General features: G+C 36.6%; 1 protein-coding gene across 1 annotated transcript; it reads left to right on the top strand.

Moving 5' to 3' along the window:
* Positions 1–36,763: 36,763 nt before the first annotated feature.
* CYLC2 (cylicin 2) lies at positions 36,764–52,513 on the top strand. Its single transcript, XM_043927941.1, has 4 exons — positions 36,764–36,799; positions 48,356–48,396; positions 49,710–49,831; positions 51,458–52,513. Exons 1-4 carry the CDS (start codon positions 36,783–36,785, stop codon positions 52,511–52,513), a joined length of 1,236 nt encoding a protein of 411 aa, XP_043783876.1. The 5' UTR covers positions 36,764–36,782.
* Positions 52,514–72,089: the final 19,576 nt, after the last annotated feature.

Below are 72,089 nucleotides of genomic sequence, written 5' to 3'. Positions count from 1 at the left end.
TTCTTTCATTCCTTTTTCAATTTTTCGGCTCGGATCTTTATGATTTCTTTCCCTCTATAATTTTTTTTTTCTTCTTTCTTTCCAGTTGCTTTAGATGTAAACTTAGGCTGTCAATTCGATGTTTTTCTTGTTTCTTGAGGTAGGATTGTATTGCTATAAACTTCCCTCTTACAACTGCTTTCACTGCATTCCGTAAGTTTTGAGTTGTTGTGCTTTCATCATTTGTTTCCAGAATTTTTTTTTTAATTTCCCCTTTGATTTCTTCAGTAACCTATTGGTCATTTGGAACTGTGTTGTTTAATCTCCATGTGTTTGTGTTTATTACAGTTTTTTGGTTTTTTTTTTTTTCCTCCTTGTAATTGATATCTAATCTCAGCATTGTGGTCAGAGAAGATGCTTGATACAATTTCAATTTTCTTAAATTTACTGAGGTTTGATTTGTGACCAAAGTTGTGGTCTATCCTGGAGAATGTCCCATGATCACTTGAGAAGAAAGTATATTCTTCTGCATTTGGATGGAATGTCCTGAAGATATCAATGAAATCCAGCTCATCTAATGTATCATTTAAGAGTTGTGTTTCCTTATTAATTTTCTGTTTTGATGATCTGTCCATTGGTGTGAATGTGGTGTTAAAGTCTCCTTCTATTATTGTGTTACTGTCAATTTCTCCTTTTGTGTCTGTTAGTGTTTGTCTTATGTATTGAGGTGCACCTATGTTGGGTGCATAGATATTCAAAATTGTTATGTCTTCCTCTTGGATTGATCCCTTGATCATTATGTAGTGTTCTTCCTTATCTCTTGTAATCTTTATTTTAAGGTATTTTTTTCTGATATGAAGATTGCTACTTCAGCTTTCTTTTGCTTCCCATTTGCATGGAATATGTTTTTTCATTCTCTCACTTTCAGTCTATATGTGTCTTGAGGTCTGAAGTGGGTTTCTTGTAGACAGCATATATATGGGTCTTGCTTTTGTATCCATTCAGCCAGTCTTTGTCTTTTGCTTGGAGCATTTAATCCTTTGACATTTAAATTAATTATTGCTATATTATGTTCCCATTGTCATGCTCTGATTTTGATTGCAAAACTTTCCAGGTTGATTAAAGTGAGTCTATCAGTCATTACAATAGTACTTTTAAACTAGAATCAGACTTTGTTCCCCAAGAAATATTTCCAGACAATGTGGCATTTCTCATTAAACTGTGTAAGCACTTAAGTTGAGGCTTAGCTCTTTAATGAACTTCTGCTCCCCCCTAAATTCAAGGTATTTATTAGATGTCTAAATTAATCATATTTTCCTCCCTTAAGGATTTAGAATTGTTGATGCATTATCATAATAGGCTTTTCAGCGTGCCTTTCTGTATAATTCAAAGTTTGTTTTTGCAAGACTGAGTGCTAGTTCCTCAGTCGTGTCCAACTCTTTGCAACCCCCTGGACTGTAGCCTTCCAGGTTCCTGTCTATGAAATTCTCCAGGCAAGAACAGTGGAGTGGGTTGCCCTTCCCTTCTCAGGGGATCTGCCTGACTGAAGGATCAAACACAAGTTCAATCTAACTTGATTCAATAAGCATTTATTTTGTTCAACATATGACAAAATATTTTGCCACTTTCAGATATAGGTTTAAATTACTCATGGTTTCTCCTCTCATATAGATAAAAATGCAATGTTGTTGACATTATATGTAGTTAAAGGAGGGAAGGGCAACCCATTTCAGTATTCCAGCCTGGAGAATCCTCATGGACAGAGGAGCCTGGCAGGATACAGTCCATGGGATGGCAAAGAGTTAGACAAGACTGAGCAACTAAGCAGAGCACACAGAAAATTTGAAGAATGAACATAGGTAAACAGTAAAATAACTGAAATGAAAATACATTCAGTTCAGTTGCTCAGTGGTGTCCAACTCTTTTTTACCCCTTGGACTACAGCATGGCAGGCCTCCCTGTCCATAACCAACTCCAAGAGCTTGCTCAAAGTTATATCCATTGAGTTGGTGATACCATCCAACAATCTCATTTTCTGTCATCCCCTTCTTCTCCTGCCTTCAATCTTTCCTAACATCAAGGTCTTTTCCAATAAATCACTTCTTTGCATCAGGTGGCCAAAGTATTGGAGCATCACCTTCATCTTCAGTCCTTCTAATGAATATTCAAGCCTGATTTCCTTTAGGATTGACTGGTTTGATCTCCTTGAAGTCCAAGGGACTCTCAAGAGTGTTCATCACCACAGGTCAAAAGCATCAATTCTTCGGCGTTCAGCTTTCTTTATGGTCCAACTCTCACATACATACATGACTACTTGAAAAACCATAGCTTGGACAAGATGGGCATTTGTTAGCAAAGTAGTGTGGCTGCTTTTTAATATGCTGTCTAGGTTGGAAATAGCTTTTCTTCCAAGGAACAAGTGTCTTTTAATTTCATGGCTGTAGTCACCATCTGCAGTGATTTTGGGGCCCAAAGAAAGGAAGTCTGTCACTGTTTCCATGGTTTCCCAATTGGTTTGCCTTGAAGTGATGGGACCAGATGCCATGATCTTAGTTTTTTGACTGTTGCGATGTAAGCCAACTTTTTCCCTCTCCTCTTTCAATTTCATCAAAAGGCTCTTTAGTCCCTCTTTGCTTTCTGCCATGAGGGAGGTGTCATCTACTAAACTGAGGTTATTGATATTTCTCCCACCAATCTTAACTCAAGCTTGTGCTTCTTCCAGCCCAGCATTTTGCATGATGTACACTGCATATGAGTTAAATAAGCAGGGTGACAATATGCAGCCTTGATGTACTACTTTCCCAATTTGGAGCCATTCCATTGTTCCATGCCCAGTTCAAACTGTTGCTTCTTGGCCTGCATGCAGATTTCTCAGGAGGCAGGCAAGGTGCTCTGGTATTCCCATCTCTTTTTTTTACACAGTTTGTTGTGATTCACACAGTCAAAGTCTTTGGTGTAGTCAACAAAGCAGAAGTAAATGTTTTCTGGAACTTACTTGCTTTTTCGATGATCCAACAGATGTTGACAATGTGCTCTCTGGTTCCTCTGCATTTTCTAAATTCAGCTTGGATATATGGGATTTCTCAGTTCATGAACTGTTGAAGCCAGTCTTGGAGAATTTTGAGCATTACTTTGCTAGCGTGTGAGATGAATTCAATTGTATGGTAGTAGAGCATTCTTTGGCATTGCCCTTCTTTGGGATTGGAATGAAAACTGGCCTTTGCAGCCCTGTGCCCTCTGTTGAGTTTTCCAAATTTGCTGTTATATTGAGTGCAGCACTTTCACAGCATCATCTTTTAGGATTTGAAGTAGCTCAACTGGGATTTCATCACCTCCACTAACTTTGTTCATAGTGATGCTTCCTAAGACCCACTTTACTTCACATTCCAGGATATCTGGCTTTAGTCCAGTGGTCACACCATCGTGATTATCTGGGTCATGAAGATCTTTTTTCTATAGTTCTTCTGTTTATTCTTGCCACCTCTTCTTAATGTATTCTGCCTCTGTTAGGTCCATACCATTTCTGTCCTTTATGTACCCATCTTTGCCTGAAATATTCCCTTGGTATCTCTAAATTTCCTGAAGAGATCTATTGTATTTCCTATTCTATTATTTCCCTCTATTTCTTTTTGTTGATCACTGAGGAAGGCTTTCTTATCTCTCCTGCTATTCTTTGGAACTCTACATTCATATGGGTATACCTTTCCTTTTTTCCTTTTCCTTTCACTTGTCTTCTTTTTTCAGCTATTTGTAAGGTGTCCTCAAACAACCATTTTGCCTTTTTCCATTTCTTTTTCTTGGGAATGGTCTTAATCAGTCTCCTCTACGATGTCACAAGCCTCCATCCATAGTTCTTCAGGCTTTTAGTCTATCAGGTCTAGTCCTTTGAATCTATTTGTCACTTCCACTGTATTATCATAGTTCAGTTTAGTTCAGTCACTCATTCATGTCCAACTCTTTGTGACCCCATGGACTGCAGCACGCCAGGCTTCCCTCTCCATCACCAACTCCCAATGCTTACTCAAACTCATGTCCATTGAGTTGGTGATGCCATCTAACCATCATATCCTCTGCTTCCCTCTTCTCCTTTTGCCTTCAATCTTTCCCAGCAACAGGGTCTTTATACTGAGTTGGCTCTTCGGATCAGCTGGCCAAAATACTGAAGCTTCAGCTTCAGCAACATTCCTTCCAATGAATATTTAGGGTTGGTTCCCTTTAGGATTGACTGGTTTGACCTCCTTGTAGTCCAAGGGACTCTCAAGCGTCTTCTCCAGCATGACAATTTGAAAACATCAATTCTTCGGTGTTCAACCTTTTTAATTGTCCAGCTCTCACATCTGTATATAAATACTGCAAAAATCATAGCTTTGACTAGATGGACCTTTGTTGGCAAAGTGATGTCTCTGCTCTCTAGGTTTTTCTTAGCTTTCCTTCCAAGAAGCAAACATCTGTTAATATCACAGCTGTAGTCACTGTCTGCAGTGATTTTGGAGCCCAAGAAAATAAAATTTGTCACTGCTTCCACTTTTTCCCCATCTATTTGCCATGAAGTGATAGGACCTCTCGTTGAGAGTGAAAGAAGAGAGTGGAAAAGCTAGCTTAAAATTTAACATTAAAACAAGCAAACAAATAACTTAGATCATGGCATCTGGTACCATTACTTCAATAAGTGGTGCTGAAAAAGTATGACAGCTACATGTAAAAGAATGAAACTAGAACATTCTCTAACACTATAAACAAAAATAAACTAGCTGAAGGGCTCAATTTTGGTAGATAAGTCACTCCAGTGTGCACATGGGGAACATTTTTTCCTCTCAATCTGGGCTTTTCCTTTATGGGACAAGCTAATTTGCTTGGGTACCCATTTGTAGAGGGGAGGTATTGTTGAACTCTACCCTGAGCCAATTCATTTGGAACTAGTCTTTGTGGGGCAAGCCCACCCTAGTTGGAATTAGCTCATTTGTAGGGTAAATGTATTTACCTGATTTAGCTACTGGTCCAGTTGGAACCAGTTCATTTGGGAGCTGGTTCTTATGGGGGTGGTTAACGTAACTGGAACTAGTTCATTTGTTTTATAGGGTAAATTTATTTATCCTATCAGGGAATCAGTTCATCTGTATGCATCAGTGTTGGAATCTGTGCTGTTCTTGTCGGAATTTGTCTGTATTTCTTTTGTTTTGGTGTTATATAGCTTATAAAAATGGGAAATATTTCATCTCCCATTCATTCCTGAGAAGGAAATGGCAACCGACTCTAGTGTTCTTGCTTAAAGAATTTCATGACAGAGAAGCCTGATGGGCTATAGTCTATGAGATCACAAAGAGTCAGACATGACTGAGTGACTAACACTTACACTTCCTTACTTAAATCCAAAAGGGATTAAAGACCTAAGCATAAGATTGGATACTGTAAAATGCTCAGAGAAATATATAGGCAGAACACTCTCTGACATAAATCACAGGAAGCCCTTTTTTGAAGTAACTCTGAAAGTAGTGAAAATAAAAACAAATATAAACAAATAAGACTTAATTAAGCTTAAAAGGTACTGCACAGCAAGGAAAGGAAAGTGAAGTGGCTCAGTCGTGTCCGACTCTTTGCGAACACATGGACTGTAGCCTACCAGTCTCCTCCACCCATGGGATTTTCCAGGCAAGTGTACTGGAATGGGTTGCCATTTCCTTCTCCAGGGGATCTTCCCAACCCAGGGATCAAACCCGGGCCTCCCACATTGCAGGCAGACACTTTACCATTTGAGCCACCAGGGAATGGAGACCATAAACAAAATAAAAAGAAAACTCACAGAATGGGACAGCATATTTGCAAATGAAGAGATCCACAAGGGATTGATCTCCAAAATATACAAACAGCTCATGCAACTCAATATTGGATAAATGAACAAGTCAATAAAAAAAAAAAAAATGATGAAGGATCCAAACAGACATTTCTCCAAAGAAAACTATAGATGGCCAAAAAACACATAAAAAGATGCTCAGCATCACTAAATATTAGAAGAATGCAAATCAGAACTATAAGAGGTATCACATCACACCACTTAGACTAGTCGTCATCAAAAAATCTACAAACAATAAAATCTGGAGATGGTGTGGAGAAAAGGGAACCCTCCTACACTGGTGGGAATGTAAAATAGTATAGTCACTATGCAAAACAATATGGAGAGTCCTAAAAAAAAAACTAATAGGAAAACGAGTATGTCAAGGCTGTATAGTGTCACCCTGATTATTTAACTTATATGTAGAGTACATCATGAGAAACGCTGGGTTGGGGGAAGCACAAGCTGGAATCAAGATTGCCGGGAGAAATATCAATAACCTCAGATAAGCAGATGACACCACCCTTAATGGTAGAAAGTGAAGAAGAATGAAAGAGGCTCTTGATGAAGATGAAAGAGGAGAGTGAAAAAGTTGGCTTAAAGCTCAACATTCAGAAAACTAAGATCATGGCATCCAGTCCCATCACTTCATGGCAAATAGACGGGGAAACAATGGAAACAGTGGCTGACTTTATTTTTCTGGGTTCCAAAATCACTGCAGATGGTGATTGCAGCCATGAAATTAAAAGATGCTTACTCCTTGGAAGGGAAGTTATGACCAACCTAGACAGCATATTAAAAAGCAGAGACATTACTTTGCCAACAAAGGTCCGTCTAGTCAAGGCTATGGTTTTTCCAGTGATCATGTATTGATGTGAGAGTTGGACTATAAACAAAGCTGAGCACCAAAGAATTGATGCTTTTGAACTGTGGTGTTGGAGAAGACTCTTGAGAGTCCCTTGGACTGCAAGGAAATCCAACCAGTCCATCCTAAAGGAGATCAGTCCTGGGTGTTCATTGGAAGGACTGATGTTGAAGCTGAAACTCCAATACTTTGGCCACCTGATGTGAAGAGTTGACTCATTGGAAAAGACCCTGATGCTGGGAAAGATTGAGGGCAGGAGAAGAAGGGGATGACAGAGGATGAGATGGTTGGATGGCATCATCAACTTGATGGACATGGGTTTGGGTGGACTCCAGGTGTTGGTGATGGACAGGGAGGCCTGGTGTGCTGCAGTTCATGGGGTCGCAAAGAGTCGGACACGACTGAGCAACTGAACTGAACTGAACTGAAAAAAACTAAAAATACAGCTATCATATAATCAATCAATCCCATTACTGGCCATATATCTGCGGGGTGGGGGTGGGGGGAAACAACATTATTTGAAAGGATACAGACACTCCAGTGTTCATTGCAGCACTATTTACAATAGCCCAGGACATGCTGCTGCTGCTAAGTTGTTTCAGTTGTGTCCGACTCTGTGTGACCCCATAGATGGCAGCCCACCAGGCTCCCCCGTCCCTGGGATTCTCCAGGCAAGAACACTGGAGTGGGTTGCCATTTCCTTCTCCAATGCACGAAAGTGGAAAGTGAAAGTGAAGTCACTCAGTCGTGTCTGACTCTTAGAGACCCCATGAACTGAAGCCTACCAGGCTCCTCCATCCATGGGATGTTCCAGGCAAGAGTACTGGAGTGGGATGCCATTGCCTTCTCCAAGCCAGGACATGGATGCAACCTAAATGTCCATTGACGGAGGAATGGATAAAGAGGATGTGGTGCATATATGCAATGGAATATTAGCCCTAAAAATAAAATAATGCCATTTGCAGTGACATGGATGCCTAGAGCTTGTTATACTGACTGAAGTTAAGTCAGACCAAGACAAATACCATATGGTATTTCTTATATGCCAAATCTAAAAATAACTGTCTAAATTAACCTATTTACAAAAGAGAAATTGAGTCACAGATTTAGAGCATAAACTTACAGTTATCAAGGAGGAAGGGGGAAGGACAAATTAGGAGATTGGGATTGACAATGTGCACACTACTATATAAAAAATGGATGACTGATGGGAACTTACTGTATAGCATGGGAACTCTATTCTATCATAATCTGTAATGATCTATATAGGAATAGAATCTAAAAAAGAGTGTGATGTATATGTATGACTGACTCACTTTGCTATACAGCAGAGACTAACACAGTTTTGTAAATGAAACATGCTCCAATAAAAATTGCTTAAAAAAAAGAGTATGGAAAAAATGCATTGTGCTTAAGAAAGAAAATTTAAGGTATTATACTTACCCATTCCAGTTAAGATTAATAATGATGGCACATGTTAGAAGTTTGGCATTTGGTTGGCCTTTGATTAATATGGGTTCACTTTTCTACTTTGAATGTATCTAGAGGCATGGAAGAAAGAGTGATTCCAAGGTAGAGAATGTTAATAAAAATCAAATTTTAAAATAGATGCAGCTTTTATAGGCAGAAACAGTTCATTCCTGGAAGCCAAAAAGTGTGAAGGTAAGGCTTTTGAGGATACAGGCCAGGCTTTTCGATCTGGACATGTTTGTGAAATAGTGAAGTAGGATACAAGACTGGTTAGTTTTGGGAAGGACTTCCCTTGTGGCTCAGCTGGTAAAGAATCCACCTGCAATGTGGGAGACCTGGGTTTGATCCCTGGGTTGGGAAAATCCCCTGGAGAAGGGAAAGGCTAACCACTCCAGTACTCTACCCTAGAGAATTCCATGGACTGTACAGTCCATGGGGTCGCAAACAGACATGACTGAGTGGCTTAAAAAAAAGAAAAAAAAAAAAGTTTTGTGAAAAGATATGGGTTAATTGAAAGGAAAGTGTAGTGAAATACCATATTATTGTGATTAGAAAAATTAATGGAATATAGTTACACTTCAATAAATGTTTGATGAATGAATTTTGATATATATATTTCTACCCTAGTTCATTGTGTCAGTTATTACTAGTGAGATGGCAACAGGTTCTATTCTTTGCAAAATATTTATGTTAGTGCAATGAGGTAGGCAAATTACTGAATGTCGGTCTAGTAAAATGCTATATAGGTGACTCTACTTCCCTGGCATGACTAATTTAATTTCAATTGAAAAATAGAACCTGGGTTATAAACACACAGACTCACAACCACAGACATACACACACCGTGCAGCAATGTCCTTCAAAGAAAAAATAATACTTATGACAGTGCTACTGTTATCTTCTTGCCATTTTCTGCCACTTTTTAAAATTTTAGTCTTTACTTTCCCAAATAAGTATATGCCTCCCAATGTGACAGTTGTGCTAGAAGCAAAGGACACCTGTCATTCTTCCCAAGTGAATCCTGGAGTAATGAAAATGGTGTGGTTAGAAAAAGGGGAACCAAATGTAGAGTGTAGAACTAAATGGAGAGCATAAAATTTCAGTGAAATCTCCAGTTTCGAAACCTCCAGCCACCATCTCAAGAAGGATCTTATCTCTAAATACATTATTTTCCCTAATTTCTTATTTTCCTGTAGTGATGATTCATAAACAATTAAAAATAATTTTCAAAGTAAATGACTTGTATGTTTATTTTGATGGAACTAAAGAAGAGAAAGAACTGTGAAAATTTACTTGGAAATCCAAAGCCAAGCTTAAAAGGTACATAAAATCTGGTAGGAGACAGACAAAGCCAGCATTATAACCTAAAGATATGTGAAGCAGCTTTTGTGAGAGGGTTACATTGATCCAAGCAGTAAATATCAGTAGATAAATCTACAGAATCCCTAGTGCCCCTATTTTTTAAAGCTAATTTTCAATATTATCATAATGTAGCAAAGGCAGATAGTGACCTCAGTGGGAGGAATAGGGTTTGACTCATTTCTTTATTTCTCTTCTGGCTATGTGACTTAGGACAACTCATGCAACATCTCTGGTAGTATTGGAATAAATTATTTTCAAGAGCTATTCTTGCTCTAAAATGCTCCTTGATGCTAGGAAATGGATTACTGGAATCAGAGACACAAAAGCAAAGACAATCTTACTCTTGATGCAAACAAGATGCAGCAGTGAGAGACATTGGAATTTCACAATAAGTCCCTTTCCTCTGATAAGGAGACTAATGAGCAGTGAAATGACCAATTGCAAGCAACAGATGGAAAACAGGGGAAAAAATTCTGAAAAAGTCCATTACTTGGATAATCATCTCCTGAATAATTCAGTGATGACTGAATTGCTTTTCTCATTGCCCAAATATTTAGCAAACTTCATTGATGTTACTCCTATGACTCTCCTGAGGGCACTTTCATCAAAACAAATGCTCTTCCCTAACAATTCAATGGTAAGAAAAGAACAAATGAGGCTTTCCCCATTTGCCATTCATTGGTGACTTTGAGCCCAGCTAGGTTTTCCTTGTCTCTTTTTCAAAGGATTATATCCAGTCTGAGACTTCCCTGGTGGCTCAGACGGTAAAGCATCTATATCCAGTCCATCCTCCCTATCAATCCTTTTGTCCATGCCACAGTACCCTTCTCCTAGATTTTTGTCCTAATTGTGAATATTCAAATTATTCATTGAAAAATGACCAATATCTCTCTTTAGAGAAAGCTGTGCTGTGCTGTTCTAAGTCGCTTCAGCTCTGTTCCACTCTTTGTGACCCTGTGGATTTTAACCTGTGAGGCTCCTCTGTCCATGGGATTTTCCAGGCAAGAATACTAGAGTGGGTTGCCATGCCCTTCTCCAGGGTATCTACAATCCAAAAATGCATGTTATTGCAAGACCTCCCTTTAGCACATTTCTTTTCAATCCCACCTTTTATATTTCAATAATAAGGAATATTTTTATTCTTCTTACATCCAGATTAGAGTAGTTGCAAAGTTTATGTTCTGGTTTTTTTTAGTAGAAATTTATAGATACTGAAAAAAAAATAGTGAGAGGACACTATGGGGGCAATATATTGACTTACTTGATTTCATGCTTAGAGCACAAGGGATTAACAGAAAACTAAACTTGAATTCCAAACTGGAAAATCCAAATAGACTGTGTTAAAAAAATTTGCATTTTTGCTGAAAGTATAAACACAAAGAAATCATATGCTACTGATGCTTACTACAATTTTCAAAAATGTTATCTTCTTTAAAAAGTTGAGATATGTACATATATGTATATGTATATATATATGTACATATGTACATATATGTATATATATGTAGATATAGATATATATGAAATGTGAGATGATCAATTTTTCTGATATTCCCAGAAATTAAAAAAAACTTGTTTGATGTTTCATATGTTACTTGAACTTACAAAGCTGTGAAACACTGTTAAATCTCTGATGTCCAGCAACTTGTTTGTATTTTTTTACATGTATTTTTTTCTACTTGGTTGACACTGAATTAACAGGGAAAAACACAAATTTCCCTTCACAACCAGATTACATTATTCTATTCTGTTCATAACAGCTCACATACCATTATATTCTCTAATGAAAGAGAGAATATACTTTTGTTTTATTTAAAGCTACAGATCTATTCTCACAAGGTATTACATTTGCCCTTCAATAGAGAGAACAGTGGGGTTTCAGTGATTTGTAGAAGAAGCTGACACTATTTTAATGGTCTGAAGTGTCACTGAAATGCAAAAATATGTAAATTTAACAAAGCAATTAGTAGTAAAATGTAAAGAGAAAAAAAGATGCAACTTGTTTACTACTCTACTTCTTCAACTCTGTCACTTAGCAATTTGTATCTATTTATACTACTGTTATTCCTCAAATTTATTGTAACTAAACTTAACAAATTGATGTCTAGGCCTGGGTCTTATTGAATATAACATGCTCAGATAACACATCAGTGCTTGGAAGGTAACAATTCTGTAAATGTTTATGGAATGGATTCTACATTAGTTTCCAATGGTGGCCATAAAAAAAAAAAATAGCACAGATTTGGTGGTTCATAACAACAGAACTGCATTCCATCTTAGTTTGATAGTCAGATGCTTGAAATCACGGTGTCAAAAGAGTGTGTTCCTCCTGGAGGCTCAGAGAGGTAGTTTTATGCTTTTCTTCTAGCTCTCCTGGCTTCCCAGCATGACTTTTCTTGGCTTGAAGATACACCACTCCAGTCTGGCACCATTTTCACATCATCCTCTCCCTTGCGTTTCTGTATGTTCTATTTTGTCTCTTATAAGGGCACTCTATCATTTGATTTAGGACTCACTATAGTCCAGTATGATATCATGTTAAGCTTTACTTTAATTACATCTACAAAGACCCTATTTTCAGATAAGGCTATCTGCAGAGTTTCAAATTTTCATTAAAACATCCCTATGAAATCTAATCTGTAACCAGGAGATAATAATAGCTAGTAACTACTGAGAGCTTTTAGTCAGTTTAACACTACTTCAAGTGTTCTATATGAATTAAATAATTTGTCTCATATCAACCCTGTGATACAGGTACTAATATCACATTATTCCTATTTTACAGATGAAAAAACTAAAGCAGAGTGGTTTCACAACTTACCCAAGGTTTTATGATTACTTATTAGTAGAGCCAGGCTGTGAACCCAGACATTCTGGCACCAAACCTCACATCCTTAAACACGGCTCAACTACCTCTCAGTTGAAGGGTTAAGCTCAACTAGGAGGACATGGGGCTAGCTAGAGTCTTCTACTTCTGGCTTATCAGGCTACTGCTTTGTTTAATAGGCTGTAGGTTTATTAGTTGAGGGGGGCACAGGCAACCCACTCCAGTATTCTTGCCTGGAGAATCCATGGACAGAGGAACCTGGCAAGCTACAGTGCATGGGGTCACAAAGAGCCAGACACGACTGAGCAATGAAGAACAGCACAGCATAGGCATATTAGGGTTCATCAGAGAAACAGAACCAGTGGGATATCCAGCTGACCCTTGAACAACAAGAGTTTGAGATGCACAGGTCTACTTATACATGGATTTTTTTTTTTTCAATAAATACTGCAGTGCTACATGATCTGTTATTGACTGAATCTGTGAATGTCGAAAGTGCAGCTATGGAAGGCTGACAGTAAAGTTGTCTGCATTTTTCGACTGTGTGTGGGTCAAAGACAAGTGCTGTGTGTAAGTCCTTCAGATAACTTCCATACAAGTTAGAACAAATAATTTTGCCAATAGGTATACTCCATTCTTTCCTATTAAAGCAGGTTTCTTCCCTCCACCCACAAAATTCTTACACTTATGATTCATCCATTTGAGTTTGCTGTCTTCAAGCAGATATTTATTTTCTAAGTGTCACTTAGTATGGCGTATCTCCTAACCTCCTTGTAGCTTTTAAAATCTAATCCTCAGAAGGCAGTCACAAGATGGCAGAGGAATAGGAAGAGGAGACCAGTTTCTCCCTGACAGTTCATCAAAAGGTCATCTGAATGCTGAGCAACTCCCACAAAACAACTTCTGAACGCTGGCAGAGGACACCAGGCACCCAGAAAGGCAGCCCATTCCTTTGGAACGGAGGTAGGACAAAATATAAAAGACAAAAGAGAGACAAAAGTGTTAGGGGTGGAGACCCATCCTGGGGAGGGAGTTGTGAAAGAGAAGCTTCCAAACAGTAGGAAACCCTCTCACAGGCGGGTCTGTGGGGAGTTTTAGAATCTCAGAGGACAACATAATGGGGAGAGGAAAACACACACACACACACACACACACACACACACACACACACACACACACAGAGAATAAGCGTGCCTAACTGCAACTGCCAGCAGAGAAGTAGCCCAGACGCTCGTGTCTGCCACCGGTGAGAAGGGGCTGGACAGGGAGGCACAGGCTGCATAATCGTTGCTTAGGGAAAGGACTGGGCCTGAGTGCCATGAGGACAATCTGAGGGAGCTAACATGAGACAGCAACTTGTGGGATCACCACAGAGGAAAAGAGAGAGAGAGAGAGAAAACGCTCCCATGAAAGGCTCTAACCCGCAGCCTGGCCCATGCACAGAACAAAGGATTGAGCAAATACCAAAGGAGAGCCAGCTGGCTGCATACAGGCCCCTCCCCGCTCCTGGAGGTAGAGAGGCAGGCTTGCAACAGCCAGAGCTGGAAGACACGAGGCAACTGCAGTCTCGGCCCCAGAGATTGCATCTTCCACAAACTGTTAGCAGGCTCCCAATTGCTAACCACGTCTTCCTGTGATCCTGGACGGTTGACATCTGCCAGGAGGGTCACAGCCTGAGGTCAGCTCCCCAGAGGAGACTCAGGCGCAGCTGAGACAGTGCACTTCGGGAGCACCTGGGAAATGGAGCAGCTGGGACCCCAGAGGTGATTAACACGCACAGCCCGCCTGGGAAGGTGCACTCGCCAAGCCCCTGGTTGTCTGAGCTGCTCAGACCTGGGAAGGGCACAAAAGGCATGTCCAACCGAGTCTGTGCCCTTGTGGAGTACCCAAGAACCTGAACCTGAGAAGCCTAGAGCCGGGAAGAGCACGAAAGGCAGGGCCTGCTTTGGACAGCACACCTGCAGGGCAACCTGGAGGTTGAGAACGGTAGACCCAGAAAACACACGCCACGGCGAACTAGGCAAACCCAGTGTGGTCCATACACCGCGGCCACTCCCTGCACACACCAGTGATATTTGCTCCCTCCCCACAACACAACAAGTGAGCCTAAATAAGTGTCCACCTTCGCCCCCTTGTGTCAGGGCAGACATTAGACAGTGAAGAGACTAGCAAACAGAGGAAGCCAAAATAAACAGAGGGGACTGCTCTGGAAGTGACAGGTGAAGCAGATTAAAACCTGGCGTTAACATTGACTAAGCATTGGAAAAGGCCTATAGACCTTGAGAACAAGTACAAGCTGGAAAAAGGAACTATCTGAAACTGAACTGACCCACACTGCCCACAACAATTCCAGAGAAATTCCTAGATATATTTTTACTATTCTCGCTTTTTAATTTTTATTTATTTATTTATTTATTTATTTTAATTGGAGGCTAATTACTTTACAATACTGTGGTGGTTTTTGCCATATATTCACATGAATCAGCCATGGGTGTACATGTTTTTCCCATCCTGAATCCCCCTCCCATCTCCTTCCCCATGCCATCCCCCAGGGTCAATCCTATTGCACCAACTCTGAGAATGCCATCTCATGCATTGAACCTGCACTGGCGATCTATTTCATATATGATAATATACATGTTTAAATGCTGTTTTCTCAAATCACCCCACCCTCACCTTCTCCCATAGAGTCCAAATGTCTGTTCTTTATGTCTGTGTCTCTTTTGCTATCTCTTATACAGGGTCATCGTTACCATATTTCTAAATTCCATATATATGCTTTAATATACTGTATTGGTGTTTTTCTTTCTGACTTACTTCACTCTGCATAATAGGCTCCAGTTTCAAACACCTCATTAGAATTGATTCAAATGCATTATTTTTAATAGCTGAGTAATATACCATTGTGAATATGTATCACAGCTTTTTTATCCATTCATCTGCTGGAGAAAGTGTGGAGAAAAGGGCACCCTCCCACCACACTGTTGGTGGGAATGCAAAGTAGTACAGCCACTATGGAGAACAGTGTGGAGATTCCTTAAAATAGTGGAAATAGAACTGCCATATGACCCAGCAATCCCACTGCAGGGCACCCACACTGAGGAAACCAGAATTGAAAGAGACACGTGTACCCCAATGTTCATCGCAGCACTGTTTACAATAGCTAGGACCTTGAAGCAACCTAGATGTCCATTGGCAGATGAATGGATAAGAAAGCTGTGGTACATATACATAATGGAATATTACTCAGATATTAAAAAGAATGCATTTGAATCAGTTCTAATGAGGTGGATAGAACTGGAAGCTATCATACAGAGTGAAGTAAGTCAGAAAGAAAAACACCAATACAGTATATTAACACATATATATGGAATTTAGAAAGAATGTAATGATGGCCCTATATGTGAGATAGCAAAAAAGACACAGATATAGAAAACAGACTTTTGGACTCTGTGGGAGATGGCTAGAGTGGGATGATTTGAGAGAGTAGCATTGAAACATGAATATCGTCATATGTGAAATAGATGACCAATCCAAGTTCAATTCAATGGCGGTACACTGGGACAGCCTGGAGGGCTGGGATGGGGAGGGAGGTAGGGCACAGGGTTCGGGATGGGGGACACATTTGCATCCGTGGCTGATTCATATCAATGTAAGGTGAAAACCACCACAATATTGTAAATTAATAGTGTGTGTGTGTTAGTCTCAGTCGTGTTTGACTTTTTGCAACCCCATAATCTGCAGCCCACCAGGCTTCTCTGTGCATGGAATTCTCCAGGCAAGAATACTGGAGCCAGGCTTCTCTGTAAATTAATTAGCCTCTAGTTAAGATAAATTAGCTAATTAAAATAAAACATAATCCTCTGCTGCTGCTAAGTCACATCAGTCATGTCCAACTCTGTGCGACCCCATAGATGGCAGCCCCCATCCCTGGGATTCTCCAGGCAAGAACACTGGAGTGGGTTGCCATTTCCTTCTTCAATGCACGAAAGTGGGAAGTGAAAGTGAAGTCGCTCAGTCATGTCCGACTCTTAGCGACCCCATGGACTGCAGCCTACTAGCCTCCTCCATCCATGGGATGTTCCAGGCAAGAGTACTGGAGTGGGTTGCCATTGCCTTTTAATCCCTTAGATCATGGTAAAACATATGCAAATTGTAATATCAGATCCAGTGTAGCACTTCGAACAATTTTTTATTTTACTTTTTTGTCCTTAGGATAATCCTTAGTGTTTTACAAGTCTGTTTTACAGTTAAGCTGACTGCATTCATACATTTTCCCCCAGGATTACTAAGCAGGTTTTACTAGAAAGATTTTCAGGATAAGTCATTCTGTTACTGAAAATTAAAATCTAAGTTTATGTCATGAATTGAAAAATCATTTCTCTGGGAAATTACGTGGGATATTATTGTCTCTGGTTCTATGCCATTAGCCCTGGGAAAAATTACAGTCTAAATATTTAAAGCCCTGAAATAAAAATTAGTAAACTTTAATGATAATCATTTGTTTACCATGGAATTTTGACAGGTCTCTTTGCAAATATTAATCATAGTTATATGAAACTTTAGATTATATCTGGTAAATGTCCAATTCAATATAGCATCCATCTCTATACTATCTGAAAGGCATGTTCATCCTACTTCTTCCAGAAGAATATTTGTAGTCAAGAGTTCACATATGCATAAGATAATAAAACTTTTGAGTGGAGTATTGTCAATCTTTAAAAATGTTTCTTATATGAATCCATAATATGTCTTCCTGTTAATTGTTTTAAGATAGGTTCTATGAAATGCCAAATATTAAATAAAATTATATTTCTGCATGTCCTGCTTTATTTTTATTGATATAATTGATATATAACATTGTATAATTTTAAGGTGTGCAACATATTAATTTGATACAATTTTATATGGCAATATGATTCCTGCCTTGGCTTTTGTCTTCCTCTGTTTGCCTTATATCACTATAGCTTTTAGCTGCAAAATACACTAATTGTAACTCTCATAAGCTTTACCCTTTTGTTTTAATTTTCTCATATTTCACATTCTTAATACCTTCTGGAAGCTCTTCAGATTGCCCAAGCTTCTTCTGAAAATAAACTATTCAGAAATGAACCAATAATTTCAAAACTGCACAATCACTATGGATAACAATGGGAACTTCATGACTCCTGTTATTGGTTCTATCAAGTGCCATGCTGATATTCTATCTTCCAATAAGTTTTGAATACTAATGTTTTTTGTCTCCAATGTTTAGGTAAGTTTTTTTAAATTAAATCCTTTGAAGTTAATTTCCAAAATAGTACCAGTTTTCAGTTACTTTACAGAAATCTCCCCAAAATTTATTAGCTTATTAAATCACAGGTTATATTGGTTAGGGATCCAGGCATGGACTGTCACGTCTTTTGCCACGTCACGTCATGTCACTGCCATTCACTCTGGCTCTGAATATTTCACAAGGCTGCAATCAAGGTGGCTCAGCCAGGACTGCAGTCATCTTAAGGATCTGTCACATGGTTGTTTGGTGGGGTTCAATTTCTCATAGGGTTCTGGGCTGAGGACCTCAGAAGTTTGGTGACTGATGACCTGAGGCCTCTCTTCATTTCTTGCTAGGTGAGCTTATACACAGAGTACATCATGAGAAATGCTGGGCTGGAGGAAGCACAAGCTGGAATCAAGATTGCTGAGAGAAACATCAATAACCTCAGATATGCAGATGACACCACCCTGATGGCAGAAAGTGAAGAAGAACTAAAGAGCCTCTTGATGAAAGTGAAAGAGGAGAGTGAAAAAGTTGGCACAAAGCTCAACATTCAGAAAACTAAGATCATGGCATCCAGTCCCATCACTTCATGGCAAATAGATGGGGAAACAGTGGAAATAGTGTCTGACTTTATTTTTCTGGGCTCCAAAATCACTGCAGATGGTGATTTCAGCCATGAAATTAAATGACCCTTACTCCTTGGAAGGAAAGTCATGACCAACCTAGACAGCGTATGAAAAAGCAGAGACATTACTTTGCCAACAAAGGTCCGTCTAGTCAAGGCTATGGTTTTTCCAGTGGTCGTGTATGGATGTGAGAGTTGGAGTATAAAGAAAGCTGAGTGTCAAAGAATTGATGCTTTTGAACTGTGGTGTTGGAGAAGACTCTTGAGAGTCCCTTGGATTGCAAGGAGATCCAACCAGTTCATCCTAAAGGAGATCAGTCCTGGGTGTTCATTGGAAAGACTGATGTTGAAGCTGAAACCCCAATACTTTGGCCATCTGATGTGAAGAGCTGACTCATTTGAAAAGACCCTGATGCTGGGAAAGATTGAGGGCAGGAGGAGAAGGGGATGACAGAGGATGAAATGGTTGGATGGCATCACCAACAGATGGTCACAGGTTTGGGTGGACTCCAGTGTTGGTGATGGACAGGGAGGCCTGGTGTGCTGCAGTTCATGGGGTCAGAAAGAGTCGGACACAACTGACTGACTGAACTGAACTGAACTGAGCATCTCCATAGGACAAATGGTTTAAGAAAAGTGAAAGAAAGTCAGAAAGATGAAGGACAGTTTTCCATAGCTTAATCTTGGAAGTAACCTCCCCTCACCTTTGCCATATTTTATTTGTGAGAAATATGTCACTTGGTGAGCCCCATTATAGGGGAGGTGATCATGCAAGGATGTGGATACTAAAAGATGGGATTAATTGGGAACCTTTTCATATGCTGCCAAACAGTGTATTGTATTTTCAAAGTACAGTGTTGGCCATAATCACAAACCTTCTCCATGCTACTGAGTTTACACATTTAATGAAATGGCATTGAGACTTCCATGAGAAGGTGCCAACTATTTCTAAGATTTACTATTTGTGTCATGTAAAATATGATAAGATGAATATTTTTCCATGGGGTTCAAAAAGATAGCACCTTACTACTCAGCCATAAAAAATGAAATAAGTAATGCCATTTGCAGCAACATGGATGAACCTAGAGGTTATCATACTAAGTGAGGTAAGTCAGAAAGAGAAAGACAAGTATCATATGATATCACTTATATGTGGAATCTAAAATATGACACAGATGAACTTATTTATGAAATAGAAACAGACTTACAGACATAGACAACAGGCTTGTAGTTGCCAAAGATGGGGAGAGGTAGATTGAAAGCTTGGGAATAGCAGTTGCGAACACTTATATATAGAATGGATAAACAACAAGGTCCTACTGTATAGCACAGGAAACTGTGTTCAATACCCTGTGATAAACCATAGTGGAAAAGAATGTGAAAAAGGATGTGTATATATATATATATATATATATATATATATATATATATATATTGTGTGTGTGTGTGTGTATATATATATATATATGTATATGTACATATATAACTAAATCACTTTGTTATACAGCAGAAATTAACACAACATTGTAAATCATTCAATAAAATAAAAATTTAAAAAAAGATAGTTCCTTTGGTGGTGTTACCAGATCAAACTATATTATTATAAATTTGAACAATTAATATATTCAAAAGGAATTACACAACATCCCTCAGTAATAGATGTTCTCTAATCAACTTAAGCTGTATAGATTGCGTGTTCTCACTATACAGATGGCTGAGCATAGCTCAAACTAATAAGAATGTACAATTTCCCAGTCTAGATATTATAAAATTTTTTCATTGTCCTCTAGCTTTCAGTAATTCAACTTATCTTGCAGAACATATGGGTAGCATGTGTGTACACTACTAAGGACTTTTGAAAAGACCAGAATTCTATTTAATGAATATCAAATGATTTGTCTCAAAACATATGAAAAGTCTACCAAGCAAAATGAATGTCTTTGAAAGCAAGTATTCCTTTGGGAGAATGTAAAACAATTACCTACATTAATGAGTCTTGTTGGAAACATTCTTAATTTTTTTAAACTAGAATTTAATTAATAAATTATATATGGGATTTAATTTTTTAAATTAGAATTCAGAAAGCTAAAAGTTAAATTCTCCCTCTTTCTCGACACTATGTCCTAGTCTCCATGATGTCTTGAATACATAACTTGGAAAGATACACACATATAAACACATACAATCTTCAGTGTATACACATACAATGTATACACATACAGAATAGTTAAAATGTTCTGTACCTTTTTATTTTTGTGTATGGTGTTAGAAAGTGTTCTAGTTTCATTCTTTTACAAGTGGTTGACCAGTTTTCCCAGCACCACTTGTTAAACAGATTGCCTTTTTTCCATTGTATATCCTTGCCTCCTTTGTCAAATGGATAAGGAAGGTGTGGTACATATACACCATGGAATATTACTCAGCCGTTAAAAAGAATTCATTTGAATCAGTTCTAATGAAATGGATGAAACTGGAGCCCATTATACAGAGGGAAGTAAGCCAGAAAGATAAAGAACATTACAGTATACTAACACGTATATATGGAATTTAGAAATATGGTAATGATAACCCTATATGTAAAACAGAAAAAGAGACACAGATGTACAGAACAGACTTTTAGACTCTGTGGGAGAAGGCGAGGGTGGGATGTTTCGAGAGAACAGCATGTATATTATCTATAGTGAAACAGATCACCAGCCCAGGTGGGATGCATGAGACAAGTGCTCGGGCCTGGTGCACTGGGAAGACCCAGAGGAATCGGGTGGAGAGGGAGGTGGGAGCGGGGATCGAGATGGGGAACACATGTAACTCCATGGCTGATTCATGTCAATGTATGACAAAACCCACTGCAATGTTGTGAAGTAATTAGCCTCCAACTAATAAAAATAAATGAAAAAAAAAAAAAAAAGAAAATGTTCTGTACCTCATATTCTACTGTTTGAATATACTATTATGTATTCAAATGGTTCCATAAGCATTAGTAATGATTTTTCTTTAATATATAAATGTTGTGGTGATAATACATGAACACTGATCTATTCACTCTTTTGTGAATATCTCTATCCATCCATTATCCATAAACATATATCTAGTTGGCTTATCACCATTTGTTGATGAGACTAATATTCCTCCCACTGAATGAGTACTCTTACTGAGATATTATCTTGAGATCAATCTTGTCATAATATAAATATTTTAATTTTAACTTTTAAAATATTTTGTCCATAAAAATCACCTGTCTCTACATTCCTTTTTCTGAAGTGATTTGAAATGTCTAGCAAACAAGTTCCATACACAATTTTGTCTTCAATTTATATCTAAGTATTTCCTTGAAAAGTGAAAATGAAAGTGTTAGTCGCTCAGTCGTGTCCAGCTTTCTGCGACCACATGGACTGTACCCGCCAGGTTCTCCCGTCCACGGAATTCTCCAGGCAAGAATACTGGAGTGGGTTGCCATTTCCTTCTCAGAAGGTATCTTTCCCACCCAGGGATTAAACCCGGGTCTCCTGGGTTGCAGGCAGATTCTTTAACGCTGAGCCAGGTAATTGTAAATAGTATTATACTTTTTACATGTGTATTCACTATGCCAACTGCTAGTACTATAAATAAATTGATTTTTGTATGTGTGTGTGTGTGTGCGCTCTAAGTCAATTCAATCATGTCCAACTCTGCGACCCTAGGGACTGTAGCCTGCAAGGTTCCTCTTTCCATGGGATCCCCCAGAATCTGGAGTGGATTGCCAGGCTCTCCTCCAGAGGATCTTCCCAACCCAGGGTTCAAACGCACACTTCTTATGTTTCCTGCATCGGCAGACAGGTTCTTTATCATTAGTGCCACCTGGGAAACCCTTTTGTATGTGTGAAAGCACAAGTCAGTCTCCCACATTGCAGGCGGATTCTTTACCTAGCTGAGCCCTTTGTATGCATATCTTGTGATAGATATATGTGTTTATGCTTATCAAATGAACTTACCAAAATCAATTATAAATTCCAGGAGTATTGTAGACCTGTGTCATTTTCTACATGGAAAATGCCATCTGCAAATAGAAACTATTTTATTTCATCTTTTCTCTTCTGCTTATCTTTTATTTCCTTTTTATTGTTGTTGTTTTGCCTAATTGCATTGGCTAGAACTTCCAGCACTGTGGTGAAAAGAAGGGTGAAAGTGAACAAATGTCCTTGTTACTGTTATTGAGAGGAGAATATTCAGTCTTTAATATGATGTTAGCAGAAGGCTTTTTGAAGATGTTCTTCATTGAATTGAGGATGCCTACCTGTATATCTATTTTTCTGAGAGTTTTTACATGAATGGGCATTGGATTTGATTGGTAGCTTTTCTGTATCATTTGAAATAATCACATGTTTTTTTTCTTTAGTCTTTTTATGTGGTGGAATTTAATTAATATTTGGATAACAAACCATCCTTTCATCCCTAGAATCAAATCCCCAGTTTGACATGACATATAATTACTTTACATATCATGGAACGTACTTTGCTAATATTGTGTTGAGGATTTTTCTTTTTACACTCAAGAAAGATATTGTTCTTTAGATTTATTTTTGTTATGTACTGGTCAGGTTTTTGTAATATAGTGATATTAGTTGCATAAAATGAATTGAGGACTGGTCACACCTCAGCTAGTTTTTGGAACAAACTGTATAGAATATTTATTAATTCTTTAATCATTTAAGAAATTTCTCAGTAAAATCATCTGGCTCTAGAAACTATTTTGTTTGAAAAAAATTTCAATTGTGAATTCAGTTTCCTTAATAGTCATATATTAATAAGAAAAAAAGAGGAAGGCTTCTCAGATAGCCAATTTCTGTTACGTTTAAAAATGGGGTAGTGGTGATTAATTTTATATGTCAATTTGATTGGCCGTGGGGTACCAGGTTGAACATTATTTCTGGCTGTGTCTAAGAGGATGTTTCCAGATGAGACTAGCATTTGACTTAGTGGACTCAGTAAAGAAAATTGTTCTTGCCATTATCCCATCCATTGAGGGAATGATTAGAACAAAGTTGGAGGAAGGAGGGAAATCAATCCATTTTCCTTCCTTTCTGCATGCTTGAGGTGGGGCATTCCATCTTCTTTGATTCTGGGAGTTGGGTTTTAACCATCAGCATCCCTGGTTCTTGCAACTTTGAACTCAGAAAGAAGTATACCACTATTTTTCAGGCCTACAGCTTGCAAACAGGCCACCACAAGATTTCTATTGTTTGCTGTTTACACTTTTAAAACTGCTATAACTTTTGGTGGATTGACTCTTTATTCATTTTATAATGTCTATCTGTCATTAGCAAGTTTTTGTGTTTACTTTTCCTGATATTAATATAGCCACTCCACTTTTCTTTTTATTACTGTCTGCATGATAAATATCTTTCTACCATGTTAAATTGCAGTTGTCTATAGTATTATATTTGAAATGAGTTTCTAGTAGATAGTATATCATCAGGTAATACTTAATCCACAATTCTAATCTCTGTCTTTTATTTGACATATTTTTGAGCATTACATTTAATACAATTATTAATATATTAGGCCTGAAGTCTGTCTTTCCAATTTTTGTTTCAATTTGTTCTATTTTCCTGTTTCTCTCTCTTTTTCTTTTTCACTTTACAGCCTGCTTCTAGATTACATTTTTTTAGAATTTTATTTGTCTTGATTCCAATTTTTACTGTATCTATATATCATTTTAAGTCTTTGAGCTAAGTATTATAGACACATATAAATGTAATATATAATTATTATAAATTATATAATTATAAAGATTATCTTTTATATACAAATATATATGTATATATAATATAATGTAAACATGAGTAACTATGTATAATATTATATACATGCATATATGTAAAGCTTATCAGAGTCTCCTAGTGTTTTTTTCAACAGTTTCAGTGAACTGTAGAAAATTTACCTCTCTATACATCCTTTTATGCTCCCCATTTATCAAATAATTTTCTTATATTTATTCAACATACATTTATAATCATATCAGATGGCAGTAAAATTATTGCTTCAACTGTCAAACATAATTAAGAAACCTATTGAAGGGAAGAAATAGCCTGAACACCCAAGACATGAAAATACCCAAGACATGGTGCATTTCTGGTGAATGAAGACCACAGTGTTCCGAGTTGGCCCATATGAATATGCATCATTTGCCAATAATTTTAAACAAATAGCACCTATTGCTGTGTCATGATTTGATTAATAGTCTCACTAAACAGATAAAAAGTCATAGAAAAAGACAACTGTTTGCAGCAAAGAGGGTTGATTGACTGTGGAAAATTCTTAAAAAGAGGGTTGGATAGCATCACTGACTCAATGCACATGAATTTGAGCAAAGTCTGGAGATGGTGAAGGATAGGGAAGCATGGTGTGCTACAGTCCATGGGGTGGCAAAGAGTCAGACACCATTGAGCGATTTACCAGACCACCTTACCTGCCTCCTGAGAAATCTATATCCAGTTCAAGAAGCAACAATTAGAACCAGATATGAAACAGTGGACTGGTTCCAAACTGGGAAAGGAGTATGTCAAGGCTGTATATTGTCACCCTGCTTATTTAACATATACGCAGACTATATCATGCTAAATGCTGGCTGGATGTATCACAAGCTGGCATCAAGATTGCTTAGAGAAATATCAACAACCTCAGATATGCAGATGACACCACCCTTATAGCAGAAAGTGAAGAAGAACTAAAGAGCATCTTGATGAAGGTGAAAGAGGAGAGTGAAAAAGCTGGCTTAAAATTCAGCCTTCAATAAACTAAGATCATAGTAGCCTGTTTCATCACATCATGGCAAATAGATGGAGAAATGATGGAAACAGTGACAGACTTTCTTTTCTTGGGCTCCAAAATCACTGCTGATGTTGACTGCAGCAATGAAATTAAAAGAAATTTGTTCCTTGGAAGAAAAGTTATGAGAAACCTAGAAATCATATTAAAAAGCAGAGACATTACTTTGCCTACAAAAGTCCATCTAGTCAAAGCTATGGTTTTTCCAGTAGTCATGTATGGATGTGAGAGTTGAACAAGAAAGAAAGCTGAGTGCCAAAGAATTGTTGCTTTTGAACTGTGGTGTTGGAAAACACTTTTGAGAGTCCCTTGGACAGCAAGGAAATCAAACCAGTGAATCCTAAAGAAAATCAGTCCTGAATTTTCATTGGAAAGACTGATGCTGAAGCTGAAACTCCAGTACTTTGGCCACCTGATGAGAAGAGCTGACTCATTTGAAATGACCCTGATGCTGGGAAGGACTGAAGCCAGGAAGAGAAGGGGATGACAGAGGATGAGACGGTTGGATGGTATCACCAACTCAAATGACATGATTTTGAGCAAACTCTGGGAAACGGTGAAGGACAGGACTCCTGCAGTCCATGAGGTTGCAAAGAATCAGACACCACTGAGCAAATGAACAACAACCAATAGTTTGCATCTAGGAAATTTATTGACATGAAACATTATTCTTATTTCCCATAATGTCAATCATGGCACAAATTAGACAATGCTGTGACACTTACAAAACACCTTAATAAACAGAGTCACCTCAAAGAAAAATAATCACCTCAAAGAAAAGTCATAATATTGAGCAGCAATGAAAATATTTTCTTATGAATATAATTATTGCTTTACATGGAAAATTTTCTGTTTAAAATTTCTTCCCATCAAATATCCCCAAAGATAATTTGAACCATTCAGCTTCAATTAAGAAGACAGACTTTTAAGAATATATTGCTGATTGGAGTAATCACTGTTTAAATTCTTTAGAGAAATATTACTTGTAAGAAAGATGCAGAGAATTGGGAAATTGTGTACCATTAAATCAAGATATTTATTTAATAGTTGATGAAGAAAGAACTGTCAAAACTAAAGAAAAGTAGAGCTAACTGTGCCTCGATCATTATTTTTAGGCATAATAGTTGGCTGATAAAAAGCTCTCAAATGTATCAAATACAAATATAATAATGATGTGAAGACAATGCAAGAAAACATAATAAAATAAATCTACATTATATACATGGATATACTAATTAAAGTTTGCCAGTTCCATGTAAGTATGTGGTTTATTAGGCTTTTTAAGATCTATTGGGATTTTATCAATTATGAGTTGTACTCCTGATCTAGCACTATAGCGGAAGTCCACGTGAAGCATGGTAGCATAACTTGTGATGCTTAGGGTTTTGACTAAACACGTGAGGCTGAGCTAGAGTCTTGGACTTCTTTATTTCAACATTACCATTGCTTTTGATCATGGGAAATTTTTAGTTGAGATCTCTTTTGACGGAACTCTGTTTCTTTGGGATTTAGAGTACTTTCTTTGTAGAGACTTTGTTTGGATTATTTTCCTTTGTGGATAGCTTTTTTAGGATTTTCTCTTTGTTGCTATTATTTTGATGCCTCCCTTCCCCACTAGAAATTCTCACTCCTCTTATTTTCCTCCTCTGAAGACTCCTGTTGACCTCTTGCCCTGTCACTATGGTGATAACTCCCTCTGCTTCACTCCTTGTTGGCATCATCTGACTATGAATAATTTGGACTTTCACTGTTCTTCGGGAGTGGGGACTTAAGTTTTCGCCTAAATGGCTTATCTAAGACCTCTCCCTTCCCATCCCTCCTGATCCTTTTACCATCTTTGATCTTCCTTTCAGTTCCCTTGAATAATGCCCTCCTTCAGAATCTCTACCTGCTCCTTTTCTCTGTTCCCTTCTGCCAGGCCTTTTCCTTCTCACTTCAACTCTCAGCTTTCCATAGTATTTTGAGCTTTCGGGACTTTACTCCTCTCAGGGGGCTCTCCAAGGACTCAGGAATCCCTGGTACAACCACTGAGGCTAAAATGAAACAGCCATATATTTTATCTACTTCAAGAGTTTTAGAGACAACCATATACCCATTTAATTTCCCAGCATCTTACTCCAAAATTAGTCCACACTACCTGCTTAATAGGAGTACTAAAGCTTCCAACTCATATTTATGAAGGAGGTTTCTATAACATTTTTCTTTTGTCTGACCTTTGAATATTCGGAGGGTTAGGATTTTACCATATGAAATGAGGATCTGGGAACACAAATATTTAGTAAGTAACTGTTCTCAAGACTATATGCAGTATCAGGGATTGCATTATCTCACTAATTCTGCACTTGACAGTTTGTTTAGAAGCAATTGTGACCAGATACTACCTTGAAAATTCAGTGACAGGATGGCATGAACATAAGCATACATTGCTTTGTGTTGTGCAGAGGTGGACTGTAGAATATTCTATTGCTTCTTAACCATTTTCCTTCAAATTATCCCTTTGTGAGGGCGCATCGGTTCAATGTCTAACTACTGGCATATGCATCTGTTTTCCTAAAAGATGTCACCTGAGCCTGTTATACCTATATCTTCAGAAACCAGGAACACTGAAAATGTAACACCCTCTGGGGACAATATACGTTGATGTCTAATGAGAATTCAGGTTTACCTATCCCAGTTCCTTGTCCCACAGGTGAAATACATCTGAGGCACTTGTCCTCCAGGAGAATTCCAACTGTTATTTGCAGTGGAAATATACCTGGTGGCAGGGCTTGTGTTTGTTTTGTTCAGAGGTAGACTGAGTATTCGAAAGGTGCTTAGTATCTAACAATCACTCAGTCATTATCAAACTTGGTATAGTGACTATTCCATTAAATGAATTGATGAATGAATTTTCTACAAATGACATATAAGTCACAACATAATGCAAATATTTGATAATATATGCATGAATTCTATTAAAATTACTGAGCTTTTTATTGTTGTTGCTGGTGGGGGAGCATTGATAATACTTGTATCACTATAAATTAATTACAATGAGTTGGTCAGCCAATCTTATGGTGAAGAAAATATGCATGGAGTCAGCAGTCTTTAGAGATTACACAATCAAACTTACAAATAGTTAATAACAGTAATTAAGTGAACCTGCCTATTGTTCTTTGTTTATCTTAGTTTTGAGTAGTTAAAGGACAAGACTAAATATTATTCCATTCATTTCAGGCACTCAATTGTCTGAAGGCAAAGGGACAGAACTAAATGATTTATGAAGGTCTCAAAGCTCTTCAAATATAGGCTTAACCCAATCCCAATTAAATTGATTGCTAGGAGAAGTTCTAATTTAAAGTAAAATTGGTTTTATCAGCAGCCTATATTTTCTCTTCCAACTTCTTTATATAATATCTGTGAGGACAAAAGTGACACTAAAATCAAATAAACACAAATATAAATATCTACAAAGCCTTGTTAAAAGTAAAATTACATAAAAATTACTGTGAGAATTTTGAAGAACTCTGAAAAATAGATAAAACTAAATTGAGACAATGATAACCTAAGCTTTCTTTCATGACATCCACAGATTTACCTCATTAAACAGAATATTTTACAAAATATAGAAAGATATTTCATACCTTAGTCATCTCTACCCCTGAGTCTAAGTCCTATCTTTTGGGACAAATGAATAAATAGACATAAATAAAAAGTTAGGCAATCCTAACTCTGTTGTGCAGCTCTTCCTGTAGGAGAAGTCTGAATCCTGTGTCTTTCTGTTCTTCTCACAGTTTTTTTCTTTTTTTATCTTCACTAAAAGAGGCATTTGTTCAAAGAAAAGAAAACAAGTATAAGATACCTTTGCCAACAAAGGTCCATCTGGTCAAAGCTATGGTTTTTCCAGTAGTCATGTATGGGTGTGAGAGTTGGACTATAAAGAAAGCTGAGTGCTGAATTGATGTTTTTGAAAACTCTTCAACATGATCTTGGAGAAGACTCTTGAGAGTCTTTTGAACTGCAAGGAGATCCAACCATTCCATCCTAAATGGAAATCAGTCCTGAATATTCCTTGGAAAGACTGATGCTGAAGCTGAGGCTCCAATACTCTGGCCACCTGATGCAAAGAACTGACTCATTGGAAAAGACCTTGATGCTGGAAAAGATTGAAGGTGGGAGAAGAAGGGGATGATAGAGGATGAGATGGTGGGATGGCATCACCGGCTTGATGGACATGAGTTTGAGTAAACTCCAGGAGTTGGTGATGGACAGGGAGGCCTGTCCATTGGCATGCTGCTATCCATGGGGTCACAAAGAGTCAGACACGACTGAGTGAATAACTGACTGGCTAACTGACTGGCTGATAAGATACCTGACTATAGGTGTATAAAGAGACAGAGAGGAAACTAGTAGCACTTCCCAATGGAGTGAGATTAATTCATGCATCTAAAGTCACATTATCAGTGATGTGAAATTTGACTACTAAATATTTTACAATATTTTCTATTCTACTGTTTTTCTCCAAACACTTGACCACTGCAGAAGCTTCATAATATCTTAAACTCCTTTTCTATTTTAACCTTCTTTTCTTCAAATGTCTTTTGAAATGCATGTGTTAATAGGTCAATCCTTATTTAAGACAGCTTCTCAATGGTCTTAGAAATAAAAGCACAAAAACTTAGTCTATGATGACCTTAATGTCATGGTCACATCGATGTACTGAAATCCCTCTCATGCCCCTTTCCACTCCTTTGTGCCTCAAACACATTCTTTAAGTTCTCTAAACAGGACATCCTCTCTTCCACCTAATATCACTGGATATGAATTAACTCGGCAGGAAATTTTTCCTCCCACATTTTCTTGAGTTTAGATCATAAGCAGTCAGTTCCTTGTGGAAGACTTCCTTGATCACCTGAACTAGAGCAGTATTCTATCATTTTAAATTTACATTTCTTACATTATTTTCAATTTTATATTTATATGACTATTTAACTATTGCATTTTTTTTGCACTTCTCTGAACACATACACCCTGAGATCAGAGACTGTGTGTTTATTCACCATTTTATGTTTAGCAGTTAATACAGTGATTGATGCTGACAAATGTTCAATACAAACACACACACACACACACACACACACACACACACGTGGAACTTCCCCAGTGGCTCAGCAGTAGAGAATCCACCTGCAATGCAGGATTCGCTGGAGACACGGGTTCGATTCTTGAGTCTGGGAAGATCATCTGGAGGAGGGCATGGCAACCCACTCCAGTATTCTTGCCTGGAGAATCCCGTGGACAGAGGAGCCTGGAGGGATACAGTTTATAGGGCTGACACAACTAAAGCAACAGTACATACGACACTCACTGGTACATGTATGTATGTATGAAAGAGAAAGTTAGTCGCTCAGTCATGTCCAACCCTTTGTGACCCCTTGGATTGTAGCCCACCAGGCTCCTCTATCCAGTGAATTCTCCAGACAAGAATACTGGAGTGAATAGCCATTCTGTTTGTCAGGGAATCTTCCCAACCCAGGTACTGAACTCAAGTCTCCAGTATTGCAGGTGGAGTCTTTCTGTCTGAGCCACCAGGGAAACCTACTATTAAGAGACATTTCTAAGTATAAAGACAGGTCAACTTAAAAAGTATCAGCAGATACCTGCTTGACTTTGTCTTGTAATCTATAGACAATACAGTAGAATATGTAATGAATTCATTTACCTTTTCCAAAGGAATACCCAAGACAGAAGTAGCAATAAAATTATAAATGACAGTCATCAATCAGATGAAATAATACAGATGAAGATTTTCTCTCTCAAAGAGATGGGGAATGGGCAAGTGGTCAGGAAAACACACTTCAAAGTTCAGAAACTAAGACGTGAGAATGATGGTCAACATGGACAATCAACATTGAGTACGTAAATGAAGCAAATCATGAAAAAAAAAAAAAACAACTTGCCGGGACTTTGGTACAAAATTACCATTTTATGAAAATGAAATCATTATTCTAGAGATCCATGTTAAGAACTGTGTGGGTTCTGAGGTTTTAACAAGCTTGCAACAGTTCCATGGATTCTGGCAGAAGACAGGATACTCCTGGTCAGACACACACAACCTATTACGGAATAGCATGTGGTAAGAGTTCCACATTTGCATCAATTCATCTTGCCTCTCAAACCCCACCAGTATGTTGGAGAGTGTCCCAGATATTTGCTGCACTCAAACTACATTTGAGTCTTACAGCTGAGGAAGCCAAAGTGAGGAAAACTCATTTCACTCTTTTGTTCGTTTGTTGTGTATTTTTTTTTATTTGTGTGTGTGAGTGTTATAAGTAATCAGTAAAAGTTTATTATGCACACAACAACAACAAGAAGTTCATGAAGCAGGAACACTTCAACCAAATTATGGGGGAAAGCTCAGGGGTATAGAGTTGTCTCTCCCTATCTATGAGGGACTGGTTCCACGACCCCTACTCAGACAACAAAATCCTTGAATGCTCAGTTCAGTTCAGTTCAGCCACTCAGTCATGTCCAACTCTTTGTGATCCCGTGTACTGCAGCTGTACAGACAGGCTTCCCTGTCCATCACCAACTCCCGGAGTTTAATCAAACTCATATCCATCGAGTATATGATGCCATCCAACCATCTCATCCTCTGTTGTCCACTTTTCCTGCTGCTTTCAATCTTTCCCAGCACCAGGGTCTTTTCCAATGAGTCACATCTTCGCATCAGGTGACCAAAGTATTGGAGCTTCAGCTTCAGCATCAGTCCTTCCAATGAATATTCAGGACTGATTTCCTTTAGGATGAACTGGTTGGATCTCCTTGCAGTCCCAGGGACTCGCTAAAGTCTTTGCCAACACCAAAGTTCAAGAGCATCAGTTCTTCGGCGCTCAGCTTTCTTCATAGTCCAACTCTCACATCCATACATGACTACTGGAAAAACCATAACTTTGACTAGATGGACCTTTGTTGGCAGAAAAAAAGTCTCTGCTTTTTAATATGCTGTCTAGGTTGGAAATAGCTTTTCTTCCAAGCTTTTCTTCCATGTCTTTTAATTTCATGGCTTCAGTCACCATCTGCACTGATTCTAGAGCCCAAGGAAATAAAGTCAGCCACTGTTTCCACTATTTCCCCACCTATTTGCCATGAAGTGATGGGACTGGATGTCATTATCTTAGTTTTCTGAATGTTGAGTTTTGAGCCAATTTTTTCACTCTCCTCTTTCAGTTTCTTCAAGAGGCTCTTTAGTTCTTCTTCACTTTCTGCCATAAAGGTGGCATCATCTGTATATCTGAGGTATTGATATTTCTCTCAGCAATCCTGATTCCAAATTGTTCTTCATCCAGCCTGGCATTTCATATGATGTACTCTGCATATAAGTTAAATAAGCAGGGTGACAATATACAGGCTTGACATACTCCTTTCCCAATTTGGATCCAGTCTGTTGTTCCATGCCCAGTTCTAACTGTTGCTTCTTGACCTGCATGCAGATTTCTCAGGAGGCAGGTCATGTGGTCTGGTATTCCCATCACTTTAAGAATTTTCCACAGTTTTTTTGTGATCCGCACAATCAAAAGCTTTGGAATAGTCAATAAAGCAGAAGTAGATGTTTTTCTGGAACTCTCTCACTTTTTCAATGATCCAACAGATGTTGGCAATTTGATCTCAGGTTCCTCTGCCTTTTTAAATCCAGCTTGAACATCTGGAAGTTCATGGTTCACATACTGCTGAAGCCTGTCTTGGAGAATTTTGAGTATTACTTTGCTAGCGTATGGGATGAGTGCAATTGTGCAGTGACTTGTACATTCTTTGGCAATGTTCTTCTTGGGATGGGAATGAAAATTGCCTTTTTCCAGTCCTATGGCCACTGCTGAGTCTCCCAAATTTGCTGGCATACTGAGTGTGGTGCTTTCACAGCACCATCTTCTAGGATTTGAAATAGCTCAACTGGAATTCCATCACCTCCACTAGCCTTGCTCATAGTGATGCTTCCTAAGGCCCACTTGACTTCACATTCCAGGATGTCTGGCTCTAGGTGAGTGATCACACCATCGTGGTTATCTGGGTCATGAAGATCTTTTTTATATAGTTCTGTGTACTCTTGCCACCTATTCTTTATATCTTCTGCTTCTGTTAGGTCCATATCACTTCTGTCCTTTATTCAGCTGATCTTTGCATGAAATGTTCCCTTTGTATCTCTAATTTTCTTGAAAAGATCTCTAGTCTTTCTCTTTTATTGTTTGGCATATATTGCAAATAGATATCTCCATATAAATGCAAAAATCTATTTGAAAGAAGACACATGTAAAAAAATAGACTGCATGATACAATTCATGTAGATTTCAAAGCTTCACAAAATTAATACTGTTATAAGACAGAAGAGTGGTCACCTTCAGGGAGGGTATAAATAAGAACAAACTGAATAGATAATAGGCTACTAGTAATGATCCATTTGTAATAAAAATAGTTGTTTAAAAGTGTGCTCATTTTGATACTTTATCATGCTGATCACTTATGATTTTACTTATATTTAAAAGTATAATGAAAATTTCAGATACTTGTACAATTACAGGGTCACTTTTTATAACAAAGATACATGCTATTATACAAAATCGCTTTGTATTCACTTAATAATTTTATTTTTACATTTGTGTGCCATTGTTTAGTGTCTGAAATCTTTTATGCAACACAGAGGGAAATGACTAAATTGATAATCCATCGATGGATAGATAGATGGATATACAAATCATATATATATATACATCTTTACAGACATATACACATAAATATGTGAATCACTGAAACCATCACAAGCTTGAAGAACCTATTTTATCTAAGAACCTCTTTAATGTATTAATATCTATATATACATATTTTGTGGGGAAAACTATGTGCCATATTTTCAAATTAGCAACATTTTGCAAAATCTTAGGAAATAACTGTTAATATCAAGAACCCAATATCCTTACCTTTTTACTGTGTTATTATAAGAAATAAATAATTAAAATAAAAAATTATTTTACAGCCTACAAAACACTTACTGGGGACTTAGAAATTCTTACTTTTCTTACTAAATAAGCACTGCAGGAAAACTTCAGCATTAACGGTGTTGAATTAGTGGATAGTAAAGCAATATATCAGAATCAGACATGACTTAGTGACTCAACAACAACATTCCAGCTGGTGTGTGGTGGCACCTCACTGTAGTTTTGATTTGCATTTCTGTAATTATTAGCAATTATGAATATTTTTTTTCATGTGGCTATTAGCTAGCTGCATGTTTTCTTTGGATAAATGTCTATTTAGGTCTTCTTTCCATTTTTCAACAGAGCTGTTTATTTTTGTTGTTGTTGTCATTGAATTGTATGAGCTGTTTTTATATTTTGAAAATTAAGCACGTAGCAGTCACATTTTTTGCAAATATACTCTCCCAGTTCATAGGCTGTCATTTTGTTTTGTTTATGGTTTGCTTTACTATGAAAAATCTTCTAAATTTAATTAGGTTTCATTTGTTTATTTTTGCTTTCATTTCTATTACCTTGGAAGACTGACCTAAGAAAACATTGGTACAATTTACGTCAGAGAATGTTTTGCCTATGTTCCCTTATAGGAGTTTTCATGTCTTATGTTTAAGTCTTTAAGACATTTGAGTTTATTTTTGTGTATGGCGTGAGGATCTGATGCTGAAGGTAATGAGGAGTTAAGGGGGACCCTCCTATACTGGTGAGGGTATGTAAATTGGTACAGTCACTATAGAAAACAATATGGAGGTTCTTCAAAAAATTTAAAAGGCAGTTGCCATATGATCTAGCAATTCCATTCTTGAGCTTATATCCAGAAAAAAACTGTAATTCAAAAACATACATGCACCTTTATGTTCATAGCAACACTATTTACCATAGCCAGGGTATAGAAGCAACCTAAATGTCCATCAACAGATAATGGATAAAGAAGTCACACACACACACACACACACACACACACACACACACGCACACACACTGGAATACAACTCAGCCATAAAAAATAAAATAGTGCCATTTGCAGTAACATGGATGAATCTAGAGTTTATCATACTTAGCAAAGTGATTCAGAAAGAGAAAGACAAATATTATATGATATCACTTATATATGGGATCTAAAATATACCAGAAAGGAATATATCTATGAAACAGAAACAGAGTCACAGGCATAGAGAACAGATTTGTCATCACCAAGGGAGTGTGGAGTTGGGTAGGGAAGGACTGGGAGTTTGGGATTAGTAGATGCAAATTATTATGTATATGGAGGATAAAACAATAAGGTCTTAACTGTAAAGCACCAGGAAACTGTATCCAATATCCTGTGATAATCCATAATGCAAAAGAATGTGAATTACTTTCTTGTAGAGCAGACATCAAAACTACAATTTTATTGTTGATTCAAAAAAATTAAATATAGATATAAATATAAATATATATATATATTTATGTAAATATATATATGTGGGTGTGTGTGTATAATTTAGGGGGAAAAAGCTGAAATTCCCTGAGGAGCTAAATAATGGCAACATATGCAAATACTATTCTATATAGTATTTTTATTCATATATATTAGTTGGACGGACTGGTAGGTAGAGTTAAAATTTTTTGACTCAGTTCTATGAATAGGTTGATAATGTTAATAAGCACCTAGACTTCTTTAAGGCTTCCCTGGTGGCTCAGATAGTGAAGAAGCTGCCTGCAATGTGGGAGACCTGGGTTCGATCCCTGGTTGGGAAGATCCCTTGGAGAAGGGCACAGCAATCCACTCTAGCATTCTTGCCTGGAAAATCTGCATGGACATAAGAGCCTGATGGACTGTAGTCTATGGGGTTGCAAAGAGTCAGACATGACTGAGTGACTAAACATGAGTGCAAGTGTTCTTTAAAAATCAGTTCTAATGAGATGGATGAAACTGGAGCCCATTATACAGAGTGAAGTAAGCCAGAAAGAAAAACACCAATGCAGTATACTAACACATAGATATGGAATTTAAAAAGATGGTAACAATAACCCTATGTGCAGGACAGAGAAAGAGACAGATGTATAGGACAGACTTTTGGACTCTGTGGAAGAAGGCGAGGGTAGGATGATCTGAGAGAATAGCATTGAAACAAGTATACTATCAAGGGTGAAACAGATCACCAGCCCAGGTTGGTTGCATGAGACAAGTGCTCAGGGCTGGTGCACTGGGAAGACCCAGAGGGATGGGATGGGGAGGGAGGTGGGAGAGGGGATCGGGATGGGGAACAAATGTAAATCCATGGCTGATTCATGTCAATGTATGGCAAAAACCACTACAATATTATAAAGTAATTAGCCTCCAACTAATAAAAATAAATGAAAAAAAAAAAAACTTGTATCCATGAGCAACCAAACAGGTTACAATAGTAAAAGGCAATGTAAGGTTATACAGAGGATTTAACAAAAGACACCAAGCTTAACAGATAAATGTTTAGATTCATACTTCTGTCATATCATCCAATAAATTAAGCCTCTATGAAAAACTGCAACAATTTTTATTATGATGTAAATCAATTGGTTATTTTAAAACCACCATTTAGTCAGTAAATGTTTATGAAAGCAAATACCAATATTAGGCTGAGTAGTAGAAAACATAAAACACAAGGAAAAGTGGCTCCTCTTGTTTTTTTCCTTTAACTCTCAGGGTTCTTGGCTGTTTATGATGTCACCACTGAGCATCACTAATTTGAACTCACAATGCTTAAGTCCTGGAAAATCATAGGTGGGGGAAATGTCTGTACCAAGATTGTAAGTCCTCTTATCAAATTTTATCTTTTAAAATAACTGAAACTCTCTAGTTAACTTTACATTTTTTCTCTTCAGTGTAAAGAGATGTTTGCTATATTATTTTATTCCACTGACAAACAGAGAACATGTGTTTAATAGACACTTATGTTCTCAAGCAGCATCAAGAGTTGTTTTGATACAAGACTAACTAGTTCACTCACTTAAGTAAAATATATATATGACGATGGATAATTCTTTTTCAATGTGATTCTTCATTTTTTATTATATTGTATTTTGGATCATATAAAATGAAAGAATACATGATTGATATTCAGAGAACTATCATCTCCTTAGAGGACATTTGGAAATTTATGGGAACATATTCTTTGTCACCTTGACTAAGGAATGTTACTGAAATTTAGGGGACATAGGTCAAGGGTGTGAAAACTTTGGCAGTAAGTGGCGCAGCCCAACATAAAGAACAACTAAACACTAGATGTATTTCCTTGAGAAATATTGTGTATGCAAAAGTACTTTGCAATTAGAAGCAGATTATCCAGACCTAGGATGATAATAGTATACTTATTCTTAAATTATCTTGTGTTAAAATGAGGTAGAAAAATAAAACTTTTCAATTATTTAAAGTTTGTTTTTTTTTTTTTTCCCACTGTGAAGACATGGAACAAAGGTGAAGGCATGTAACTCTGAAATATAAAGTAAAGCGTAACTGGATTTTCTTTGAACACTACTGTTAAAGGAAAGATAAAACACAAATCTTGAAAATAAAACAGGCTTCCCTGTGCCTACCTCTTTATAATGCAATCACTAAAGGACAATCTTTAGCAAAATGTTTATAATTGTCATGATTGCTTTTTAAATGTTGGGTGACTTGCTGACTAGTTCAAGTAATCTCTGCTCAGGCATACACCATGACAGAATAACATTATATTGTAATTTCTTAAAAATGTTTCAGTGCAATAAAATACTGATGTTACTATTATCATGAACATTGTGTAGCTTTCATTATCATGAGCATTGTAGCTTTCAAAGAATTTCACCATAATGGTTAAAAACTTTATTTTTGGTTTTAGGATTATTTTTATAATGTTGGTTTCTACTGTAATCCCCAAACACTTGTGCTATTATAGAATAAAAGTGTGGTTGAATTCATAATCAATTAGCTTCATTTTTGGCCAATGACATACAAAAGTCCTTAATAAAATTATCATATACCTTCTATCTCAAGTGGCAAATTCTCATTCTCATTTTGAAATGCAGAAAATATATTTCTACTTTGTCTTTCCTCTGAATTTGTCTGGCAATGATAGGAACTTAATATTAGGCTTACGCTTCTGTTCCATGACTACCAACTTCGTCCCTGATAAATAAAATTCTCCTCATTGAGCTCACTATGCCTTCCTCCCATTTATTCTTCTTTAGTATCTTTATTCATCCGAACCTGAAGAGTTTTACCTTGTCTTGCTTTCGCCACTAATTCAGATTGTGTCAGTTAACTCTACACTTCCATTACTAATTTTAAGTTTGTCTAGGACATCTGAAGAAAGTGGAGAGGTTTCCCCCAAAATTTGGCATTACATATGGTATCTAAAAATATGAACTTCGAAAACTTCAAGTGTTAGTTTCCACATCTCATATCCATTGTGCATTTTATCTTTCTCTTCCTTACATTGCATTAATAAGTTCTTTCTTACTCTCTTGGCCTAGAGACTCACCTTGATATATAGAACAGGGTTTACCAACCTGTACAGTTGACAGGTTGGTCAACCTGTCATTTCAGGTTGACCCCTAATTTTAGGAGGGGTAACTCTTTTTCAGAGTTGAAGACGGGGTAGGGTTGTGCAGGGAGGAATGGGAGTCCTGTGCATTGTAAGATGTGTAGCAGCATTCTTACCCATTAGATGTCAGTATCAGCAAGTGTGTGTGTGTGTGTGTGTGCGTGCGCATGCGCGCACACTTACAGTCATCCCTCACCAAGAAAATCCCATGTGGCTCATGACATTTGCCTTTATTTAGAGACACCTCTGCAAACACAAGATTGACTCAGGCCCCTGCAGTCCCTGGAAAACTTTTTACTAAGTCTTCTGTGCCCTTATTTACTATACTATTGATACAGAACCCAAAAATCCAACACCTGTTGACTGGATATATTGGGATATTCACACATAAAGGCTGCCAATGGGCATTTCAAATGAAACTGCAGGCACCCAGATATGGAAGCAATGTGAAGATCCATCGAGAGATGAATGGATAAAAATGATACATATGCCACATCTCAGTCACATCTGATTCTTTGTGACCGCATGGACTACAGCCTGCCAGGCTCGTCTGTCCGTGACATTTCCTAGGTAAGAACAGTGGAGTGGGTTGCCATTTCCTACTCCAAGGGATTTTCCTGATCCAGAGATCAAACTTCTGTCCCTTGTGTCTCCTCAATTGGCAGGCAGATTCTTTACCACTGTAGTGGTACCTGGGAAGCCACTATATATATATATTATTATTATACATATTATTATACATATATGCATAAGGAGAAGGAAATGGTGACCAACTCCAGAATTCTTGCCTGGAGAATCCCACAGACGGGAGCCTGGTGGACTACAGTCCATGGGCTGCAAAGAGCCAGACACAACTGAGCACATGTCTGACTTGCGCTCATTTATATATTTATGTATATACACACATATATGTATTTTATATATATATATGAAATAGAATATGGCTCAGCCATAAAAAAATGAATGAAATTGTGCTACTCTAACAAAATAGATGGACTTGAAGAATGTTAAGTAAAATAAGTTAGAGAAAGAAAAATACTGCATGATATCACATATAGAACCTAAAAAAATAAAACAAGCTAGTGAATATAACAAACAAGAAACAGACTCAGAGATACAGAAGACAAACTTGTGGCTACCAGTGGGGAGAGGGAAGTGAGGAGGGGCAATAAAGAGGGAGGCAATAAGAGTTGCACAAACTAGTATAAATAAATTAAGCTACAATGATATATTGTACAACACAGTGAATATAGCCAATATTTTATAATAAGTGTAAATGGAAATAGAACATAACCTTTAAAATTGTACATCTACTATAACATAAAAAGACTTCAACAAAATGAAATTGGAGGCAATGTCACATTATTGAGAGTCCTTACCCTATGAATTTATTATTCATTTTTTTAAATTTTTTTTTATTATTATTATTTTTTCCAGTGGGTTTTGTCATACATTGATATGAATCAGCCATGGATATTATTCATTTTTATAATTATTTCCAAACAAATATCCTATTAAAGGAAAAAGGAAAAGCAGGTGTATTTTGTTCTTATATTAAGTTTCCAGACCAAAACTAAATCCTACATATTTGTTTAAATGTGTAAACCTTTAATAAAGTACAATTTCCAGTGGTAATACAGAAACAGATTTTTTTCTCTTAAAATATGATCTCCTCATGTCTCCTAGTTTGAGATATCAACCTTATTCAGGAAAATCTAAAGCTAGCTTCCCTTTGTTAAGTCATGACCATATTATATTTCATAAAGCTGACAATGTGTATCTTCTTTACATAACAAAAACTCACAGATACTGAAACTTTTTTCTAACAATTAGATGTGTGGATCTGAAATAAAGGTAGATTTGTGGCTTCTGTATTCCATTTAATCTTAGTTAAGATGAAGTATTAGTTATTCTGTATGTATGTATAATACAAGGTGTGTGTGTGTGCGCGCACGTGCGCACGCATGCATGCGCGTGCACTAAGTTGCTTCAGTTGTATCCAACTCTTTGTGACCCTATGGAGGACTCTTCCAGGCTTCTCTGTCCATGGGGATTCTCCCGGCAAGAATATTGGAGTGGGTGGCCATACTCTCCTCCAGGGGATCTTCCCTACCCTGAGATAGAACTCACATCTCCCGCTTTGTAGGCGGATTGTTTACCGTCCGAGCCACCAGGGAAGCCCAAAGACCTTAATATATGTATTCAAAGACCTTAATTCAAACACTAATCGTATCACAAAATAACAGCCTTTCGACTTAAATGTGTTTCTTCTTTTTAAAGTAATTAAATTAGACCATTTCCAAACTTTTGAGGGACTTCTTTAATGAAAGATAGAAATAAATTTATATTCACATAAAAATAGTTTTAAAATAAAACCTATTAAAACATATACTGGCAGTTTGTTTTTTTTTTTAATAAGAAACTTCAAAAATTAAATCTGAATACATCCTTGTCTAAAATAAATTTCTTGACTGTTACAGAGAGGCAAGGAGAGAGATTCGATTACTAGCAGAGCCAGACTTGGGGGAACTATTGAGTCCTAAAATAGTAAATTGATTTAACTGCTTATGATGTGTGTAAATTTACATAGTGAGTGAGAACTCTGATATCCAGTTCATTGCTATTTTGGGGTCCTATAAATTTTCTTCAGTAAAAATAAAATTAAGTGCATTGAATTGTCGTTAACCTTAGCCTAGCCAACCTTAAGAAACAGGAATTTCAACCATTTCATTAAGTTACATTTCGCAGTTTATACTCAGTCCATTCCTCCCCTCTTCATAAATGGCTGCTAAGTTACCATTTAAAATCTTTCCTATTCCTGAAAATCATACAAATTAAATCATAACATACATATGCTTTAATTTTTGGTTTCTGGAATATTTTTTTTTCTTTCAGTACAGCATTTTTTTCAATCATCCGTGTTGCCATGTTGCATACACTAGTAATTCATTCCTCTACATTGCTGAGTAGTATTCCATTACATGGATATACTGTACTTAGTTTACACATTCCCCAATTGATTGCTTTAGTTTTTGATTACTATGGGGTACTTCAGTTTGGGGTTCTTAAGAATAAAGCTGCTATAAATATTTTCCCCAAGTTTTTGGTAGAGTTCTCTTAGGTAAGCTACTAGTGAAAATGCTGAACCATAAAATATGTGTATGCTTAACATTATTTTGAAAATATCAAATTACAATCAAAATTGATAGTACTATTTGTATATCCATCATTGATGATGAACATGTCAGATGCTCTATATTGTAGCTGATGACTGGTGTCATTAATCCTTAAAAATTTAGGTATTCTAGTGGGTTTAAAGGGTTCTTTTATTTCTAATCAGAGAAATATATATTTTTACAGTATATATTTTTTCCTTTTCATCTTTCATTTCCCAGAGGTTTTTTTTTACTTTTAGTTTCTTACATAGGTCTCATATATTTCAAAAAAATTGTTTTAAAATAATTTCTATTATTACAAGTTATATTCTATTGTTTCCTTAAATGTATATTCTTTTTTATAATTATAAAAATATAATTATTTCATATAATTAGAGTTATATCATATGATCTTATTACATTCACTAAATATCTCTAAGTAATTATTTTTTAGCTGTTGTTCAATATAGTATTTACTCAATCATGCACTCTGTGAATAAAGACCATTTTGCTTCCTGTGTATTCTTAATGCTTTTATTGCCTTATAGAACAAAACAGGGTCTAGGTTACAATGCAGGAATGAAGTGAATATCCATAACTTGTTTACTGATTTTAGAGGAAAGACAGTCAATATTCCACCATCAATTTAATTTTGATAGTAAGTATTGTCTGGACTCATTTTATCTATTTGAGGAAGATGTGTTCTATTTTTTGTTTTCTCAGACTCTTTAATTATGAATGAATGTTGCTTTTTTTTCAAAACTTCTAAATATTTTGAGATGATCAAGAGGATTTTCTTATATTTTTTGAAGTAATTACACTCAAGGTCCACCCATGTTGTTAACAAATGGCATTATTTCATTCTTTTTAATGACTAACATTCCATTGTATATGTGTACCATATCTTTTTTATCCATTCCTTCATCATTTGACATTTAGGTTGCTTCCATGTCTTGCTTATTGTAAACAATGCTGCAATAAACAATGGGGTGTATGTACACTTCCAAACCATGTTTTCCTTCAGATACATGCCCAGGAGTGGGATTGTTGAATCATATAATAGTTTTATTTTTAGTTTTTTTTTTTTCAGGAACCTTCATAGTGTTCTTCACACTGGCTATACCAATTTACATTCCCACCAACAGTGTAGGTGGCTTCCCTTTTCGCCACATTCTCTCCAACATTTATTGTTTGTAGACTTTTTGATGATGGCCATTCTAACTGCTATGAGGTGATCTCATTGTAGTTACGACTTGCATTTCTCTAATAATTAGTGAAGGTGAGCTTCTTTTCACGTGTCTTTTGGACATCTCTATGTCTTTTTCAGAGAAATGTTTATTTAGGTCTTCTGCTCACTTTTTTATTGGGTTGTTTATTCTTTCAGCATTGAGCTGAGTGTGCTGTTTGTAAATTTTGGAGATTAATCCCTTCTTGAATGCATTGTTTGCAAATATTTTCTCCCATTCTGTGGATTTCTCTTCTTTTTGTTTATGGTTTCTTTTGCTGTGAAAAATCTTTTGAGTGTAATTAGGTGACATTTGTTTATTTTTATTTCCATTATTCTAGGAGATGGACCAAAAATACATTGCTGCAATTTATGTCAAAAAGCATTGTAATATATTGCGCACTTATGTTTTCTTCTAAGAGTTTTATAGCTTCCAGTCTCAGATTTAGGTCTTTAATCCACTCTGAGTTTGTTACTGTGTATGGTGTGATCAGATGTTTTAATTTCATTCTTTTACATGTAGCAGTCCAGTTCTTCCAGAATCATTTATTGAAAAGACTGTGTCTTCCTCATTGTATATTCTTGATTCTTCATCACAGATTAGAGGAAATGCTTTCAAGCTTTTCAACATTGAGTACAATGTTAGTTGTAGTTTTGAAATATGTAGCCTTTATTATGTTGAGGCATGCACCCTCATTGCCCACTTTCTGGAGAGTTTTATCATAAATGCTTGTTAAATTTGGTCAAAAGCTTTTTACCATCTATTGACATGATCATATGGTTTTTAGTCTTCAATGTGCTAATGTGGTGTAACACACTAATTGATTTGTGGATATAGAAAACTGCTTGTATTCTTGGGATAAATCCCACTAAATAGTGGTATATGATCCTTTAATGTACTGAGGCTATTTCATTTGCTAGTATTTTGTAGAGAAATTTTGCATCTATATTCATCAGTTTATTGGCCTGTAATTTTCTATTTTTTGTGGTGTCTTCGGTTTTGGCATCATGGTGATGGTGGCCTCATAGAATGAACTTTGGAATGTTGGAATGTTCCTTCCTCTGTATTTTTTTTTTTTTTTAGTAGTTTCAGAAGGATGGCTTCCCTGGTGACTCAGTGGCAAAGAATCCACCTGCCAATGCAGGTGATATGGGTTCAATCCCTGGGTCGGAAAGATCCCCTGAAGAAGGAAATGACAACCCACCAACTCTTCTCTAAATATTTGAGAGACTTTGCCTATGAAACCATCTGGTCCTGGACATTTGTTTGTTGGGAATTTATAAATCACCGTTTCAAATTCAGTACTTGTGATTAGTCTGTTCATATTTTCTATTTCTTCTTAGCTCAGTCCTGGGAGATTGTAACTTTCTAAGAATTTGTCCATTTCTTCTAGATTGTCCATTTTATTGGTATATAATACTGTGAGTAATCTATTATGATATTTTGTATTTCTTTGATGTCAGCTCTAACTTCTTTTTCACTTGCTATTTTATTGATTTGGGCCCTCTTCTTTTTTTTCTTGATGAGTCTCACTAACAGTTTATCAATTTTGTTTATCTTTTCAAAGAACCAGTTTTTAGCTTCATTAATCTTTTCTATTATATTTTCATCTCTATTTCTTTTATTTATGCTGTTATCTTTACAATTTTTGTCCTACTAATTTTGGGTTTAGTTACTTCTTTAGTTACTTTAGGGTAAGGTTAGGTTGTTTATTAGAGATTTTTCTTGTTGCCTCATGTAAGATTGTATTGCTATAAACTTTCCTTTGAGAACTGCCTTTGCTCTGTCTCATAGGTTTTGAATTGTAATGCTCTCATTGTCATTTGTCTCTAGGTATTTTTTAATTTCCTCTTTGATTTCTTCAATGATCCATTGATTGTTTAGTAGCAGTTTTTTTAGTCTCTACATGTTTATGTTTTTTAGGCTTTTTTTTAAATTGATGACTAATGTCATAGTCTTGTGGTTCAGAAAATATGCTTGATATGATTTCAACTTTCTAAAATTAACCAAGGCTCATTTTGATGCCCAGAATGTGATCAATCCTGAGGAATGTTCCATGTATATTTGAAAAAAAAAATGCATTCTTCTCCTTATGATGGAATGTTCTACAAATATCAATTAAGTTCACCTGTAACTATCAAGTAATTATGTGAAAACTTTTTTCAAAACCTAAAAGTAAATTCTAAAAGTACAGGAGGCAGTGATCATGTCTATCCCCAAGAAAAAGAAATGCAAAAATTCAAAATGGTTGTCTGAGAGGGCCTTACAAATAGCTAAGAAAAGAAGAGAAGCAAAAGGCAAAGGAGAAAAGCAAAAATATACCATCTGAATACAGAGTTCCAAAGAATAGCAAGGAGAAATAAGAAAGCCTTCCTCAGTGATCAGTACAAAGAAATAGAGGAAAACAATAGAATGGGAAAGACTAGAGATCCCTTCAAAAAATTAGAGACACCAAGGGAACATTTCATGCAAAGATGGGTATAATAAAAGACAGAAACAGTATGGACCTAGCAGAAGCAGAAGATATTAAGAGGTGGCAAGAATACAGAGAAGAACTATACAAAAAGATCTTAATGACCCAGATAACAATGATGGTGTGATCCCTCACCTAGAGCCAGATATCCTGGAGTGCAAAGTCAAGTGGGCTTTAGGAGGCATTGCTATGAACAAAGTTAGTGGAAGTGATGGAATTCCAGCTGAGTTATTTCAAATCCTAAAAGATAAAGCAGTGAAAGTGCTGCACTCAATATGCCAGTAAATTTGGAAAACTCAGCAGTGGCCACAGGACTGGAAAACGTTAGTTTTCATTCCAATTCCAAATAAAGGCAATGCCAAAGAATGTTTGAACTACTGCACAGTTGCACTCATCTCAAATACTAACAAAGAAATGCTCAAAATTCTCCAAGCTAAGCTTCAACAGTACATGAACTGAGAACTTCCAAATGTTCAAGCTGGATTAGAAAAGACAGGGGAACCATATATCAAATTGCCAACATATGTTGGATTATAGAAAAAGCAAGAGAATTGCAGAAAAACATCTATTTCTGCTTCATTGACTACACTTACTTTTAACTGTGTGGATCACAGCAAACTGTGGGAAATTCTTCAAGAGGTGGGAATACCAGACCACCTTACCTTCCTCATGTGAAAGCTGTATGCAGGTCAAGATGCAACAGTTAGAACTGGACACTGAACAACAGGACTGGTTCCATATTGGGAAAGGAGTACGTCAAGGCTCTATATTGTCACCCTGCTTATTTAACTTATATGCAGAGTACATCATGTGAAATTCTGGGCTGGAGGAAGCCCAAGCTGGAATCAAGATTTCTGGGAAATATCAGTGACCTCAAATACACAGTTGACATCCCCCTTATGGCAGAAAGCAAAGAGGAAATAAATAGCCTCTTGATGAAAGTGAAAGAGGAGAGTGAAAAAGCTGGCTTAAAATTCAACATTCAAAAAATGAAGATCATGGCATCCAGTCCCGTTACTTCATGGCAAATAGATGGGGAAAAAACAGAAACAGTGACAGACATTTTTTCTTGGGCTCCAAAACTCTGCAGATGGTGACTGCAGCCATGAAATTAAAAGACACTTGCTCCTTGAAAGAAAAGCTGTTTCCAACCTAAACAGCACATTAACAAGCAGAGACATAATTTTGCCAACAAAGGTCCTTCTAGCCAGTAGTCATGTATGGATGTGACAGTTCGACCATAAAGAAGGCTGAGAGCTGAAGAATTGATTCTTTTGAATTGTGTTGTTGGAAAAGACTTCAGAGTCCCTTGGAGTGCAAGGAGATCAATCCAATCCATCCTAAAGGAAATCAGTCCTGAATATTCATTGAAAGGACTGATGCTGAAACTGAAGTTCCAATACTTTGGCCACCTGAAAGAAGAGGTGACTCATTGGAAAAGACCTTGATGCTGGGAAAGATTGAAGGCAGGAGGATAAGCCAATGACAGAGGATGAGATGGTTGGATGGCATCACCAACTCAATGGACATGAGTTTGAGCAAGCTGGGAGTTGGTGATGGACAGAGAAGCCTGGCATGTTGGAGTCAATGGGGTCACAAAGAGCTGGACACAATGAGCAACTGAACTGATGAGTTCAAATCCTTGTTGTTCAAGGATCAACTATAATTATGTTATTGATTTTTAATTCAGCTGTTTTGATCAATGAATACTCTTCAGATATTACATTCAATTTCATGGACCATGCTTATACCACTTTAAAATCTCATATATAATAACGTGTTTCCTGTTCCAGAGCAATTTGGGAAAAAAAAAAGTTTATAACCACGGTTGGAAATAAAAAAAATTTTCAGCAGTATATAAATGTACATTGGCTAGATCTAAGCCTAGAGATTTAGATATAGAAGGACAAGTAATTTTAATACACCTCCCCAGTCAAGAAATTCTAGGTCAGATAACTTAATAGTCAATACATCTTAAATTTTATTCAATTAATTCATTCAAATTTTTGTAGAGTGGCAAGCGTGTGCCAAGTTTTGTGCTGGGAACTAAAATTGTCATGAAGCTACCAATATACTTTTTTTTTCTTACTATATTTTATTAGTATTATTTATGTAATGTCAAAAAAGTAAAATGCTTTGTGGGCATATGTGTTTTTAGGTGTATGCATGTGTGTGTTTGTGTGTGTGTAAAACTGAAACTCATGATGATCAGTGACTTTATTTTTGTAATATAATGGGAGAATGTATAAATATATTTCTTTAACAGATCTTATTATGTGCCTTAGTTAAAATAAGTAAGAATTAGATGTAAAATGTTTGCTTGTGAGCATAAACATGTGCTTACAGTATTAAGACAAATAGAAACTGCTTTACAACACCAGTTTTATTTATCTTGAAAACATCAAAATCCATATCAAAAATTGTGGTACCCACTGACCAACACACACATACACACACACGCATCTCATGGAAAAACATGTTTGCCATTTATTAATTTGGATTTGGTTAAATTCTCAGATTATTTTGAGGATCTGGTTTTACCTAGGCATAGTCTTTTTAAGACTATGTCTTATAATTCTTACAATGTCTTACAGTTCAATTTTAAGTCTTTGGAACACAAAGTGGGGAAGATTTCATTCATGGTTTCACATTAAAAATAAACCATAAATGTCAATATTTAAGATATGTCAATTGATGAGTTTTGTTTCAAAAAATCTTTACCCACCTTATTTTAGTTATGTTGAAGTTTGTGCTAAAAACATATTTACTGCTCTCCATTTTTCTGTGTTGACGTAATCTTATATAATAAACAGATCTAAGAATGCAAAATATTTATCTAGCTTCTAGTGGCAAGTGTATGTATAATGACCATTAAATAGAGTGATTTTATATAAATTAATTAAAACTTTTCCCTCTTATTTTAATAGCCAAAAAATAAACTTTGGAGCATATGATAATTACGTTCCAGGTAAGAAAGAGTTCATTTAAAAAAATGTATAAGTAATTTTATGGATAAGTGATAAAACAACAGCTGTTATGGAGCACTATTAAAAACCAACTTTTAATTTTTCAAGCACTTTTCTGATGGGTTCAGTAAATACCTTCTAAAGATATTTTGTCTTTAATTCAAAGAAAATTAAGTAAATATGTTTAGCAACATAAAGAAGGACATATTTACATGTTAGAACTCAAAACAATCAGAAAATCTTACATGTGAAAGGCAGTGTAAAAAATGGATAAACAACTTATCTGTGTCAGAAATGTCTTCTGCTACATTCCTGATACTCTGTACCAGACTTAAAACTGACAAAATTTCATTACTTGACAAGGCCAGTCAATCTGATGTTGAAGTGCAAGTAAGTTTAAGTCGCTCAGTTGTGCCCGACTCTTTCCGACCCCATGGACCGCAGCCCACCTGGCTCCTCTGTCCATGAGATTTTCCAGGCAAGGATACTGGAGTGGGTTGCCATTTCCTTCTCCTTCTCTTATATCAAGTAATCAATTTTAACTCGTATACTGAACTTAAACACATCTTTCATTTTGCATATTTTCTCATTGATCCTGATTCTGTCTTTAGGTGACTCACTGGACAAGTCTCATATATAGCATGTTTTTTACATATTTAAATTGAGCGAACATATCTCTTTCACTGGTCTCATTGGTAGCCTCAATGTTTTTAACTGTTTATATTACAGTTTCTATGGAACTCAACCGTCATAATCATAATTCTGTAGGTACTGCTTATCAATTTTCTTCATTAGTATGTCATTTATAATAGTGCAGTTCTTGGGCATATAACATTTACTCTTGTAGCTTAGAAAATGATTAATAATTAAGAGAATCTTAGACTCAATCATATATTTACTTATTATTTTAAACAAGAAATGTGCTAAGTACTTTGGAAGCTGCAGGAGTAGTTACCACATCTGCTCTCAGTAGAATTGTATTCCAACCAAAAGAGTATTAAAAAAAAAATCTAGAATGGAAGAGATAGAAGGATTAAGAGAAAACAGTAAAACTCCTTCTTTCTATTTACATTACAGACTGTATTAGTTTCACAATGACTATATAGCTAACCATAAAGCTGATTAAAATTTTAAAACAATCAAATTTAATTTCCTCATATTAATAATACAAAATTTCAAATATTATCAAATGTATGAAACCATAATTTGAATCATTTATTTATTCATTTACATATAATCACCATACTGCCATTTTAGACCTGATAAAATTCTATTTACTCTGAGATGTAGGCTTATTTTTGGTTTTTTATTTCAGTCAGTGAATTAAGCAAAAAATCATGGAATCAGCAACACTTTGCCCTGGTATTTCCCAAACCACCAAGGCCAGGAAAAAGAAGGAGATCAAAACCTTCCCAACTACGAGAAGATACAGGTCCAGTGAGTATTGAAAAGATTATATAATTTTACTCATAATAATCTTAAAATCATGAATATTTTATATATGTAAAAGTGCTGACCAATGGGATTTCTGTGATGATGGAAGTATTTTATATCTTTACATTCTAATTCCAATATTGCTACTGAACACTTGAAATGAGACTAGTGCAACTGAGCAATTGGATTTTACAATTCAACTGGATTCAGTTCACATGTGGCTTTTAAATAGCATACTGGACCATACGTGTGTGTTAAGTTGCTTCAGTCATGTCCAACTCTTTGCAATCTATGGACTGTAGCCCACTGGGCTCCTCTGTCCATGAGATTCTCCAGGCAAGAATACTGGAGTGGGCTGCCATGCCCTTCTCCAGGGGATCTTCCCAACTCAGGGATCTAACCCCCATCTCTTATGGCTCCTAAATTAGGAGGCAGCTTATTTACCACTAGTGCCACCTGGGAAGTCCATGAAGTACAGTTAAAGGTAACTCAATTTTACTACTTGGAGAAAGTAGATATATTTTATTTGCATTTCACTGTATAAAAATTATTCCTGTATTTTCTATCAAATATTTGTTCAGCAATACCACATTACAGAAAATATGTATCCAAGAAACATAGAAATCTGGATATCCTAATGTTACAGTTAGTATAAACATTTAGAAAATATTTCTCGGCTGGAGATATCCCCTCATTAGAATCATGGGGTTACATCATACACTGAGAAAGTTTCAATGCTTTCTTATTTCCAGAAATACATAATTCAGAATTCTGAGCATTAGAAGATTAACATTTCCCAATGTTTCTGGGATCATCATGGAATAGGAAAAATTTCAAGAAAAGTTTTCACAAAATGATGTATCTTCAACTCTTGTTGATATAACCCAGTTTCTTCTGTTTTTTCATGTTCTTTTTTTTTCTTTATTATTTGTTTTACCATTCACGAACATTCTTTCCAAAATTTGTTATTTTTGCAATTAAGTTTTTAAAAATATTTGATTAGGAGTTGAAAACAGAATGCACCATTCTGCAGAAACTAGTTGTCAACCAAAGGTTATTCCTTCCATTAATGCAGGTTCCCAGCTGATGTTCAAATTATATCTTGTCAAGGAGAGGAGTATCAGGCTTTTAATTTTAGCCACAGGTAGCATTCAAAATTCCAGAGACCTTGAACATGACAATAGAGACCAGGATATGCTTGAACATGAAACTCTTAGATATTAGAGAATAATTAGTTCCTGAGTTAGCATAAAAATGGAAAGTAGATAAGATATTCCAACAAGCTTCAAGAACACAGAGTTAAAAAAAAAAAGTCTCTCATGGTTGTGAAGCGAGCTTCTGGTATGTCATTAGAAAGTGGAGGTCTCTGAGAATTTTAACATATATCTTGAGGGAATTATGAAGGTCCTCTAAGTTAATAGGCCTAAAATGAGGTATGGCTGTCCTTTAGTACAACAAGGAACAAAATTTTTTAAAAAGCACAATAAGCTATACAAACTACCACTTATCCTCTATTTATCAAAATCTAAAATGTTTTCATGGTCAAAGTTGAATGCATTTAATATCTGGTAAAAAGGGCTGTGTAACTCACACACAAGTTGTTCATCATTATTCTAACCAATATTTCAGAACTATGATGCAGAGAAGTTAAGGGGAGATCGTAAACCACCTTTATGGATGCACCGTTCTTTAATGAGAATTTCTGAGAGACCATCTGTTTATTTAGCTGCCAGGAGTCAGCCTCCCCAGAAAGCAACTCGTTCCTCCAAGGAAGATTCTAAAACAGCAGCAAAACCTTCATCTCCGATGCTTAAGAAAAGTCAAGAAGACAAGGACAAATCAGATTCAGAAGCAGAGCCCACAGTTTCAAAGGAAAAATCCAGGAAACTTTCAAAGAAAGAACCAGAAGCTAAAGAAGAGAAACCAGATGAAAAGAAAGATTTAAAAAAAGAGAGAAAATATTCAAAGAAGGGTAAGGAATCAGCGACAGAATCTGAAGATGAAAAAGCGGGTGCAGAGAAAGATTCTAAAAAAGATAAGAAGGGGTCAAAGAAGGGCAAGGAGTCTCCTTCAGATTCAGGAGGTGAAAAAGGAGATGCAAAGAAAGATTCTAAAAAAGATAAGAAGGGGTCAAAGAAGGGCAAGGAATCTCCTTCAGAATCAGAAGGTGAAAAGGGAGATGCAAAGAAAGATGACAAAAAAGATAAGAAAGGTTCAAAGAAGGGCAAGGAATCTGCTACAGAATCAGAAGGTGAAAAAGGAGATGCAAAGAAAGATTCCAAAAAAGATAAAGATAAGAAAGGTTCAAAGAAGGGCAAGGAGCCTGATTCAAAGGAAGAAGGTGAAAAAGGAGATGCAAAGAAAGATGACAAAAAAGATAAGAAAGGTTCAAAGAAGGGCAAAGAGTCTGCTACAGAATCGGAAGGTGAAAAGAAAGATTCAAAGAAGGATAAGGAAGGGAAAAAAGATGCAAAGAAAGCAGGTGAGAAAGGTGATGAATCAAAGGAAAAGAAAGATTCAAAGAAGAAGGATAGTAAAAAAGAAAAGAAAGATGAGAAGAAGCCTGGTGAGGCAGAAAGTGAACCAAAGGATGCAGCCAAGAAGGATGCCAAGAAGGATGCCAAGAAGGATGCCAAGAAGGATGCCAAGAAAGATGCCAAGAAAGATGCCAAAAAGGGAAAGTAGGCCTTGGATGATAATTCAAAAGCGTATTTGAGGAAACAATTTTAGTAGTCTGAAACTGCATCTATGAGTGGAAGGGTATTCAAAGAATTAATGAAATAATTTGTAAATGGGGGAAAGAAGAATTCAAAGATGGACTCAGAAAAGCTTCATTTTAAAAAAAATAAGGCAAAACATTAAAAGGTTTTGAAGGTTAATTACATGAAATTTGGGGAGATAAGGATTCAACAGAAGACCCCCAGAAAGATTCAAAAAGAATATTCAAATAAGAATGTAGAAGTTAATGATGTTGAATCTATGGATACAAAGAAGAAACAAAATCAACAAACGAGTCAAAAAATTCATGGATGCAGATGTTGAATCCATAGATTCAAACAACTTGAAGTTAATACCGACAGATTTAAAAAAAGAATCATAGAAGTCATGAGGGGAAGTCAAACAAATTTCATAAAATCTACTTTCAAATAAGCACAAATACAAATTAAAAGTAGAATTCCTCAAAAAAAAAAGGAAAAAGAAAAAAAAAAAAATACTGCTTTTTTGTGAGCCTATACCATCTCTGAAGAATAATCAGCCACAAACAAGTTGATGGATATTGAATACTCTGCTTCCAAGACAAGATAAACATACTTGGTGAGTTAATTTTTCTTTCTTTTAAATAAAATAAGATTAAAAATCAACCGAACTAGCTTAAAGGTTTGAACTGAAATTTATCATTCTTATAAAATCTCTGTGATCTGATTAGATTTTTACTAGATTTTCATCAGGTTTGAACATTTTCATAAGAAATATTTAAGAATCTGGTGGGAACACCACATAAATGAAGGTTTTTAAAGCACCAGTGGAAAGGTTAAGGGAAGCAGAATTATTTAAGGTGAGGGAGAAGAGACTGGTTTATGATATATAACATAATTGCTTACCAAAAATTTTATGTATTTGATTGTTTTAACAGAAAATGGTGGCCAACTTCTCTCCATTTAAGGAATGATGCAAATCAAAATTGTCCAAATTACAAATGTGAGTAAATTTAAATGAGACATATTGATTCTTGATAATTTGATAAATATATATATATATATATATATATATATATATATATATATATATATATAAAAGCAAATGAACCAAAATTAAACAGAGTTTAGCAGGGGCTTCCCTGATAGCTCAGTTGGTAAAGAATCTGCCTGTAATGCAGGAGACCCTGGTTCGATTCTTGGGTTGGGAAGATTTGCTGACAAAGTGATAGGCTACCCACTCCAGTATTCTTGGGCTTCCAATGTGGCTCAGCTAGTAAAGAATCCTCCTGCAATGTGGGAGACCTGGGTTTGATCCCTGGGTCAGGAAGATCCCCTGGAGAAGGGAAAGTCTACCCATTCCAGTATTCTGGCCTGGAGAATTCCATGGACTGTATAGTTCATGGGGTTGCAAAGAGTCAGACATGACTGAGTGACCTTCACTCATTCACTCACTAGCAGAGTGAAAATACTTCCATGATACTATTTTCATGTGAAAATAGTTAACTTTATAACTATATTAAGCTCTCTTTTATCCCATGAATCTTATTAATGTGAAAAAAATAAAAAGCAAAATAAAACAAAAGTCAAAACCTTGGACTTCCCAATTAGTGTCAATTAAATCTTTTTTGATTTAAAACATACTCTTTCAGGTGAACTCAACAATGTTGCAGAACTTGCTAAGTGATTTTCTCTCCCCTTTCTTATTCCCAATATAAACTCTAGATCTAAAATAAAGCTTCCCCTTTAATATTAAAGGGAGGGTCTCCTATTCTATATGCACTCAAAAACTAACTTTCTATTAAGAGGGAGGTGTAGTTTCTTTGCCTGTTTAAATATTGGCCCCTGGCACCATATATCAACTACTCAGGGGTTAATGGCTATTGTAGCTCATGGTCTTCCAGGTGGTCTTACCTTGCTGATCTGAATCAGTTGTGATGACAAACAGTTGAATCTTGCCCCATTGGTCTCCTCTCCCCCTTCCAGGAAACTCCTCATTCTCCCTCTGCTTATAGTAAAATTCTTGTTCAGATATTCAACGTTTTCTGAAAATATTAGCATCAGTCTGAAAATTTAGGAAAACATTTTAAAAACAAAATTTATTGACATATAGTTAATTTACAATGTTGTGTTAATTTAGGAAATCATTTAAAATCCCCCATTTACCTCTGAAACTACCCTTAAAATTTTCTAACATAATATTCAAAAGTCAAATTTTAGATTCAAATTTAATGTCTAGTGAAAGAACAACTGAACATTTGCCTTTACCATTCTACTGAACTGCACCAAGGTCATCAGGAAACCTCCGTATAGCCCAATCAAACAGTATCTGACAGCTCATCTCTTTTCTATCTGTATATTTCCCTGAGTTATCCCATCCATTCAAAGGGATCATTCTTACTCTGTTGAATCCTGCATTTTAAACATAATATTGATTTCTCCACTCAACTCCAAATTCATATATCCAAATATTAAATTAAATCATCTACATCACTGTCATCCGGGCAACTCAAAATTGTTGTTTTGTTTAGTTTCTCAGTCGTGTCTGACTATTTTGCAACTGATTGATTGTATCCCACCAGGCTCCTCTGTCCATGGGATTTCCCAGGCAAGAATACTAGAGTGGGTTGCCATTTCCTTCTCCAAGGGATCTTTCCCGACCCAGGGACTGAACCTGCACGTTTTCCACTGACAGGCAGGTTCTCTACCCCTGAATGGTAAAGGAAGCCCATCTCAATTTTTTGTTGTTGTTGTTCAGTCGCTAAGTTGTGTCTGACTCTTTGTGACACCGTGAACTGCAGCATGCCAGATTTCTCTGTCCTTCATTATCTCCCTGAGTTTGCTCAAACTCATGTCCATTGAGTCAGTGATGCCACCCAACCATCTCATCCTCAATGGTTGAGATGAAATCCTCGTACCCTTCTCCTCTTGCCCTCAATCTTCCCCAGCACCAAGTCTTTTCTAATGCGACTCCTTTTTACATCAGGTGGTCAACGTATTGGAGTTTCAGCTTCAGTATCAGTCCTCCCAATGAATATTCAGGGTTGATTTCCTTTTGGATTGACTGGTTTGATCTCCTTGCTGTCCAAGGAACTTTCAAGAGTCTTGTCCAGCACCACATTTGAAAATGTCAGTTCCTCAGTGTTCAGCCTTCGTTATGGTCCAACTTTCACATTCATACATGACTACTGGAAAAACTGCAGCTTTGACTATACGGACCTTTGTTGGCAAATTAATGTTTCTGCTTTTCAATACACTGTCAGGTGGTTGGTCATAAATATTCTTTCAAGGAGCTCTTCACTTTCTCAAATTAACATTTCCCAAGTAGAATTCGTGATACCCTTCCTGTGGTTCTCCAAAATGTCACCAAATCAGTAAATGACAGTGACATCTAACCTGCTGATGCAATCCGAAATTGATGGGCCATTCATAATTAATTTTTCCTTTTATCCCACTTATTAATTAACAAATTCTTCCTGATTACCTCCAAGATAATTGAATTGGTCTTTTTCACTGCATTTCTATCACTTTCACACTAGAAGTCCAATTAGCTATTATATCTCAGTTGGATACCTCCCAAATTCCACCTAAATGTAGGGGAAGCCCCCCTCTATCATTTCTCACCTCTACGCTGTAAATCATTCTTAACAAAAAGTCATGATGTTTCTCCATTACTCAAACTTCTCCGTGTATTACAGTCACGTTAAGCATAAACTTTCCTTCTGCTCTAGCTTATAAAGTCTTTAATAATCTGACTGCTCACTACTTCTCTGCCCTCTTGTATCAAAATTGCCTACAATGGTCTTGTCACATTGGCTTTCTTTCTATATTTAACTATACAGACCAGCAAAGTTTTTAGGCTTCACACTTGTTCCCTCTGCTTATAACACAATTCTCCACACACTTCACACTGTTGACATCTTCAAATTAATCATCTTCAGCTTAAGTTTTACCTGAGTATTTTAAAATAGATTTTATTTTTAGAACAGTTTTAGGTTTACAGAAAAATTAATCTGTGAGTACAGAGATTTCCCATACATGCCCTGTACCCACACATGCATAGCTTTCCCCATTGTCAACACCCCTCACCAGAATAATACATGATACTACTGATGAACCTACATTTACATATCATTATTACATAAAACCAATAGTTTACTGTTGGTGGTGTATAATTTATGGGTTTTAAAAAATGCATAATGACACATAATAGTTTCACTGTCCTAAAACTCTTCTGTGCTCTGTTGATTCATCTCACTGTTGCCCCCTACCCCTAGCAACCAATGATCTTTCTAATGTCTTCAGAGTTTTTCCTTTTCAAGAATATCATACTGTTGGAATATTAATAGCCTTTATTAGACTGGCTTCTTTCATCTAGCAATATGTATTTAAGATTCCTCCATGTCTTTGAATGGCTTAATAGCTCATTTCTTTGTAGTGTTAAATAATATTCTATTACCTAGACATACCACAATTTATCTATATACCTACTGAAATGGAGAAAGAAATGGCAACCCATTCCAGTATTCTTGCCTGGAGGATCCCATGTACAGAGGAGTCTGGCAGGCTACAGTACATGGGGTCGCAAGAGTTGGACACAGCTTGGCGAATAAACCACCACCACCACCTACTGAAAAATATATTAGTTGATTCTAAATGTTAGCAATTATGAATAAAGCTACTATAAACATGCATATGTAGATATTTTCATAGGCATAAATTTTCAACCCCTTTGGGTAAAAACCATGGAGCACAATTAATGGATTGTATGGTAAGAATGCTTAGTTTTGTAACAATACTATATTATATACTTAGAAATTTGCCTAAAGGTTAGGTCTGTTTTTATCAAATTAAAAATGGTAACAATATGTAAAGAAAGTGGAAGGAAACTTCTGGAGGTTATGAATATGTTTATAATGAAGACTGGGGTGATGGTTTCTAAGCTATATATTTATCTCCAAACTCATGAAGTCATCAAGGTGTCTACATTAAATATCTATAGCTCTTTGTAAGTCAAAAAAGTATGTGTGTATGTATATATCTATATACATACAGATATATACATGTACAGGTTCAATCCCTGGATTGGGAAGCTCTCCCAGAGAAGGAAATGACAACCCACTCCAGTATTCTTGCTTGTAAAATCCCACAGACAGAGGGGCCTGGCCAGCTACAGTCCATAGTGTTGCAAAGAGTTGGACACGACTGAGAGACTAAGTCAGACACACATGCATGTATGCGTACTTTACTTATTACACATGCTCATATAGACACACACACAAAAGAAATTTGAAAACTACTTTTTATACTGAGCTTTACAGTTCTGCATTCCCACCAGCAATGAATGAGAGTTGCTCTCACTCTATACATTTCTTAGCATTTGGCAGTATCAGTGTTTTGGATTTTGGCCATTCTAATTGATGTGGTATCTCATTGTTTTGATTTGCATGTCTTCCAAGACACACAGGTGAGAACCCTTTCATATGCTACTTGCAATCTATCTTCTTTGATGAGGTCAAGGTTTTGACTCATTTTTTAACCAGACTGTCTGTTTACTTATTGTTGATTTTCAAGAATTCTGTGAATATTTTGGATAAACATTATTTATCAGATATATCTTTTTCAAATATTTTCTCCCACTCTGTGGCTTATCTTTCTATTCTCTAGTCAATGTTTACATAAAGCACAAGTTTTAAATTTGTTTTAATGAAGTCTAGCTTATCAATTCTTTCTTTCACAAATTTACTTGGTTCTTGTTTTTAAAAAGTTATTACCAAACCCAAGATTATTTAGCTTTTCTCTTATATCCTAAGACTTTTAGAGTTTTACATTTTCTGTTTAGGTGTGTGATCCATTTGATCCAGACATGTTTCTCTGTACATCTTTTTGTCCTTCACTTCCCTGTCACCCAGCTATTTCTCTCCTCTAACATGCTATATTCTTCTGTGTAACATCTATAACCACCTGTTGTCTGTCTATATCTATCAATCTATTTTATTCATTTTCCAATCTAATTTATCTTTAATCTATCTACTTCTCTCTCTTGTCAAAATCATTTATTGCATTCTGCTTGTTTTCTTGAATAAAAACTTCAGTGTGGAAGGAAACTTATGGGACTTATTTACTGCTGTCCCTAGTACACAGCGTGTACTACACTGTACATGCAGTGTACACTCACACCATCTGTCTGGTAAATGAATGTGTCAGTTGGAGTATCTACTTGAAATTACTTACTTGGGGCGGGCATCTCCAAGATCCTAAACTGAAACATATGACTTAGAAAAATCGAACTAATTCTCCAATTGCTATTTAGCTCACAAGGATATGGCCTAATCTCATCTGATAAGATTCCTCTCAATGTGACTATATTCACTCTCAAATGGTTAGCTCAACTTAGAAGCTATGTTACCTAGTTTCGTACCCTTCCTATTTATGGTCTGGTATGATAGATTAGAATTGAAAAAAAAAAAAAAAAGGTTTCCACTACATAGAAACCATTAAGGATCATATCCCCTCCAAATCTAGTATGAATAAAAGGTTTTGAGTAATTACTTGTAGCTCTGATTTCCAACCTACATACTTAATTCTTCCATAAGGGCTACTAGTACCACCTAAAAACAACTTTACTTATCAGTTTAGACTCTGACCCATAGAAGAGGCTCTTGGTTTTTTCCTAATGCTATATTTTATGAGCCAAATGTGGACTATGAGTTCTGTTAGAAATATATGGAAATGATAAAAAAATAAACCTGTAATTCATATGCAAAAAAGGCTTTTGGTCATTAACATAATAAATATGTATTAAGAAAACTCTCCAATCAATGAGGATTATATCTGTCTGTAAGATATATCCAGCTTTCTAACTTTTAGTCATTTGCTTTTTCTTTATTTCTAACAATAAGCAGCAGAGATGATTGATTGTTTAACTATAGGTTGTTTCTCTAACCCTTATTGGCCTGGTCTCCTACTAAGGCCAAACAGGAAGTGAAACAGGATGGGATATCAATTCAAAGGGAGAACTCCATCTGTAGGACAACATTCATCTCAATAATCTTGACATGTGATTCAATCCTCAATTTTGACTTTTCATCACACAGTTTGCATGTGGAAGATAGTCTTCTTCTCTTATTGGTTAATTTTTTGTGAGTAAAGTTTAGAGCTGTAAAATTGAAATCCAGATATGAAAGAATTGCTACTTTTGTAAGCTTGTTGATACATTATTAAACATTATGATGACTTGCAGTGATGGCTAAAGATTTTCAGTATGACTAAAATCACATTAGCAGTTACTATTTAAAGAAAAGGGAAATCTTGTCTTTAGCAATGTATATGTATGAAAAAAAGTACGTAATTTCTCTGGCCTCCTTGTGTGGAAAATTAAGATAGTTCAATAAGTCATTCTTTAGTCATGTTTGATATTATAGAATTCTATAGATACTCCACAATATGCTTCATTACCTGCAACGGTATGAATAGTTGCAAGGTATTCCTGGTTTGAAGATTTTTTCTTCTCTGCATGTGTGTATATGTGTGTCTGTCTGTGTTTATGTAATTTTGTCAATGTTACAGAGCAAATAAAAAAAATGTTAAAAGTGAGTATCACTAAAGATGAAATAACTGATTGATTTTAATTGTTTGTTTTATGTAAGAGAAAACAAACATCACATTATACCCAATATAAAATACCCACTGATTTTCTGAAATAATAGATTTTAGATACTACCAGTTTCCTCCAATTTCACTGAAATCACTATTACCAATAATTCTAATACAGGAATAAAAATCAATAGTAAAAAGGAGGGGGATTAAGATGGCAGGGTAGGAAGACATAGAGCTCACCTCCCCATAACATGCAACATCAAAAATACATCTATAGAGACAGAGATGGCAAGTTGTGCACAGTTTCACAAACTAGAAAAGGCAAGGAAACAGAGTATCCTCTAGAGGCTCCAAAAAAGAAAGCTACTGTGCTGACATGTTGATTTTTGCCAGTGAGAACCCTGTTGGATTTCTGACCTATAGTGCTATAAGATAATTCTCCTGTGGGACTTTCCATAGAGGAAAGAAAGATGTTTTTGTTTTTACTGGATCTTCTATGGAGTGCTGAGTCAGAGCTTGCATCTCAGTCTATGGATCATCAGGAGGAACTTCACTGACTGAAATTTGTGAATAAATGTTTTACATAACATGAAGACAAAAGACATCATTTTAGCTTTAGTTCTAAGAGCAGACTCTGACATAAGGACTTGGGTGATCCTAGGAAACACAAATGAAGAATAAAGAAAGAAAATCAGGGAAACAAAACGCTAATGAGCAGATAATCACTCAGTCTCCCTCTGAAACTTCTGATAAGCCATGGAGAACACATACTGGGACCTTACTACTGTGGAATGGCAAGTGAAAATGAAAGTGAAAGACAGTCGGTGTCAGACTCTTTGCGACCCCGTGGACTATGCAGTCCATGGAATTCTACAGGCCAGAATACTGGAATGGGTAGCTGTTTTCTTCACCAGGGGATCTTCCCAACCCAGGGGTCACACTCAGGTCTCCCACATTGCAGTTGGATTCTTTACCAGCTGAGCCATGAGGGAATGACCAGGCCAGGACATTTATCCTCTGATTCTTTTCTTCCACTTGGGGAAATAGATTGATCCTCACTGAGTATTGGTCTCCCAGACTGCACTTTCCCACAATTCTGGGTTGTCCCTAATCAAGAGAAACCTGTAGTGCCAGAGAAAGTTCTGAAGCAGAGACTAAGAGATTCTGGTGTTTAAGGTAGGACTGTCAATTTGTTAGAAACATCCACCACTGTCTGTGAGCTCAGATGAAGTGAGAAGATAAGGGAGAGCAGATCTTGTTGACAAAACCCAGAAAACTATACTTGTGGTGGGAGAAAAACCTAGATGATACACACTTAAAGTGATTATCTGGGGGGAACAAAGAATTTACTTACTGTTAAGATGGGAATGGGCTTCCCTGGTGGCTCAGTGGTAAAGAATCTGCCTGCAGTGCTGGAACCACAGGAGACTGTGGGTTCAGTTCCTGGGTTGGGAAGATTCCCCTGGAAGAGGAAATGGCAACTTACTCATCAGTACAATCCCATGGACAGAGGAGCCTGGTGGGTTACTGTCCATGGGACAGCAAAGAGTCAGACCCAACTGAAGCAACTGAACAAGTATGCACAAAATGGGGATGACAGATGAATTCCAACTCTCATACCATCTCTGATTACCTGGTTGCACAGTGCTGTTTTGAGGATTCTCAAAAGGCTCAGTAGGAAATTATATCTTTATCAATTAACAACCAAGACATAGAAATGGAAGAACAGAGGGACAGCATGTGGGCCATGTATGTGCCATCCTCTTTAAAGTAGAGACTATTTTTATTAATAGCATCACTGAATGTGATTTCTTTAATAAATTCTTCCACAGATTTGATCTTTCAAAATGCGCAGCATGTGAGGTATCTTCGGTTAACAAGCAAATTCTCCAATTAATGTTATGAATAAAACTGGGATAACTTCAAAGGCACAGTCGTTACAGGCATTAGCTTTGTTATTCTGCTACATGTTTCAAGTAAACATGACATTTTTTTCTCAGTTATACACAAAAATCAGTCATGATATTAATCAGAAGATACAAAATGTATTAAAGAAAGTTAGTGTCAGTGCTTGGTCATAGTCATCAATGTTGGAACAAGGAGGGGTGTTAATATATCAGTTCTCTTAGTAATTTTCATTAAATAATGCAGTGTTAACAAATATGGATATGTTAATTAGTTATATGGGAGGAATCCTTTCACAATATATATGTATATCAAATAACCATGATGTGTACTTTTGTCAATTATACCTCAATAAAACTGGGAAAAAGTCCTTAGGGGAAAATGAATCATTAAACCAAGTGGGCAAAAAAGGTATTATCATCTGTCATAATATCTTAATGAGGAAAATATCACCATTTACTCTAAGACATTATTTGAACTTTAGACTCCAACAATAAGTACAATATTAAATATCTCAACTTCTACTTTTGCAACACAACTCAATTTCAATTTCTATGGTTATTCCTAAGTAGCCCTCAATTCTCATCTCCAATAATGCATATGAGTAAAAACTACCATCAGGTCCTGCCCAAACCACTACTGCTAATATACCTGTATTTAGCTTCATCACAATGTAGTAATAGTAGTATATGTATATATATATATATACACACACATATATGATGCACACACATGTGGAATAATTCTCATGGAAAACTAACTGGAAACTGGCAGAAGAGCTCCAACACAGTCAAAACTGGCCTTTGTCAGTGTGTGCAGAGGGAGTTGGTAACACAACGGTATGCAAAGGCTAACCACTGAATCTAGGGCAGAGTCCCTGGCATAAGACTCATTTAGCTACACAGAGACAGCCTGGAGGATCTGGGTGTGGTTACAGTGGGAGGGTGACGGTCATTGTTAGCACACTCAGAAGTACTTAGTGGTTTGTCTCCCAGTGAGAGTACTCAAGTTCTACTCACTCCACACTGAAGCTTGCTAAATCTGGGACAGACAGGTCCTGGGAGAAGACTGCCACAGGGGCAGCCGAGATCTCAGGCAGCGGTGCAGTCACCTCAATTCTTGCATAGCCACAACTCCAAACCACCAGCTCTAGGCCCAGACTACTAAACACAACAGCTTCGCACTAACTAGATCTGTGATGAACATAAGAGAGAAAGCTTTGTGATGGGGACTGCTTCTGAGCAGAACCCTGGACACCTACAGAGACAATTTATAGGTCCTGGGTGACCACACAGGCTTACCTGCATTATCATCCTTCTTTTGGGGCAAGGTGCACACTCATGGGCAACAAAACCTGGTCAAACTTGACCCTCAGAGCTTCTTATCCAACAACTGGGGGGCAGACTTCACACCCAACAGGACATTGGCAGATATAACAGAGAGGAAGCCCTGACTCATATCCTGTATAGGCTTCAGATAAATCAACACCAACTACACCCTCTATCAAAGAGATAACGGCCAGCACACCCTGAGTAAAGACAAACATCCAGAAGAACAAAACAATAAAGTCTCTAAATTTTCTTCATGAAGTATACATATAAAGTTTACCTCCAAGGAAGGAGGTATTAATATAAAGCCTGCTGCTGCTGCTGCTAAGTCGCTTCAGTCATGTCCAACTCTGCGACCACATAGACGGCAGCCCACCAGGGTCCCCGGTCCCTGTGATTCTCCAGGCAAGAACACTGGAGTGGGTTGCCATTTCCTTCTCCAATGCATGAAAGTGAAGAGTGAAAGTGAAGTCTCTGAGTCGTGTCTGACTCTTAACGACCCCATGGACTGCAGCCCACCAGGCTCCTCTGTCCATGGGATTTTCCAGGCAACAGTACTGGAGTGGGGTGCCATTGTCTTCTCCGATATAAAGCCTATAAGTATCCAAAACTTACATGAAAATTTTGTGGGCATGCATTATTTTTTTTTAGACAAAATTTGGCCTCATCAAGAAAGTGATAGTTTAGGGAAAATAAGAAAGCAATTCTGAATAAGGTGTTATTCAAATTCCCTTTGCAATGTATATCTTTCTCGGGTAGTAAAGGAATAACTTGCTAAAATCTGGATCAATCTCTGTAAAAATGAGAGAGGAGTAATCATTGTTATAACAAATTTCTCAAAAGGTCACTAGTGAGGAATATCCTTCCACCTATATATTTATCTATCTACCCATCCAACCATCCACTGACATACCTATCCAACTATACACCTACCTGTCTACCTACCTGCCATCTATCTCTATAGTATTCTTTCAGTTATTTTAGTATTTTTACATCATGCTTTGTCATATCAATTTTATTTATTCATTGGACAATAATTCACTAGTAAGTACACCAGATGGGCTTCCCTTATAGCTCACTTGGTAAAGAATCTGCCTGCAATGCAGGAGACCCCAGTTTGATTTCTGGGTCGGGAAGATCCGCTGGAAAAGAGATAGGCTACCCACTCTAGTATTATTGGGCTTCCTTGATGGCTCAGCTTGTAAAGAATCCGCCTGCAATGCAGGAGACCTGGGCTCGATCCCTGGGTTGGGAAGACCCCCTAGAGAAGGGAAAGGTTACCCTCTCCAGTATTCTGGCATGGAGAATTCCATGGACTGTATAGTCCATGGGGTCACAAAGAGTCGGACACAACTGAGTGACTTTCACTTTCACTTTCAAGTACACCAGATGGAAGAATTCTGGGTTTTGGTCATCATTGAACATGGTATCTGGAGAAATAATCTAATAATTTCTAAGAAAACATAGCTCTGATTTCAAGACTCTCCTTGTTAAATGATTCAAACAGAACTGTAATCAGCCTAATCTGGAGCCTAGTGTATTATAAAAATGATATTGCCTATTTAAAAAAAAGTGCTTCCATAGGCAATTATGGAACAAGTATATGGAACAAGTATAGCTTGTTATGAATGAAAAACATTACTATGAGTAAATGTAAGAGGAGGGTATCTGGATAGTGACTTCTAGTTTTCTTACCAGATTGAGGTAGTAGGAGACAAACAGGAAATCTATTTGGAGTGCTGAATCTGTTCAAGAATTAATTTATTGAGTACTTCCCTGCTAGAGTTAATTGTATACAGGTTCTAGGAAAAATAAAAGATGCTGGAGGCTAAAAAAAAAAAAAATTAATTTTATGGTTCTCAGAAAGCTATAATACATGCTATAATTTTTACATTTCCTAAGTTCTTGAATGCAAAAGCAAATAGCATCCATGGTAATTACACTTGCAGTTCTTACAGTTAGAAATGATAAAATAAGTTTCAGAGTGTGCTGAGTGGGTAATAGTGACAGAACACTGAATTGTGCAACGCAGTCTTGGGATAAAGAATGTTAAATTGAAAACATACATAAACATTGGAAATACATTTTTTAGAGAAAGAAGTAAAGATGTGATTTTATTGGTACCAAGATTAAGTACCATGTAATATGTTTGGAAATCTAAGGATAAATCTAGAATAATAATCCTTGAGACATTTTCAACATGAATCATCTCTTAAATTTATCTCTTAAGTATTCCTTGGATCATCTATGTGAGCATGTCAAGTGATATGGATTACTAGACTCCAGGATAGGGCAATTCTGTCTCTGACTGCCTATGGCTTTTAGAAGACGTTCTCCCTACATCTAGCTATACACTGTCCCTATGCAGATTCTAACTTTCTAGTTTCACTTCTTGCTTTGCCCCAAATGACTATTCATTCAAATTTAAGTATGCGTTAAACCAGACAAAATGAAAAGATAGAAACAAATCTCAATTGCTGAGGCCCAGTCCAAGCTCAGATTTGGAGATAGAAGTGAATGACTGAGTGAATGGAAATCAAATGAAAATTGACAAAGAACTCAAAACCGGGCAAAGGGAGTGGCCTAAGATTGAGGGAAAGGAGCAATCTCTGGAGCAGAAATTCACCATCAGAATAGGTCAGACAATGGGACAGCTTTTCTCTTGAGCACATTGCCATAGGAAGATCATTGCATGCTGCTGCTCCCTCTGGGCAGAAATATAGTGCAAAGCAATGTTATAGTTACAGTGAGGTGTTGGTAGCATCAGTGTAGGATGATTCTTTGTCTCCTGTCCTTTAATCCCTTGAGTATTATAAAGCCGACTAAGGAGAACAGCTCTTAATGAGTGTGATTCCCTGAACCACATAATGGGAGTGAAACAAAAGAGGGTAATCAATACTATGACTCTGTGAAAAGTCTCCACCCATCGGGGGCCCTATCATGAACTGTAAGAACTGGGTGAAGTGTATTAAATCTTAAATCAGTGCATTCTTACTTATCAATTATATTACTCTTATTCATGCTATTTATTTATCCTTCCCTTCAGCATTGTAATAGAATTTGTCTGTGCTAGCCAGTCACATTATTGTTATACTTTCTGCTTTTACTACTAAATCAAATCCCTTATGACTATACAGTGGAAGTGAGAAATAGATTTAAGGGACTAGATCTGACAGACAGAGTGCCTGATGAACTATGGATGGAGGTTCGTGACATTGAACAGGAGACAGGGATCAAGACCATCCCTATGGAAAAGAAATGCAAAAAGGCAAAATGGTTGTGTGAGGAGGCCTTACAAATAGCTGTGAAAAGAAGAGAAGTGAAAAGCAAAGGAGAAAAAGAAAGATGTTCCCAATTGAATGCAGAGTTCCAAAAAATAGCAAGGAGAGATAAGAAAGCCTTCCTCAGCAATCAGTGCAAAGAAATAGAGGAAAGCAACAGAATGGGAAAGACTAGAGATCTCTTCAAGAAAATTAGAGATACCAAGGGAACATTTCATGCAAAGATGGGTTCGATAAAGGACAGAAATGGTATGGACCTAACAGAAGCAGAAGATATTAAGAAGAGGTGGCAAAAATACACAGACAGACTGTACAAAAAAGATCTTCATAAACCAGATAATCATGATGGTGTAACCACTCACCTAGAGCCAGACATCCGGGAATGTGAAGTCAAGGGGCCTTAGAAATCATCACTATGAACAAAGCTAATTGAGGTGATGGAATTCCAGTTGAGCTATTTCAAATCCTGAAAGATGATGCTGTGAAAATGCTGCACTCAATATGCGAGCAAATTTGGAAAACTCAGCAGTGGCCACAGGACTGGAAAATGTCAGTTTTCATCCAATCCCAAAGAAAGGCAATCCCAAAGAATGCTCAAACTACCACACAATTGCACTCATCTCACATGCTAGTAAAGTAATGCTCAACATTCTCCAAGCAAGGCTTCAGCAATACATGAACCATGAACTTCCAGATGTTCATATGGTTTTAGAAAAGGCAGAGGAACCAGAGATGAAATTGCCAACATCTGCTAGATCATCGAAAAAGCAAGAGAGTTCCAGAAAAACATCTATTTCTGCTTTATTGACTATGCCAAAGCCTTTGACTGTGTTGATCACAATAAACTGTGGAAAATCCTGAAAGAGATGGGAATACCAGACCACCTGACCTGCCTCTTGAGAAACCTGTATGCAGGTCAGGAAGCAACAGTTAGAACTGGACATGGAACAACAAAGTGGTTCCAAATAGGAAAAGGAGTATGTCAAAGCTGTAATTTGTCATGCTGCTTACATGCAGAGTACATCATGAGGAACTCTGGGCTGGAAGAAGCACAAGCTGGAATCAAGATTGCTGGGAGAAATATCAATAACCTCAGATATGCAGATGACACCACCCTTATTGCAGAGAGTGAAGAGGAACTAAAAAGCCTCTTGATGATAGTGAAAGAGGAGAGTGAAAAAGTTGGCTTAAAGGTTAACATTCAGAAACTAAGATCATGGCATCTGGTCCTATCACTTCAAGGGAAATAGATGGGGAGACAGTGGAAACAGTGTCAGACTTTATTTTTTTTGGGCTCCAAAATCACTGCAGATGATGATTGTAACCATGAAATTAAAAGACGCTTACTCCTTGGAAGGAAAGCCATGACCAACTTTGACAGCATATTAAAAAGCAGAGACATTACGTTGCCAACAATGGTTCATCTAGTCAAGGCTATGGTTTTTCCAGTGGTCATGTATGGATGTGAGAACTGGACTGTGAAGAAAGCTGAGCGCTGAAGAATTGATGCTTTTGAACTGTGGTGTTGGAGAAGACTCTTGAGAGTCCCTTGGACTGCAAGCAGATCCAACCAGTCCATCCTAAAGGAGATCAGTCCTGGGTGTTCATTGGAAGGACTGATGCTGAAGCTGAAACTCCAATACTTTGACCACTTCATGCCAAGAGTTGACTCATTGGAAAAGACCCTGATGCTAGGAGGGATTGGGGACAGGAGAAGGGGACAACAGAGGATGAGATGGCTGGATGGCATCACTGACTTGATAGACGTGAATTTTAGTAAACTCTGGGAGTTGGTGATGGACAGGGAGGGCTGGCATGCTGCGATTCACGGGGTCGCAATGAGTCAGATATGACTGAGCAACTGAACTGAACTGAACTGATATGAACTGAAGGACATTGCATTGTAGTTTAAGACTTTCTTTTCTTTTTGGTTTAAATTCTTCTGTTATATTTTCAGTCTCCTGTTAAAGACTCAACTGAAGCAACTTGGCATGCACCCAGCTTCTCATTAATTATTGATTGTAAATAATTTTCTTGTGATCAAGGGAAAAAAGCTACATGCTGATTGATTTAGTTGATTTAGTTGAATTAACAGGAAAAGTTTTCTTTATCTTAAATAAAATACCTTGAAATGGAATAATAAGATAATTAAGCATAAGAGATGAGGTCTTCTAAGCATAGCCCAGATAAAAGATATTTATTTTAGAAAAGTCAATTCCTCTACATAAGAAATACAAAGGAAATTATTGTCCTGTTGTTGTTGTTTGAGATGGAGGGAGGGAAGCTGGCAGCTGGTGCTAAAGAAAGTTATCATAAGTGGCAAGGATAAAGTAGAAAAACTGGACATAAGAAAGCCAGGGAAAAAATTAAATTACACTTTATGCATACTGAAGATCTAATTTTAAGACAATCATGTTTAGTATTTAAGTTTTTTTTTTCTTGTCACATCTATTGTCATCATCTGCTGTCCCATATCTGCAATAAAAATCATTTCTACCATTATATTTGTTTTAATGATATTTATGGAGAATAAATAAAATGTTAGGAAACAGTAAGGAAAACAGAGAAAGAAATTTTAAAATGAAATGTAAAGTGGGCAGCAACTGTGAAACAAGTTTAAAAATGAAATAACCATTAAAATACATCTTATTAATATTGAAAAACTCCTAAAATTCAAACTAATATTAAAGAGCTAGAAAATCTCAAGATTCATGTGATTATAGTTATAGGTTTCTTATTTAAACATAAAGGATATAGACAGATTGTTTAAGGTTTGGTGTCGTCTGAAATATACTTATTTCATAAAGAGCTGTTTAATTTACAATGAAAGCATTCTTTAGTTGTTGCTTGCCTCTAATTTAACTTATGAATTGATCTGAAAAAAGTATAGTCATCAATTATATATTCTGCTTAAATCTTCCAGAAACTTCTCTTTCATGACATTTTCCTCTATTTATACATATTTGAATGTAAGTAAGTATATTCAAAACATGTAGTTTTCTTTTTTTTTTTTTTTATTAGTTGGAGGCTAATTACTTCACAACATTTCAGTGGGTTTTGTCATACATTGATATGAATCAGCCATAGATTTACACGTATTCCCCATCCCGATCCCCCCTCCCACCTCCCTCTCCACCCGATTCCTCTGGGTCTTCCCAGTGCACCAGGCCCGAGCACTTGTCTCATGCATCCCACCTGGGCTGGTGATCTGTTTCACCATAGATAGTATACATGCTGTTCTTTTGAAATATCCCACCCTCACATTCTCCCACAGAGTTCAAAAGTCTGTTCTGTACATCTGTGTCTCTTTTTCTGTTTTGCATATAGGGTTATCGTTACCATCTTTCTAAATTCCATATATATGTGTTAGTATGCTGTGATGTTCTTTATCTTTCTGGCTTACTTCACTCTGTATAAGGGGCTCCAGTTTCATCCATCTCATTAGGACTGATTCAAATGAATTCTTTTTAACGGCTGAGTAATATTCCATGGTGTATATGTACCACAGCTTCCTTATCCATTCGTCTGCTGATGGGCATCTAGGTTGCTTCCATGTCCTGGCTATTATAAATAGTGCTGCGATGAACATTGGGGTGCATGTGTCTCTTTCAGATCTGGTTTCCTCGGTGTGTATGCCCAGAAGTGGGATTGCTGGGTCATATGGCAGTTCTATTTCCAGTTTTTAAAGAAATCTCCACACTGTTTTCCATAGTGTGGCTGTACTAGTTTGTATTCCCACCAACAGTGTAAGAGGGTTCCCTTTTCTCCACACCCTCTCCAGCATTTATTGCTTGTATACTTTTGGATAGCAGCCATCCTGACTGGCGTGTAATGGTACCTCATTGTGGTTTTGATTTGCATTTCTCTGATAATGAGTGATGTTGAGCATCTTTTCATGTGTTTGTTAGCCATCTGTATATCTTCTTTGGAGAAATGTCTGTTTAGTTCTTTGGCCCATTTTTTGATTGGGTCATTTATTTTTCTGGAATTGAGCTTCAGGAGTTGCTTGCATATTTTTGAGATTAATCCTTTGTCTGTTTCTTCATTTGCTATTGTTTTCTCCCAATCACCTTACTTATAGTTTCCTTTGTAGTGTAAAAGCTTTTAAGTTTCATTAGGTCCCATTTGTTTAGTTTTGCTTTTATTTCCAGTATTCTGGGAGGTGGGTCATAGAGGATCTTGCTGTGATTTATGTCGGAGAGTGTTTTGCCTATGTTCTCCTCTAGGAGTTATATAGTTTCTGGTCTTACATTTAGATCTTTAATCCATTTTGAGTTTATTTTTGTGTATGGTGTTAGAAAGTGTTCTAGTTTCGTTCTTTTACAAGTGGTTGTACAATGAAAAAACAGAAAGAGAAATTAAGGAAACAATACCATTCACCATTGCAACAAAAAGAATAAAATACTTAGGAGTATATCTACCTAAAGAAACAAAAGACCTATACATAGAAAACTATAAAACACTGATGAAAGAAATCAAAGAGGACACAAACAGATGGAGAAACATACCGTGTTCATGGATTGGAAGAATCAATATTGTCAAAATGGCTATTCTACCCAAAGCAATCTATAGATTCAATGTAATCCCTATCAAGCTACCAATGGTATTTTTCACAGAACTAGACCAAAGAATTTCACAATTTGTATGGAAATACAAGAAACCTCGAATAGCCAAAGTAATCTTGAGAAAGAAGAATGGAACTGGAGGAATCAACCTGCCTGACTTCAAAACATGTAGTTTTCTAAACTGGCATAACCAAATATTAATTGGACCCCCCTTTAACTTTTCTAGATATAACTGATAAATCTTTCTTAGAATTTATATAGGAAGGATATATGTGTCTTCTAGGGCTTCCATAATAAAGTACCACAGACTGGGTAGCCTAATCAACATCAATTTATGTTCCTACAGTTCCAGAAGCTAGAAGTCTGAGAGCAAGGTGTGCATAGTTGATTTCTTCTGAGTCATCTCTCTTTGGCTTGTAGATATTCTTGTTTTGTTTTATTTATTTATTTTTCATTTATTTTTATTAGTTGGAGGCTAATTACTTTACAATATTGTAGTGGTTTTTGCCATACATTGACATGAATCAGCCATGGATTTACAAGTGTCCTCCCTCTTTCTTCACATGGTCTTTCCTCTGTGTGTGTGTGTGTGTGTGTGTGTGTGTACTAACCTCCTCTTATAAGAACACCATTCATATTGGATTGGGGCCACCTTAATGACCTCATATAACCATAATCACTTATTTAATGTCCTCTATCTCCAAACCACATTCTGAAGTACTGGGGACAGGCTTTCAACACATGAGTTTTGGAAGACACAGTTTGGCTCATGAAAGTGGATATATAAGACTAGCTCATTTTATAGTTTTAATCACTCAAATCCATAAGGTAGTAGGTTTGGAACTTACAACTCCAGTAGAGGAATTTGTACTTATTCTTTTGGTATA

Source organism: Cervus elaphus, chromosome 16 (genome assembly GCF_910594005.1).
Source record: "Cervus elaphus chromosome 16, mCerEla1.1, whole genome shotgun sequence".
In the NCBI taxonomy this organism is placed as follows: Eukaryota; Metazoa; Chordata; class Mammalia; order Artiodactyla; family Cervidae; genus Cervus; species Cervus elaphus.
This window is presented reverse-complemented; position numbering and strand designations above follow the sequence as displayed.

What these genes read in the sequence shown, in the direction of transcription:
- CYLC2 (XM_043927941.1), top strand. An exon ending in ATATGATAATTACGTTCCAG is followed by an intron (nt 48,397 to 49,709) that starts GTAAGAAAGAGT and finishes TTTTTATTTCAG; the next exon opens with TCAGTGAATTAAGCAAAAAA. An exon ending in TACGAGAAGATACAGGTCCA is followed by an intron (nt 49,832 to 51,457) that starts GTGAGTATTGAA and finishes CCAATATTTCAG; the next exon opens with AACTATGATGCAGAGAAGTT.